Consider the following 72,089-nt stretch of genomic DNA (forward strand, 5'->3'; position numbering starts at 1 on the left):
TTGATTGACAGGTCGTCTAATGAGCGATTGTCTGTTGCTGGGGGTAGGCGATCAATATGCCTTATCTCTTGGATTACGTAATCCCATATACGTCCATATCTCTGGTCCAGCGCTGCTAGGGCCGCGGTGTATGGGGTCGTAGAGGTGGCATAGGCTAGCGCTATATTGTGCGCTCGCGGTACTTTCAGGTGCTTCAGTAATATTGCATACTTGTGGCGTTCATCAGCGACATCCACCATCATTGTCTCTAAGCACATCCGGAGCTCCGTGTACTGTGCTCGATTCTCATAGGTGAAGTCTGGAAACGACGGCGTGGCAATGTATGACGCCGTGGATGGCTGATACATCGGCGAGCGTTGGGGGAGAGACCTCCTAGGCGAGTCCCCTCTTGCGCCTCTCTGTGGGCTGGTACCGACAGGGTACCATGGCCCGCTGGTCCAGGTGCTATTCCTCGGGGCTGGTCGTGCGTCGTGCTCACCCGTGAATAGAGTCGGGGGTCTGTAGCGCAGCGCCGCGGGGGTATAGCCTGGGCTGTACTGGACCTCCTGGTCCGGTGGAGTACCGTGCTGTCGTCGGGCTTGGTTCTCCTCCTCTCCCTCTTCTTCCTCTATCAGGTCTTCCAGATCCTGTAGTCGTTTATTTAGCTTTTCCGCAGTGTATGCCGCTCCTTCCTTGTAGCTGGGTCTCGCTTGGACCGGTCTGGGAAGGGGGTCTGCGGGGGGTATAGGCTTGGTCTGTTGGTCAAGTTCAGGGTCGCTTGCTCGGTTAGGAGACGCTGCCCTTGACTGTTGTCTCGACGAGTTCCTTGAACCCCTGGCGGAGGGAGAGGGTGTTGCCTTGAGGATCAGCTGCTCCATTAGCTGCGCTTGTAACTTGTCACGCTCGACTTTGCGCTTGGTGAGATCTGCTTCTCTTTGGGCACCGGCAGCGGCGCGCTGGGCGTCGGCCCGGTCTCTTGCCATATTCTCTTCCGTCTGAAGGCGTCTCATCTCCAGGCGTATGCGCTCTTCTTCGCTCCGTTGCTGTGCTTGGAGTCGATCGCGTTCGCCCTGAAGTCGATCGCGTTCACCCTGAAGTCGATCGCGTTCGGTAGAGGCTGTCAGGCTGACGAGGAACGCCTGTTGTAGCATCCTCTCCGCTTCGCTGGGGGAAGGCGGTTGTGGAGGTGAGCCGCTCCTGGGTGAGCCGCTCCTGGGTGTACTCGTTGGGGAGTCCTGGAGCTCTATTTCCTCTGCGCTCTCCTCCTCTTCTTCCGTGCAGAGTTCTCTCTCTGTAGGGTTGTCTTCCTCCCGGGGCTGGTCGGGGACTACTTCTTCGGTATTGGCGGGGGGTAAAGGCATGTCAGCTCCCTCCTGGTCCCCACCGTGAGCTTGGTCAGTTACATTAGAACCTACTAGGGCCTCTGTGGTCGGGGAAACCTGGTCGTTAAGGTCAGACATAATTTTACTTTTTACTTTTACCGCGTTTACCGTTTGTCGAAGGCTAGGTAGTTGACTGACAGCGTAATCCTCTAAGTACTGAGGTGGCTGTCGTCTGCGCTGCGGGCGTTCTACGTTAGGAGGACCGTTTCGTGGAGTGTTCATCATAGGCCATTTTAATATTAATAACACTATATTAATATTACACTAGTTACCCTCCGGCTCGAAGGACCAATTGTAACTGAGGGGTACAATTCCCTGACTGTATTGATAAGTATGGTATTATTAAACCACTACCTCTTGTACTTTAACTTCTGGCCATCCAGTACATGATATAGATATGATGAACACTTTCCCACCTGATGAAACGAAGTCCACACAAATGTACAAATCGAATATTTTATATAGCAAAGGGTATATACAACGTTCACTTGATGACATTTATGATTTGAAATGCACTTGTATGGCAAATGAGTATTCGTAGGTAAATCAACATTGAATGTCCAATCTCTGGTTACGCAGGGAGTAAGTATACAACCCGGTTCTTTAGGGAACTATAGCGATGGTACTTAAATGATTATAGCTGGATACACTAAGGGGGGGGGGGTCCCGCTGGTTGTAAGACAGTAGGAGGGGGGGTTAGAAGAGCCGCTGGCGGTATCCCATCTGGCCGACGATTTCTTGGGAGAATTCAGAGTCCTGAACACGATGCCCACAGAACCTCGGTCCGCAGATGAATACAGCTGGACCCTCTGGTGGACGGTAGCTGCCGGTCCACAACGGAGAGACGTGAGGCGACCTCACTGGTGTAGAGCGCCGTCTCACCTGGACTCCTCTCCGGGGGGTAGTTCCAACACTCAGCAGTGTTGGCCGTTATCCATGGAATAATCAAAGCACCCAAAGCATGTAGATAATCCAAGCCGTGGAAGGCTCGCCGTCGTCCGGGTAAAGTAATCCAATGTACAGGTCCACTCGTCCTGGCCCGGAGCTCCTCGGATGCAAGCACCACAAGTGGTCTGCCCAGCCTGGTTAAGACTCCAGATAACGTCAGGAACGATGGGGGTGCTGCTCACTTTATAACTCTAACCGAACGATGCACCATACATAATAGACTATTATTAGCTTAATAGAAATACGTCCAACTCGACGGTATAGTGCCAAACTATGACAATTCAACTATTAATCCACACGATATCTCAATGCCTATTCTGAGGCCAAGTAGGCCTTACTGCACCACACGTGCGTCGTGGGTGAGGCTTCGCGTCTGTTACTAGGTTGGAGGGTAAAGAACTAATGGACTAAAAGAAAGTTCTACTTTACTTGCGCCATATATATATGCGCTGTGAACAAATAGTACCATTCGTATTTTGCCAGACGTATTCCTACGCGGAACCGGGCTTGCCACGACATGTTGGTCGGCACGATTGAACTTGAACCTAGGGGTATGGCTGCTGGCGCCAGGTTCTCGTCCAATGGTAGAATGAAACTATTATGGGCTGTTTAGTAGACTAAAGGGATATTCAGTGCATATTGTACAAGGAATATACAGGGGATATCAAACGATATACAAATACTATTAAATATATATCCATAAATAAATATATATATTCGGTTTAATCTGATCCTTCACAACAGTACCAAAGCACCTCAAAGGCACTAAAAAACAAATTACAAACATCACAAAACAAACTGGTCAGACTACTACTTGACCTGAACCCCAGAACCCACCTCACCCCTGCCCACTTTGACAACCTAGGATGGCTTAGAGTAGACGACAGAGTACAGCAACTTGCAATGGGCCTGGTCTACAAGATACACTATACGACCGGGGTGCCCATGTACATGTCAAAATACTTCCCAAAGGTCAGTGAATACCACAACCACTACACCAGAGGAAGCTCAACAAATCATGTTAAACCCAGATTCGGCTCAAACAAGGGACTAAACACGTTTCGCAATTATGCCACAACAATGTGGAACGCCCTACCCAAAGCTGTAAAGGAATGTGAATCCCTGCCCACATTCAAAACCGCTCTTAAAGAGCACCTACGGGAGGCTGCAATTCGAAACTGGCCACCGTAAATGCCCAAAACCCCCACCACCTCCTAATAGACAGTCTCCTCCCCACCGCATGTATATATTCCCTCCCAGCCGTATGTATATTTCCCTCCCACCCACCCACCCCCCCCTAATGTACAGTCCCCTCCCCATCATATGTATATACTCTGTCAGGATCTAGGGGTAACAGTACTGTATATTTGAATACCGCTTATGTCACAAATGTATCAGTACTAAATACCTATATGTCCCTATGCCATAAATGTCATGTATGTTGAAAATGGGGGACCCTGATGGAAACAAGACAAACGTCTTTCTCAGGTCTGCATCCCCTTAACAATTGTATGTATTGAGCCGTACTGTATTGTACCCATTCTGCAATCTGTTAAATAAAGTTTTCATTCATTCATTCATTCATTCATTCATTCATTCATTCATGCATTCATTCATTCATTCATTCATTCATTCATTCATTCATTCATTCATTCATTCATTCATTCATTCATGTTATGATGAATTGAAAATGGGGGACTCTGATGTAAACAAGACGAAAGTCTTTCTCTGGTCTGCATCCCCTTAACAATTGTATGTATTGAGCTGTACTGTACTGTACCCATTCTGCAATCTGTTAATAAACTTTTCAATCAATCAATCAATTCAAACCTAGTCCAAACCACGAAGCCCCGCCCAGACGTTGGGCTTGCGGCTCTGCAGATATCACCTATTGATGACAACACGTTTTCCAGAGGATGAGGAGGATTAGTTTGCAGCACTTGCAGTAAACTAAACTGTAACTGGGGCTGCCAAAGCAAACCAGCTGATGTTGATGCATTCTTCATACTGTATGGCGAATTAAGTGAGTAACGTTACAATATTTACAAGTTAAATCAGTCCAGACTCCAGGTATAAATGTAGCTCGCGTAGGTATTTGTCTGATGTCTGAGCTCTAACGTTAGATATCGTTAGCAAGCTGTAGCCTGCTCGACTTGACCGCAGTGCATTGTGCACCTCGGTTACTGTTATGTTATTGTGTGTATTGAGCCGTACTGTCTGTATTGTACCCATTATGCAATCTAATAGTTTTCAATCAATGGTCACGTGATGTGAATGTGTTCGCGAGTTGTTCAGCTAACATTAATAATAGCAAGCAATAGCAATCACTCACTAATCCGATGCTAGCCTAGTCACTGTCACATACTCTGCTCTGTCACCTTTCAGACCCAGGGTGGAGTTCCCCTCATTGCTCTGATGAAGGTCCTGATTCAGTAAACCTACAGCTTGGGACTAACTACAGTAGGACGTCTCTGGTTTCCGTTGGAGGGACAGTCCGTCTCCATAGCTACCGTCAATATGGACTGGTGTGCATTTCCTGGTGACAACCTGTTTTGTGTGTGTGTGGGCATCTCCCTCACGCTGTGGTTCACCCTCTTGCTAGTCTTCATCATTCTACCAGCTGTTCTCGGGGTGTCTTTTGGCATCCGCAGACTATACATGAAGACCCTACTCAAGATCTTTGAGGTGAGCTTACTGCTTGTCATGCTTGGTACAAGCTTAACTCATTCCCCGCCAACAATGAGTATACTCGTTATTTGATCGTTATTTTTTAATTCGCTATTTCCATTCATAATCCATCCAGGAAGGCTGTGTAACCATAGGCAATGTGTCTGAGATCGCAAAGGTCCAATACCGCTGCCCAGTGGCGTAACTCTGTTGATGGTGGTGCGGGGGACAGATTTGGGGGCGTGGTCAGTGACATCGATTTTTTTTTATAGTACCAGGTGTGCAATACCGCATTTCCCAGGCGGTGGCGCCATTTCTCCATGTAAACGACACACTGGGCTCATACAGAAACAAGACTTTCATCAAAAAGTATTCTGTATTTTGTTGTGACAAATAATAATAAACTAGGAGGCGCCGGCGACAGCGTAGCAAAACTTAGTTTGCTTTGAAGAAGTAGCTTTCTCCCGACTCCTCTTGGGCGACGGTGCCATCCTTGCGTTGTTGCATGCAGGTAGGACACATACTGTCTTATCTTATCTCTCTTTATACCGTGTATGTGATGACGCATTTGAACCAGGGTTTCCGTTAGAATTTTTTTTGCCGGTCTCAGGGTCCGGTAGATTTAAATCTACCGGTCAAATGAGAGAAATTCCGGTCAGAGTTTATTGAGCTTAAAAATAATTGACATCCTCAAGGCATGTAGATTTATAATATTTTAACTTAAAACTAGGCTACTTGTAACTGAGGGGTACAATTCCCTGACTGTATTGATAAGTATGGTATCATTAAACCACTACCGCTTTATGTACTTTAATTACTGGCCATACAGTACATGATATCTAAATATAATGAACACTTCCCACAATGAACCGGTTCGACACAAAGTTGTCTTTAAGTATTTATTGCAGCAAAAGGTACATAATACTTCTCTATTATACTTTGAATGCACTTGTAAGGCAAAGGAATGTGCGTAGGCAAATCAACAATGAATGTCCATTCTCTGGTTACGCAGGAGGTAATTATACAACCTGAATCTTAGGGAATTATATCTATGGTACACTAGTAATATATAGCGGGAGATACTGGAAGGGTCCCCCTGGTTGTAAGCCAGCAGGGGAGAGGATCTGTCGGTAGTAGAGAGTCTGGTCAACGATGACTAAGGAGACTCCAAGTACAGGAGACGGTGCAATAGCCTCTTGATCCACAGACGAATACAGCTGTTCTCCGTAGACTGTAGCTCCACAGTGAAGAAAGCTAGCCGGCCTCAGGCTCTCTGAGGCGCGGACTCGACTTGGCTCCTCACAGGGTAAATCCAACACGTACAGCGTCGGCGATTCTCCGCTCCATAAATCACAGGACCAAAGCAAATATATTCCAGCCGCAAAGGGCTATGTAGTCGTCGGGTAGATTAATCCAGTGTACATGTCCACACGGTTCTCGTCTAGGTCTCCTCGGGTGAAAGCGCCATGAAAGCAGCCCAGCCTGGATAAGAACTCTAGCTAATACGAGGAAGCGTTGGTGATGCTGGTCACTGTAGAACTTTAGCCGCACGATACACTATACACAAATAGACTATTACTGACTTAATAGAAATATGTCGCACTCGACGGTATAGCGCCAAACTCTGACAATTCAGTTATTAATTCGCACGCGGTCTCAATGCTCTATTCTGGGGCCAAACAGGCCATACTTCACCGCACGGAGTATCGTGGGTGAGGCTTCAACTTATTGGGTAACTCTTGACTTCTGACTAAGTAAGACTAAGTAAGACTAAGTGCTTCTGTATTCACCTGCGCCATATTTATATGCACGGTGAACAAACTAGTGCCAGCCTCATTTCTGTCTCGTAGCCCTGGGCAAGGCCGGGCATGTTCAGACATGTCTTGACGGTGACTTTGAACCTGACTCCGGAGGCACGGCTCTGGCGCCTGTGGACCGCTGTCCAATAGGAGAATGAAATATTATGGTCTGGGCTAAAGGGATATTCCGTGTATATGTACAAGGAATATACAAGGGATATCAAACGATATACAAATACTATGCAATATATATCAATCAATAAATATATATATTCGGTTTAATCTGATCCTTTGTAACACTACTTTTGCGTATACAATCATTATATTCCAAATAAAATAAGTCCAGAGACTCCGTGCTGCTGCCGACTTTAAATCAAATAGGTGTCTGTGGGCAGTCGCCCGACATTAATAAACAGCAGTCTGTTATAATCACATTTTTATGAGCTAACGAATTCCGTTATATTGGACATTTGTATTAATCAAGCGAAGAACTGAGAAATTTGGCAGAGAGAGACGGCAACATTATCGTGGGTTTGCGTGATGACTCTCTCCACCTCGCAACGACTTATTTGCAAAGAGTATGGCGCTGCAGACCAGCAGATTCAGCTGTTTTAAGGCTCTATCTGGGGACCGCTCAACAGCGCCCCCCACCCAACAGCTGAATTGCCAATGGCTGAATTGGAGTACTGCACTTTGCCGGTACAGATGGGTGGGTTATGGTGGTTTCTGCGGCTCTGCATCTGCATGCAGTCGCAAATCTAGCAGCAGCCAGCTCGCGCTGACAACAGCGGTGTCATTATTATACCTGCTTGGTGAAGCAACGATGAAACAAATGTAATGATTGTTTCGTTCATCGCATAGGCTATTTAATTTTAGCCTATTTTAATACAATTCAAATAATCAAATTGTGCTTAGAGGGAATTATTTTCACCGGACATTAAGACTGGAGAGATTAAATATGTCGGACTTCAACAGATTTTGCCGGCCAAATACCGGTAATTACTGGCTAACGGAAACGCTGATTTGAACACACACCTCGGCTGACGACCCAAGCTATTATTATGCAAAGACGATCGTGCAGGGCAAGAATGCGACTCCCATCTACTCATCTTTGCATAATAATAGCTCGGGTCGTCAGCCGAGGTGTGTGACAGGTAGTCAGAGACAATCAACAATTTTCCGTGTGTGGTCCTAGTGCTGGTCGCCGCGGTCGCGTGTCCGTTTATTATCCATGTATTATCTTTGGACGGTAAAAACGTGGGGGGGACAATAACTGCATTCTGAAACCATGCCGGGGGCATGTCCCCGGTCCCCCCCCCCCATAGTTACACCCCTGCCGCCGCCTGGTGGTATGCGGCCGATGTTGCACTTCCTTTGAGACTCTGTGTATCTCTCTGTGCATCAATGAAAGTAATCCGGGCGGAGTTTTTGAGTAATTCAAGAGCTTCACCCGATCGCATTGAATAGTTTTTAATTTTTATAATTCATTATGCTGTGGGGGGTTATGTCGTGGCCCAAATGGACATACGATCTAGCAGATGGCAATCAAATAATTGGAATATTCTTTTTGGAATCTCATCGGCCACAGGTAAGAGCAATTTAACGTTAATTTCAGCTTGGTTGTGCATTGTTTTCATAGCCATTGCCCTGATCAGCGTATGCTGTTGTACTAACGAACGTTATTGAAAATCAATTAATCAGAAATGAACCCCCCCCCCCCGCCTTTCATGCATGCATGATGGAACATAATATCTCTATCATATGCATTTGAATTTTTTATTGTAGCGTGTATAGGGACAAAATGCCAATGGATTAAGTATAATATGCGCCGCTCTAAAACCATACTTATATTCACCACGGTATAAAACGGGAATGTATGGATGGAAAAAAGATTCCTTTTTCACATATTGAACGATAGATACTCAATGTCAAATGGGCCATAGTATTGCATCCACTATTATATTTAAATAGTTATAGCCCTGCAAACAAGGTGAGCGACTCCCATCGTTTACAGCGGTGGCGGTAGCTACTACAGGATGAGGCTAATCCCCGGCGGTCAATGAGTTAATGCATAAGGCATTTATCAAGTCAAGTCAAATGTATTTATAAAGCACATTTAACAACAAACCACGTTGACCATACAAACCAAGTGCTGTACAGACCACAGCAGGTACTAAAATTACAAGAAATACACAACTAAAAACAGAAAGAGCTCACATAGGCATCAATACACACAATAGTGCATAGGCACAAATCAACATATTTAAAAACAGATCATAGGCACAAAGCACCATATCAGGTGGATCCAAAGGCTAGCAAATAAAAGTGTGTTTTGAGCCTGGACTCAACAGGAATCAACAGAGGGGGCCGATCTGACGACAAAAAGTGGGGTGTTGTTCCACTGTCTGGGGGCTACAACAGCAAAGGTGCGGTCACCCCTGAGCTTGAATTTCGAACGTGAGACGACCAAAAACAAACAGGAGAACCTTAAAATCTATTCTATACTGTACCGGTAGGCTAGAACAGGACTATGGTCCCTCTTCCGTGTACCTGCAGCGTTTTGTACTAATTGCAGTTGGGACAGGGATGACTGACTAATCCCAGTATACAGGGAGTTGCAGTAGTCGGAGATGAAGGCATGTATGACTGTCTTGAGATCTTTGGATGAGAGGAAAGGCTTGATTTTGGCAATGGTGCACAGCTGGAAAATATTTTACGTTGCTGAAAATGTTCTACAAAAGGGTCCTGTAGCTCAAAAAGAAACCTGGCCAGTCAGCATTATTGCCCAAATGTAATTATAAATGAGGGATTTAGTATGAGCTGGTGACTTACAGTATCATCATCAGATCAGAATGCCATATAGGAATGAATGTCCAGGAGAGAATGTCCAATCAATGGTGATTTATTTAACAGTAAAAACAGACACACATGGGCTGTTGACAGTTGTATATATTTGTGTATAATTATCTAGGGAAACAGACTAACAAAGAAACAAGAGGTTAAACACTTAACAATGCACATGAATACAATGAATCAAAGTCAAATCACTCTTGAGGTGTAACTGATATTTAAAAGTCCCATGCATTATAAATGGCCTTTTCCAATGTTTAGCATTGTATCCTAGCAATTGGGGATTATATCAATGTGGTCTGTGTCGTTAATTATCATATTGACTCATCAGTCTAGTCTCAAGTTCACAAGATCTTCCCTCACTCAACTAAGCTGTTCTGATTTGACAGTATTGCTGACGTGAATATAGCACTTATTTGCATAACTAACGGCCCCTCTATGGTTGACAGCGACAGCAGAGCGAGTTGAAATATCTTCACTTCCTCAAACAGAGCGAGGCAGAGAACAGCGAGCGAGAGAGAGAGAGAGAGACCGAGACAGACAGACAGACAGACAGACAGACAGACAGACAGACAGACAGACAGACAGACAGACAGACAGACAGACAGACAGACAGACAGACAGAAGCTTCTGTCGGGGAAACAAAACCGCGCGCAGGGAAGCGGTGGCACACATGCATTTACACACACAACCTGGACCGCGCTGGGAAGCAGTGGCACACACGCATTTACACACACAACCTGGACTGCGCGGGGAAGCAGTGGAGAGATAACTTTATGCTCCGTGTCTCTCTCTCTCTCTCGCTCGCTGTTCTCTGCCTCGCTCTGTTTGAGGAAGTGAAGATATTTCAACTCGCTCTGCTGTCGCTGTCAACCATAGACCATCTAATCACACGGAAATGTGAAGGATACTACATATGGTGGTATAGAGCAGGGGTTCCCAAACTTTTCAGGCCGCGACCCCCAAATAACGTGTCAAGAGAGCCGCGACCCCCACTATTATAGGAGGTAAAAAAAATATATATAAAATGGAAATGTATGGTTGAAACATGCAAACGTTCAAACGCACACACACTAATAAGCATTGGAGGCTTTTAACCAGGGCCGGACTGGAGAAATCATTCAGGCCAGGAAATATAGTGCAAAATATAGCCCCAGTCAGGCCACTTTTTAAGCAGGGGGTCTGGGGGTCCCCCACCAGGAAACCTTTTGTTACAAAGACTTCATTTCCTGCATTCTGGTGCAGGAAGCGGTGGCACACATGCATTTACACACACAACCTGGACCGCGCGGGGAAGCAGTGGAGAGATAACTTTATGCTCCGTGTCTCTCTCTCTCTCTCGCTCTCTCTATCTCTCTGTCTGCCAGTTGCAGACTGTGGGTGACTGTCACTGAAAGCGCTTATGGGCGGAGCCCATCCAAAAATAGCCTGAAATCCTGAGGCTGAAAAATTATGCTTTTGATAAGTTTGATCAAAAATATAAAACAATGACTCTTTTTGAAAAAAAACTTACAGATGTGTTCCATAGACTCTCGGGAATTAAAGTTGCCCAATTAGTGCAAGGAATAGCAATGCATGTTCCCTTTAAACGATAAGACAGGAACTAACGATCAAGAGTACACACACAGAGACAGGGACCAAATTGCTTTCTAATCACACGGAAATGTGAAGGATACTACATGGTGGTATAGAGCAGGGGTTCCCAAACTTTTCAGGCCGCGACCCCCAAATAACGTGTCAAGAGAGCCGCGACCCCCACTATTATAGGAGGTAAAAAAATATATATATAAAATGGAAATGTATGGTTGAAACATGCAAACGTTCAAACTTTTTTTATTTTTTATTGTAGCGTGTATAGGGACAAAATGCCAATGGATTAAGTATAATATGCGCCGCTCTAAAACCATACTTATATTCACCACGGTATAAAACGGGAATGTATGGATGGAAAAAAGATTCCTTTTTCACATATTGAACGATAGATACTCAATGTCAAATGGGCCATAGTATTGCATCCACTATTATATTTAAATAGTTATAGCCCTGCAAACAAGGTGAGCGACTCCCATCGTTTACAGCGGTGGCGGTAGCTACTACAGGATGAGGCTAATCCCCGGCGGTCAATGAGTTAATGCATAAGGCATTTATCAAGTCTAGTCAAATGTATTTATAAAGCACATTTAACAACAAACCACGTTGACCATACAAACCAAGTGCTGTACAGACCACAGCAGGTACTAAAATGACAAGAAATACACAACTAAAAACAGAAAGAGCTCACATAGGCATCAATACACACAATAGTGCATAGGCACAAATCAACATATTTAAAAACAGATCATAGGCACAAAGCACCATATCAGGTGGATCCAAAGGCTAGCAAATAAAAGTGTGTTTTGAGCCTGGACTCAACAGGAATCAACAGAGGGGGCCGATCTGACGACAAAAAGTGGGGTGTTGTTCCACTGTCTGGGGGCTGCAACAGCAAAGGTGCGGTCACCCCTGAGCTTGAATTTCGAACGTGAGACGACCAAAAACAAACAGGAGAACCTTAAAATCTATTCTATACTGTACCGGTAGGCTAGAACAGGACTATGGTCCCTCTTCCGTGTACCTGCAGCGTTTTGTACTAATTGCAGTCGGGACAGGGATAACTGACTAATCCCAGTATACAGGGAGTTGCAGTAGTCGGAGATGAAGGCATGTATGACTGTCTTGAGATCTTTGGATGAGAGGAAAGGCTTGATTTTGGCAATGGTGCACAGCTGGAAAATATTTTACGTTGCTGATCAATGTAAGTTTGATCAAAAATATAAAACAATTACTCTTTTTGAAAAAAAACGTACAGATGTGTTCCATAGACTCTCAGGAATTAAAGTTGCCCAATTAGTGCAAGGAATAGCAATGCATGTTCCCTTTAAACGATAAGACAGGAACTAACGATCAAGAGTACACACACAGAGACAGGGACCAAATTGCTTTCTAATCACACGGAAATGTGAAGGATACTACATATGGTGGTATAGAGCAGGGGTTCCCAAACTTTTCAGGCCGCGACCCCCAAATAACGTGTCAAGAGAGCCGCGACCCCCACTATTATAGGAGGTAAAAAAAAAATATATAAAATGGAAATGTATGGTTGAAACATGCAAACGTTCAAACGCACACACACTAATAAGCATTGGAGGCTTTTAACCAGGGCCGGACTGGAGAAATCATTCAGGCCAGGAAATATAGTGCAAAATATAGCCCCAGTCAGGCCACTTTTTAAGCAGGGGGTCTGGGGGTCCCCCACCAGGAAACCTTTTGTTACAAAGACTTCATTTCCTGCATTCTGGTGCAGGAATCTTTTTATTTGTACCCTTTAAATGCCAGTGTTTGTGATGGCATCACAAATTAGGCTAGCATATGTATGATTAGCAACAACACTGATTTTGATGGATTTTCTATTTTTTTGTAATGTCAAGATTGAAAAAAATACAATGCCCTGATCATAACACCACATATTCATTTTATAATTCTAACCCTTTAAATGCCAGTGTGTGTGATGGCATATATTTGCAATATATCAAATGCAAAGTAGATTTTTCTGGGGGGGATTATTACAGGCTAGCATGTGTCAATGATTAGCAACAACAGTTTTTTGTAAGGGTCCCGCCTCCACCAATCACATGCGGCTCCCTTTGTGTGTGTGTGAGAGCAAGAGAGAGAGAGAGATAGTTCTCCAACTTGTGTGAGTTGCAGTGATCTCCTGGTTGTTCCCCACCTAGGTTATCTAACTATTGCGCTGCTGCAACTAGAAACACTGGCCTGGCCTTGGATTTATATATTATATATATATTTTTTTTTTAAATCATCTGGCGACCCCCCCGCGGCGGCTCGCGACCCCCACTTTGGGAACCCCTGGTATAGAGAACATAGGGAGTGACGGGTTAGTACTTGGATGGGAGACTGCCTGGGAATACCAGGTGCTGTAAAGACTTAGGCATTTGGGAGGGAGGTTGCAATTGGAGGTTGAAGGATTAGGATTCAAGGATCAAAGAGCAACAGGTGAACAGGTAGATTGAACAGGGGAACAGGTGAACAGGTAGAGTAGGGCTGGGCGATATGGAAAAAAATCATATCGCGATAACGATATGATAATGTTATCATATTTCTCGATATCGATAATTATCGAAATTGTTATAAGTATAAAAAAAAAATTTAAACAACAGATGTATGTTTATTTTGCAGCAATTCTTTGTCATTGCCGCCATCTTTAGTGTTACATCCCCTCACACTCCAGTTCTCAGGCTGCAGCTGGTTTAAAAGCGAAAGTAAACCGGCTTCTCTGCTGGCTGTGGCTCCAGGGGAGTTGAACAGTTCTGGCTTTGCTAGTTTATTTTCGATCTTTTGGCGCTTTTTTGGTGGACAAACCACTGCACATGTGCACCGTGACTCGTGACTGGAGTCTAGTTCTGCTAGCACACATAGCCTACTGTGTACAGATGGTTTCAAACTGTATTTTAAATTAGAAAGCAAACAAAATAAATGGACAAGAGAAAAATAAATCTCAATTTGGTCAGTATTGTCATTTGGACAAGCAAAGCCATTACTTTAAGTTGCAGGCAAGAAAGACAAGTCTGTCCACTGTCTTGTCTCTTGTCTCTTTAAAACCAGAGACAAGTTAAAACTCTTGACTTGACTTGACTTGTCTCTGGTTTTAAAACTGCCCTGTTGCAGGTCAAAAAATAAAAATAAAAATAACGATTTTCTTTCCCGATATTCGATATCGATTATTAAAATATATCGCGATAGTTATCGTTATATCGCCCAGCCCTAAGGTAGAGTGAACAGGTAGAGGGAACAAGGGGACATGTGAACAGGTAGAGTGAACAAGGGAACAAGTGAACAAGGGAACAAGTAAACAGGTAGAGTGAACAGGTAGAGTCAACAAGGGAACAGGTAAACGGGTAGAGTCAACAAGGGAACAGGTAGAGTGAACCAGGGAACAGGTAGAGTGAACAGGGGAACAAGTGAACAGGGGAACATATTTCAGTATTGGGGTCTTATCCCTGGGATGTTATCATTGCTTTATATTTAGTGTTTCATCATCATTAATTTGCTTTGCAACTTTGATTTGCTGATAAAATGTCATCATAAAAACACAATGGAAAGAAAGCAAAAAACAATGCCCTCTTTAGTGTTCACATGCATTTCAGCATGCAACAACTGCAGAACCACATCTGCAATGCAATGATGCAGCAGCAACAGATTATCTCATTTACTATGACTCAACTTCTTTCGGGGAGCAAACTTAAAGGAACACGCCAACTTTTTGGGAAATTAGCTTATTTGCCATCTACCCTGAAGTTAGACAAGCAGATACATACCCTTTTCTTCTCTGTGCATGCATTAGGCTTAGGGAACAGCCGCACCATTAGCCTAGCTTAGCATCATTCACTGGAACTAGGTGTGCCAGTGTAGCCTAGTTCCCAACAGTCATGAAATACACTCCAAATACAACTCAAAAACGTTCCTGTAAACATGTTGTGACCTGTGTTTTTACCACGTGGAAAGAATACATTTTTTTGACATTTTTGTTTTTTAAGCAGATTATTTTTGCCGAACCACTGCTGCGCAGTGATTTCATCACCTCAAAATCCACGTTGTAACTTCCGTCAATAAAACCAATGTGACTAAGTTAGTAGCCAGCAACTAAAGATCCGGACCGGTTGAAGCTATGGCTACTTGCTCTGAACATAGATTCCAACACACCAATATAAATAATCAAGTACCATCGTGTTTGCTCAGAGCATTTTGCACAAGATGACTACTGTATTATGAAAAGATTTGGGCTGTCAAAGTTAATGCTTTAATTTTGGAGATTAATTGAAATTATTTAAAGCGTTACATTTTTTTAATCTAGATTAATCTATGGAGTGAACATTTTTCAACGTTCTGAACTTTCAGCAATATCTTTGCTTGTTATTTTTTTGCATTGACTCATGCACCTTTTTGAAAATCATCTGACATGAAGATGGAACACATTTGTTGTTAATATGATTTATATTACTGGTAGTTCATTCAAGACAATATCGTCCTCTAAGCCAATCTGCACTTTAACATAGGCCTGGGTTGTTTTTATTTCTGTTAGGATATAAGAAAGAGGTCTAGCTGAGTCAATGTTGATGGTTTTGTTGAACATTTGTATTTCACAAGAGATAAAGCTATTAAAATAGTCTTTGAATCTAAATATACTTTCTTTGTGTTGATTTTACATTAATTCCATGATTTTACTCAAGTAAATATCTGTTACAAGCTTCGGTCTTAACCCATTCAGTGCCAACCACGAGTATAGTCGGGTTAACTCGCCATCGCTTTCGTGCCAATCACAAGTATAGTCGGGTTTTAATCGTTATTTCTTTTATTAGCGATATCCATTCATTTTCATCCATCCAACCTGATGTTATCGTTGGGAATGGGTCTGAGCTCGCAAAAGGGCAAATACCGCCGCCTATCGTCTCCCGGATGGTATTGCACATCATTGGATTGGATTGGCTGGGTATGTGCATCAGAAAAAAAAACTCCGGTCCGGGTTTCCCTTATCGGGCATGCAGTTGGATACTATTGCAGCTTGGTCGAGTCAGGGGGGCAGCTTGGATTATGTGTTTTGGACTATAACGTTGGATCAATGGACGCGATCGATATTTGGACTGGCGATCAGGAATTGGATTAATCTTTTTGCATGACATCAGATGTGTGGTAAGGCCTTTATGTTACGAATCTTGGGGTAATCAGATGTTCCTTTCTCCGCCATCGGAGCGTGTGTGTGTCTGTGTGAGGTTCGCGCCGACCAAAGTACGGAGAAGAGATTTTTCAGACCCCGCTTCTCTTCGTGCATGAGGACACATACTATCGATAATCTAGCGTTTATTTGAAAACGATTAATAAATCAAGCGACAAATGGCACGCTTTCTAAGGAAATACATTTAAGCTCGATTTGCTGGAGTTTATTGAGATGAGACAGAACGCCCTAGAAATATATTGATATTCATCACGGTATAAAATGGAATGTATGTATGAAAAAATTATCTGTTTCGTGCATGTTGACTGGAAGCAATTCATTGACGATCACTGTGTTATTTAGATCTATTGCTATTATATTTGATATGTTTTATGCACTCGCAAATAAGTCCTATTCTTAATTGGATATAGCGTTGGCACGGAAGGGCCATCAGCAGAGGGCGCTGTTGGCCCGGAATGAGTTAAGTAGAAAATGCGATTTTCTTTAATCTAGATTAATTACAGAAAATTGTGAGATTAATTCGTCAAAGAAATTTAATCTATTGACAGCACTAGAAAAAATGCTACTTAGTAACCAAACCATGAGACGTTTTCTGAAGGATACGGCCATCCTATTCATCGGCATTGCACAGAGAGGAGAAAGTGAAACACTGGCAACCATGACTGTGGTCCGTTTTCAGTTATGTTTTTAGATGGAAGGCTGTATTCCATCTGTCTAATGTTAGCGAATATTGTGAGATTGATGAATAGGACGTAATTTTGCTGGACTATGTATAATCCTCAGCGGCCCCTGCATCCCATTTGATTGCTACTGTACGTTCGCTTGCTGACTGGCGTTACATAATGTACCACCAAAAACGAGACATAATGTACCACCAAAAACGAGACTAACATTAGGCTACTCGTAAATTGGGTAACCTATTTTGTTTACTCAGGAGTTCAGGTTATATGAACAAGTCTATGACCAAAGAAAAGAGCATAAAAGTGTCTTCATTGTTTAGCCACAGTTTCTATAGTTGCAACTGGGCTTTTGAGGCACCGTGATGCGTGAAATCACTGCGCCCAGGTAGCAGTGGTTCGGCAAAAAATAATAATTTGAGTATCTGCTTAGAAAACGAAAATGTCTAATTATTTATTTATCCATGTGGTAAATGCACAGGTCACGACATGTTTACAGGAACGTTTTGGAGTTGTATTTGGAGTGTATTTTGTGACTGTTGGGAACTAGGCTACACTGGCACACCTACTTCCAGTGAATAACTCTAAGCTAGGCTAACGGTGCGGCTGTTCCCAAAGCCTAATGCATGCACAGAGAAGAAAAGGGTATCTGCTTGTCTAACTCCAGGGTAGATGGCAAATAAGCGAATTTCCCAAAACGTTGGCGTGTTCCTAAGTGTGAATCAATGGTCAGACTATGTATTTCCTTCAAAACTAGATAATTGTATTCAACTTAATAAATAAACAGTTGCTAACCCAGATAATGTGGTTGACATGGCAGGATATAAACACTTTTCATCGACAAAATTGTACTTTTGTTTTTAGTGGGCAACATTGAGAATGGAGAGGGGAGCCAAAGAAAAGAATCAGCACCTCTATAAACCTTATAGTAATGGTAAGTACTCTGTTATTAAACCGTAAGTACTGTTATTATACTAGGGCTGGGTATTGCCACTGATTTCTTGAACCAATTCGATTCCAATTCGATCAGACTCAATTCAATATCGATTCGGTTAGGGATTTTTCAGTTATAATACCAATTTTGCTTGAATATGAAAGAGATCAGACAACTAATGCTGCAAATTGTATATCCTTGCATAAAAGTTGCGACAGACTGTTATTTTTGGGCATGCGCATTTTGCACATCTTCCATATGGCTTTGCTTTTGTCCAGCTCTTGTCTTCATAGTTTTTAAAGCCTTGGCAGTGCCTTCAATGGAGCAGCTCCCGCCGTGTTTCTTGATTCAACTGAGGTTCACTAGTCTCTCGTATGGGAGAAGGCACATATTAAAAGTTCCATCTCTGGATTTTATGAATCGATATCGGATCATTCAAATGAAGATGGATTTGAATTGGAAAATATATATTTTTTCAAACCCTATATTAAACCTTACACTAACGTTAGTATTCTGTTATTAATATTAGAAACTGGTGCGATGAGTTCAAAGTCTTTTTAGTAAAAGACTGGTTATTGTTCCTCCTCCCAGGTATCATCGCCAGAGAGCCTCCGTCGACGCTGGAGCAGGAGATCCAGGAGCTTCGGGGTCCGTTGGCTGGCGGCTCAAACTCAGAACCAGAGTTTGAGATGGCAGACATCTTCTACTTCTGTCGCCGCGGCGTGGAGAGCATCGTGGACGACGAGGTGACCAAGCGCTTCTCTGCCCAGGAGCTGGAGAGCTGGAACCTGCTGACGAGAAGCAACTACAACTTCCGCCACATCAGCCTGAGACTCAGCGTGATGTGGGGCCTCGGGGTTATCATCCGTTATGGCTTCCTGCTGCCTCTCAGGTACCTCTACTAACATCACCCTCTCTCTACTAACATCACCCTCTCTCTACTAACATCACCCTCTCTCTACTAACATCACCCTCTCTCTACTAACATCACCCTCTCAGGTACCTCTACTAACAACACCCTCTCAGGTGCCTCTACTAACATCACCCTCTCAGGTACCTCTACTAACATCACCCTCTTGGGTGCTTCTACTAACATCACCCTCTCAGGTACCTCTACTAACAGCACCCTCTCAGGTACCTCTACTAACATCACCCTCTCTCTACTAACATCACCCTCTCAGGTACCTCTACTAACATCACCCTCTCAGGTGCCTCTACTAACATCACCCTCTCAGGTACCTCTACTAACATCACCCTCTTGGGTGCTTCTACTAACATCACCCTCTCAGGTACCTCTACTAACATCACCCTCTCTCTACTAACATCACCCTCTCTCTACTAACATCACCCTCTCAGGTACCTCTACTAACATCACCCTCTCTCTACTAACATCACCCTCTCTCTACTAACATCACCCTCTCAGGTGCCTCTACTAACATCACCCTCTCTCTACTAACATCACCCTCTCAGGTACCTCTACTAACATCACCCTCTCTCTACTAACATCACCCTCTCAGGTGCCTCTACTAACATCACCCTCTCTCTACTAACATCACCCTCTCAGGTACCTCTACTAACATCACCCTCTCAGGTGCCTCTACTAACATCACCCTCTCAGGTGCCTCTACTAACATCACCCTCTCAGGTACCTCTACTAACATCACCCTCTCTCTACTAACATCACCCTCTCTCTACTAACATCACCCGCTCAGGTGCCTCTACTAACATCACCCTCTCTCTACTAACACCACCCTCTCCGGTGCCTCTACTAACATCACCCTCTCTCTACTAACATCACCCTCTCAGGTGCCTCTACTAACATCACCCTCTCTCTACTAACATCACCCTCTCAGGTGCCTCTACTAACATCACCCTCTCTCTACTAACATCACCCTCTCAGGTGCCTCTACTAACATCACCCTCTCAGGTACCTCTACTAACATCACCCTCTCAGGTGCCTCTACTAACATCACCCTCTCGGGTGCCTCTACTAACATCACCCTCTCTCTACTAACATCACCCTCTCAGGTACCTCTACTAACATCACCCTCTCAGGTGCCTCTACTAACATCACCCTCTCTCTACTAACATCACCCTCTCAGGTGCCTCTACTAACATCACCCTCTCTCTACTAACATCACCCTCTCTCTACTAACATCACCCTCTCTCTACTAACATCACCCTCTCAGGTGCCTCTACTAACATCACCCTCTCTCTACTAACATCACTCTCTCAGGTGCCTCTACTAACATCACCCTCTCTCTACTAACATCACCCTCTCAGGTACCTCTACTAACATCACCCTCTCAGGTGCCTCTACTAACATCACCCTCTCAGGTACCTCTACTAACATCACCCTCTTGGGTGCTTCTACTAACATCACCCTCTCAGGTACCTCTACTAACATCACCCTCTCTCTACTAACATCACCCTCTCTCTACTAACATCACCCTCTCAGGTACCTCTACTAACATCACCCTCTCTCTACTAACATCACCCTCTCTCTACTAACATCACCCTCTCTCTACTAACATCACCCTCTCTCTACTAACATCACCCTCTCAGGTGCCTCTACTAACATCACCCTCTCTCTACTAACATAAATCAAATCAAATCAAATCAAATTTATTTATAGGGCCCGACAACACACGTTAATGTCCCCATGGGCCGTACAGGTCTTCTTTAAACAGGTCAAGAAGACAACATAACAATAAGTCAAGAACAGAACAAGAACACCATAGGGTCCAAACATTTTTTAGATGAATGCAAATAAATGAAAGAATGCAAGCACTCCCAGACATACCCCAGGCGAAGGTAAGGAAAAACTCACTAAAACCTAACAATAGGGAAAAAAGCTCCACAGGCAGTGTGGAGGAGAGAAACCTTAGAAGGGCCGTTCAAGGGGGGATCTCCCTTCTTAGATGTTGGTGATAGTAGTGTTGCAGACGGACAGTTGGTAAGCATGCACTCATGTGTGTGGTGAAACACAGATGAGTGCATGCAATAGCAACTGTACATTTTGAAAAATTAAAGATAGCTAATAGCGATAGCAACTGAACATTTTGAAAGATTAAAGATAGAGTTGATAGCGGATCTATTTGAGGCACAGGGGCGGCGCAGAGAGGGTCACGTCCTCCCCGTCTTAGTCACGGGACATTCAACACTCCGGTCGTTGCTCAGGGACAGCCGGAGACAGGGAGATAGGGGGTGGCGCAGAGAGGGTCGCGAACTCCCCGACATCATCGCGGGACATCCGGCACTCCGGTCACCACTACGAGACCTCCGGAGACAGGGGGGCACGCAGAGGGGGTCGCAATCTCCCGGCCTTCGTCGCGGGACGTCCAACACTCCGGACAACACTCCAGGACAGCAAGTCATAGGAAGACAGGGAGACGGGACAGGCGTTAGACAGCTCATGAGATTGTAGTAGGCGGACATAGCAATAGATACAAGTGGTAGGCATATATGTGAATGGAGTAGATATATGAAGTAAGCGTATTATGTGAATAGAATAGAAGTACTTAACCCAGCAATGAAACCGCGTTGACTGTTAATCTGTTAACAGTCTGTTAATCAGTTGACAGGACCACGGACAGACGGCGGAGAATAACTGATCCAAGGCCTCGGAGGTGCATGTAGAGCAGTCACTACAAGCTTGGCCAAGACCCCGAGGCATCCATCACCTTGGTCAGCGCCAGGAGACGGGTACTCAGAGAGAAGGGGGAGGGAGGGGGGGGGCGGGGGGGGGGAGGGGGGGAGAGGGGGGGGGGGGAAGAGTTAGAGAGTTCCCATGTTTGTGGTGCTGCAAAGGAGCAGACATGTAGTACCCTGTAGTGCCATGTAGTACCCCGTAGTGCCATGTAGTACATCACCCTCTCAGGTGCCTCTACTAACATCACCCTCTCTCTACTAACATCACCCTCTCTCTACTAACATCACCCTCTCAGGTGCCTCTACTAACATCACCCTCTCTCTACTAACATCACCCTCTCAGGTACCTCTACTAACATCACCCTCTCTCTACTAACATCACCCTCTCAGGTGCCTCTACTAACATCACCCTCTCTCTACTAACATCACCCTCTCAGGTACCTCTACTAACATCACCCTCTCAGGTGCCTCTACTAACATCACCCTCTCAGGTGCCTCTACTAACATCACCCTCTCAGGTACCTCTACTAACATCACCCTCTCTCTACTAACATCACCCTCTCTCTACTAACATCACCCTCTCAGGTGCCTCTACTAACATCACCCTCTCTCTACTAACACCACCCTCTCCGGTGCCTCTACTAACATCACCCTCTCTCTACTAACATCACCCTCTCAGGTGCCTCTACTAACATCACCCTCTCTCTACTAACATCACCCTCTCAGGTGCCTCTACTAACATCACCCTCTCTCTACTAACATCACCCTCTCAGGTACCTCTACTAACATCACCCTCTCAGGTGCCTCTACTAACATCACCCTCTCAGGTACCTCTACTAACATCACCCTCTCAGGTGCCTCTACTAACATCACCCTCTCGGGTGCCTCTACTAACATCACCCTCTCTCTACTAACATCACCCTCTCAGGTACCTCTACTAACATCACCCTCTCAGGTGCCTCTACTAACATCACCCTCTCTCTACTAACATCACCCTCTCAGGTGCCTCTACTAACATCACCCTCTCTCTACTAACATCACCCTCTCTCTACTAACATCACCCTCTCTCTACTAACATCACCCTCTCTCTACTAACATCACTCTCTCAGGTGCCTCTACTAACATCACCCTCTCTCTACTAACATCACCCTCTCAGGTACCTCTACTAACATCACCCTCTCTCTACTAACATCACCCTCTCTCTACTAACATCACCCTCTCAGGTGCCTCTACTAACATCACTCTCTCAGGTGCCTCTACTAACATCACCCTCTCAGGTACCTCTACTAACATCACCCTCTCTCTACTAACATCACCCTCTCTCTACTAAAATCACCCTCTCTCTACTAACATCACCGTCTCAGGTGCCTCTACTAACATCACCCTCTCAAAACTAACATCACCCTCTCTCTACTAACATTACCCTCTCAGGTGCCTCTACTAACATCACCCTCTCTCTACTAACATCACCCTCTCAGGTACCTCTACTAACATCACCCTCTCTCTACTAACATCACCCTCTCAGGTACCTCTACTAACATCACCCTCTCTCTACTAACATCACCCTCTCTCTACTAACATCACCCTCTCTCTACTAACATCACCCTCTCTCTACTAACATCACCCTCTCTCTACTAACATCACCCTCTCTCTACTAACATCAACCTCTCAGGTACCTCTACGTTATTTATACTGACAACAACTTCTCAGGTTCCTCTATTAACATCAATTTCTCAGGAACCTCTACGTTATTTATACTGACATCAACCTCTCAGGCATCTCTACATTATTGGGACTGACAGGAAACCCAGTAGAATGACCCGTACCATCCCCTTTGGTCCAACAGCATCTCTGGTACCAGTCTCCTTTCATTCGGGACTGCTTGTGCATAAAAAAAAATATATCATTGCATGACTTCACCTGAAGACATTTTCCTTTTGTCTTGTCCAGGGTGACGCTAGCTGTCACAGGGATTGGTCTGCTGGTGGTCCTCACCACCCTGCTGGGTCTCCTGCCACGTGGACAGTAAGTTGCCCCCAGTACTGACCGCCTGGTCACCCAGTAGGTCCAACAGGGATGAATAGTCAGTAGGGGTAGACCAATATACTGTATCATAAATCATGCAGATATTGGTAATTTCTTTATAAAAAATCGGTATCATCCGAATTCTGGTCGATATTGGCCCGGCAACAATATCATCTTTTTCAGGCTCTAGCAGTAGAGTGCTATAGCATAAATATCAGTATCATAGGAAATCCATAGATACCAACCATGCCATGATGCTAGCTAACCGAGAAATGGTTAAATATTACTTGTAAATATTGACTTTATACTTGTAAATGTAGCAGTATTTTGGCAGGCTAAATCTTAAGGCTAGAGCATGGATATAGGCATCATACAGACCTAGAGAACACATGGAATCTGTAGATACCAACCAGGCCATGCTTGGTTACCAGGAATGATATATTTGTTTAGAAGAGTGAGCTTAGTGTTATTATGTTTATCTCCAGATTAAGGTGTGACACTGTCTGTCTATCTGCGGGTTAAGGTGTTTTTAACAAGTGTTATCATGTTTCTCTAGCTCCAGGTTAGGCTGATTTTAACGGTTATCATGTTGTTTCTCTATCTCCAGGTTAGGCTGATTTGAAGTTATGTTGTTTCTCTATCTCCAGCCTAAGGTGCTTTTAACAGTTATCATGTTGTCTATCTCCAGGTTAAGGACGTGTTTGAGTGAGAAGGTTCACCTGGTGTATTATCGTATCTGTGTGCGGGCACTCACAGCCATCATCACCTACCACAACACGTACGTTCCAGAACATACTTAACCCTTTGGTTGCCGTTCACGTAGATCTACGTTTCTGTTTCGTTATTTCTTTTATTCGCTATTGCCATTCATAATCCATCGAGGCACCTTGTGCATGCTGTACTGAATGTGTCTGAGATCGCAGACAGTCAATACCACCGCCTAACGCCTTGCGGCCGCTATTGTACTCAATTTGAAACGATGTGGTTTCTTTTCTCTACCGAGCTGCGGCGTGGGGGTGGGTTTTAAATAGGGATGTCCGATATTATCGGCCTACCGATTATCGGACACATTTTTATTTATTTATTTTTTACATTTCTATAACCTTTATTTACCCAGGCAAGCAAGTAAGAACAAATTCTGATTTTATTTATTGTCAAAAGTATGCATAATGTTGTGTTAATTCCACAACAAGAGATATGTAATGTTAATTACCTGAAATTATTCCGTTTTTTGGGGGGGGAAATCCTGCATATATCGGTTGATATCGGTATCCGAAATTAAGAGTTGGACAATATCGGTATTTCGGTATCTGTAAAAAAGCCAATATCGAGCATCCCTAGTTTTAAACACTCCGGCAAAACAAGCGCTTGTAGTGATGGCTTGGACAACTGACCCCGCCCGCCCGTTCATGTGCAATGCCGGATAACGTCGGAGACAGGATTGCTGTGGATATCTGGAATGGCGATCACATAATTGGATTATTCTTTTTGCAGTACATCAGAGACCAGGTAAGGACTCTTATTATTACCAATCTTGCGTTGATCTGATATTTTTTTCCCCGCGATCGCTCTGTGTAGTGTGTGTGTGTGTTGTGTCCCGTTGGTCACAACACGGCATGGTTGGGCGCCCCGCTCAAAGCCCCCTTTCATGCGTGCATGATGAAAGATAATACCGATAATCTAGCGTTGATTTCAGATTGATTGTTGATCCAAGCGAGGAATGGCAACGTGTTTAGTGAATTCCAATAAAACACCGGTTTCACGTCTTTTCCTGGGATTACTCAAACTATACTCATATTCACCACGGTATAAAACGAAAATGTACGGATGAAAAAATTATCTGTTTTTTGCATGTTGATTGGAAGAAACTCACTAACAATCGAAAACGTTATTAGATCCATAGCTATAATATTTAATATAGTTTTTAACACTGCAAACACTGCATTCTCCCCATTGAATAGTACACTGGCACTGACGGCCCACAGTGCCCCCTGCTGACTGGCAATCAATGTGTTAAAGGGGAACTACGTCCAATTTAACAATTCATACATGTTATTGCTATTGTCTAAGACGGTCCAAAAACTATTAGTGACCACAAACTGTGCTAAAACATACATTTGTGATGCCATTAGATATAAAGTCTGATTCTGCTCCAATTCATTGGGAGAGATGTTATAAATCATACTGAGACACGCAGGAGAATGTTCTGATTATACAGGTACATTTTCTATTTTTAGAATTGAGAACACTACTATACAATAAAGCTCATTTAGATATAATAAAAAAAAATTTAAACAAAACAAAATCTGTTCTTCCACATAATTAGTCTCCCACTGCTTTGTTAGTGGAGCAGCTCCAGATTGTATACCTGATGACATCACAAGTTCAAGTCTTCTCTGGTTTCTGGCTTATGAGAGAGTAGCTCAGGCTTGAAATGTCCAAGGCCATGGAAATAACATTGGAATTCATAATGAGGGTGTTTGTTCCCCTTTAACACTTTGAGTGCCACGAGGTGGCACCAGAGGTAGCGCTTCAATGCCACCATCGGCGCCAATGTTACACTTAATATCGCCTAATCTATGTTTTAAATTATGGCTATGTGTCTAATCTGCCCGTCGCTTATCAAAGAATCCTTTTCCAGTCAGTGCTGTCAAGGCAGATTGGTTTTTTATCGCTTCATTTCCGTTTGAGAGCATTTTGAAAAGCACCCGTTTTGAGGTAAAAAAAAACAGTTAATTCTAGACCATTCTATGATAATCGTCTTTTACTGGAATATTCCAGAACGTTGATATTTGTCGGCCTATTTATGAATAGTTTTCAAATAAACGCTAGATGATCAATATTATACGTGCATGCAAGCACATTCGAGCCGCGCACGGATAATCGCTGTGTTCATTTCCTCTTGGACTTTTACAGTGAAACCGAAAGAGCCCATTTCACAAAACAGCCTATATCTTCATCAAAATTAGTCTGATTATCCTAACACTGATAACATAGATTCCTTACCTGACAACAGATGGTATCCAACTGGTATATTCCAATTCCTGATCACCATTCGAAAAAATCGATAAGTGTATGGATCCAACGTGTGTACAGTGCAGTACATGATTCCGCGGGTCTCAGAGGCTCCAGAATGAACTGTGATAACCCCGGCTGCATCAGTGGACTGGAAAATGTGGAGTACAGGATTTTTTTCCCCATCCATTTTCATTGAGTCCATTCCAAAATCCCTTATGTCATCTGGGAGACGATAGGGGGCGCTTTTTTCCACATCTGATCGCCGGCGGCGCTCGGGTATACTAGGGTAGGCTCGCGTGATGCAATATGATTTCAGATCGCTAAAAAAAAAAAAATCTGAGAAATCTCGTGAGTGGCTTTCAACATAACTATCGGAAACCCGAGATATCTCGTGAGTGGCAGTGAAAGTGTTAATAACTCAATTTATATACATCTTCCAATCACATCAGAACCCATCATAACACCTCAAGAATACCAAAAAAGTATAGTATATACAATAGTAGTATACAATATATTTCCCCATATTCTTATATTCAGAGTTAATTATATTGTTTACGCTGTTTATTTTTTCTCATTTTTTAAATGTATTGCCTATGTAGGGGGTTCTCAAACTTTTTTATACCACAACCCCATTTTATTTTTGGCGACCCCACACAACACTTTCAGAGCCCAAGCTTAATTCCCTTTTACCCCCTTGAATGCCCAGCACCACTTCAATGTTAACGTTAATATCGCCTAATCTATGTTTTAAATTATGGCTATGTGTCTAATCTGCCCGTCGCTTATCAAAGACTAATTTCCCAGTCAACATTGTCGTAGCAGATTGTTTTTTTATCGGTTCATTTCCGTTTTCTAGCATTTTGAAAAGCACTCGTTTTCACGGAAAAAAGAAGACATTCCATGATAATCGCCCTTTACTGGAATATTCTAGAACGTTGTCATTTTTCGGCCTATTCATGAATTGTTTTCAAATAAACGCTAGATTATCGATAGTATATGTGTACGCATGCACGCTCGTGCCGCGAGCTGAAAATCGATTATCCTAGTTCCTGACCGCTCGCACAGTCAAACAGCCATATCACATAATCACATAAAAGCTTATATCTCTGTGAAAACGGGTCTGATTATCCTAAGACTGGTAACATAGATTCCTTACCTGAGATCAGATGGTATCCAAATGGATTATTCCAATTCCTGATCACCATTCGAAAAAATCAATCCTTTTATTGATCCACCGCGTATACTGTAAAAACACATAATCCCCGCTGCTCTGAGGCTCCAGAGTGAAGCTGATCGACGCCGGTTGCATGAGTGAGAAGTAAAATGTGGAGTCCGGGTTTTTATTTTCTCATTCATTTTCATTGAGTTCAATCCAAAAGGGTGAATTACCATCTGGGAGACGATAGGGGGCGCTTTTTTCACATCTGAGCGCCTGGGGTGGCTGAATTTCCAACGGTAGACTCGGTTGATGAAATATGAATTCAGATCGCTAATAAAAAAAAACGAAAAAAAAAAAAAAACTAATATTCTCGTGATGGGCATTCAACCTGCGGGGGGGTAAACCCGAGAAAACTCGGGTTGGGCAATCAAAGTGGTGTAATGTATCGCGTAATTTCAATGTGGAAATAAGGAATATCAAAATAAAAGCACACGTTGAACTTGATCATGCATATTTATTAGAAAATGAAATTACAGCACTATGTTATCAATGAAATTAATGAATATTATCAACAAAAGCAACAGAATTGTTTCTATATACACATTTATAAAACAAGGCATATTTAGCCAAAATATGTTGCCAGACATAAAAAAAAGAAAATAATAATAAATGCGCTTTTCAAGAATATAAAAAAACAAGACTTAATGGGAAGGGTGTGCTTGTACATTTTAACAGTTCCATGATACGTGGCAAGCTTTCTCAGCGCAGCATTACACAACACTGGGTACTCGTTCCGGACTAATATCCTGAACTTTGCGAGGGCCTGTCCAGTGAGCTTGACTTTCAGTAGCTCGTCACACGAAAGATCAATGAGCGCCTTCTGCAGTGTCTATGTCTGACAGCCTGTTACGTCATGCGTAATGAACGGATCTTGGATCAAGTTGTCCAAATTGTTACGGAAAATAGTTCCGAAATTGTTCAATGAGCCCTTCTATGTGGCTACAGATGATGGGCTTCAAATAATTTTTATTTCTGTCAAATATGTCGGCTAGATAATAATAATAATAAACGAAGCATGTAGTCCTTTTTCCTTGACAGTTTTCAGCACAGTTTTCTCTGCTCCAAAATAGTTTTTTTCTTTCTCCGTGATTACATGCGCAGGATGTAGTGAGATGTGTATTGGAATACTGTGTGTCGGCCTCCGTTGATGTAGGGGCGATACATGGCAAATACAGACCGCTGCCAGGTGGAAAACTCAATCTGAGTTGGGTCGGTTTTTCTCTTGAAATAATTTTTTTTTGCCAATGAATGCACTATGTCACCTACCCGCGACCCCACTTTGGGTTGCAACCCGTAGTTTGAGAACCGCTGGCCATATTTACTGTATTCTTCTATTGCCATGCCCATACCTGTACATCCCCTCCCCCATGCTACTATGATGCCCACATTTCCCCAAGGGGATCAATAAAGGAATATCTTATCTTATCTCATCTTATTGGGACAACGTTCATTTTCCCTACAGGACAGCTGGGCGATTAATCAAGTAAACATTTTAATTAGGGCTTCCCGCGATCCTGAAAACAAGATAATCAAGATAAAATAAGTATTGTGCCATGTTGCTCTCATTTTGTCTTGTGTTGTAAATGCAGCACACCCTTCCTTCACAGTGGTGCGCTCAGCCCCTCCTCACAAGTCCAAACAGTTTCTCCAGTTATTTTGAAACATCTTTGGTAACTTGTAGAAGATGACTGAAAGGCAGCCTTTGGTCGAGAAGAAAGGTAAAACAAATGCAGTCGTCGTCATTAAGGTCTCACATCAATGAGTAATCGTGTTTAATAATTGTGATATCGATTTCAATCAAAATAATTGTTTATTATGATTTTTGCCATAATCGAGTAGCTCTAAGTGTTGGTAGCATTGGTTTGTGAAAAACTATACATCTTGATGCATTGTGACAAGGCAAACTAATCAAATAAATCTGGTATAGAGGTTTGGCTTTCCAGTAAAGTTCTATTTCTTCCAACATGGCTGCCTATAAACATTAGTGACCACTTTTGACAGAAAATGCCTAACTTACATATCCAATAATAAAACACAAACGTATTACATTTGTGTTGATATCTCTCATATATAATTTAGTTTTACACATCCAACCTCCAAGAAAAGGGGGCATTCTACATTCTCTATGAATCAATACTGAGAGATTTCTGTACTCATTGGTTTATTCAACTTATTCAGTCCGTCTGTCTGGGTCTTATTCAGTCAGTCTGTCTGTCTGTCTGTCTGGGTCTTATTCAGTCTGTCTGTCTGTCTGTCTGTCTGTCTGTCTGTCTGTCTGTCTGTCTGGGTCTTATTCAGTCTTTCTGTCTGTTACCAGAGAGAACAAACCAAAGAATGGAGGCATCTGTGTGGCCAACCACACGACTCCTATCGATGTCATCATCCTGGCCAATGACGGATGCTACTCCATGGTATGGACGCTATGCAGTGTTCTGTCTGTCTGTCTGTCTGTCTGTCTGTCTGTCTGTCTGTCTGTCTGTCTGTCTGTCTGTCTATCTAGTGTAAAGGTTTTGATAGATGCCTGATCTAAACTGAGTAAGGATGTGTCAATACCAGTACTGGTGTCAGATGTTGGGCTGGTACCAGGCTGAACTAGTATCTTCTGAAACCTAACGCATGTTTAAAGTTAAGCGACTTCAGCTTTTAGGATGTTAGAAAAATTAACAATAACTTACAACAACAGCCTATATTGTTCATTAACTATATTATCATAAAACAGAAACCTGTATATCTTATCGTGTGTTGTCATGTTTGTTTATATGTTTGTTTAAAAAATAATAAAAAAATAAAATACAAAATAAAACAGAAACCTATATTGTTCAGTAATGGTATTATGATAGAACATTACTTACTGTTGGTGTAAGCCAGGCGTTCGCAACATGAGGACCGGGGACCCGCTGAGGCCCTTGAGGAGGTTCCAGGGGTTCATTTCACTATTCACTCACTAGATATTCCCCTGATACGAAAATATAATGAGTGACTACAGTATGTGAATCATAGGTTTCACTTCATACACTGGTGTCTCCTCAACTACTAAATCATATCTTGCAACATAAATCTTCTCAACTGGGGGCCTGTAGCCTAATGGGAATCTGAATTGGTGTCCTTAACAGGAACAGATAGAGAACCACGGGTGTGTAGGCAGTGAGAGAATGTTCTTCATGTGTCCCTTGAACCTTGTGATTAGAACTGATTAGAAGTTCCCCGTGCGGTTCCTGTGTCAGGTGGGCCAGGTGCATGGAGGCCTGATGGGCATGTTCCAGAGAGCCATGGTCAAGTCCTCTCCTCACATCTGGTTTGAGAGATCTGAAGTCAAAGACAGACACCTGGTGGCCAAAAGGTAACACTGCAGTCTGTAGTTTAGTTTCTTTTTTTGTGTTAATGGAAGCGGTTACTCGTTTGAGGTCCAGGTATGCTAACAATTCACCCAGTGTACCAGTTTTCATCCTGCTACAGGAGGAAAGGTGTTTTAATGACTGCTGTACGCAAGTCAACAGTTTATGAGGACTGGTGTGAAATATTTATAGAATCTTTATCCATATTTCATAAGTAATGTATCCTGATCATTTCCTTCCTGTAGAGACAACTAGAGTAATTTGTCTCTCTTGCACTAGTGCCAGTTTGAAACATTCCTAAGCACATAGTAAATCAATCAAACATCTACTGTCTGCTAACATGGTGGATACTCTACATTGTACTGTTGTGACAGTGAATCATTAACATGGTGGATAGTATACTGTACATTGTAATGTTGTGACAGTGAATCATTAACATGGTGGATACTGTACATTGTAATGTTGTGACAGTGAATCATTAACATGGTGGATACTGTACATTGTAATGTTGTGACAGTGAATCATTACTGTCAAGGAGGAATGATTTCAGTGATCCTTTATTATTAGGTACAAAGTACTGAAGCTGCTCCATAGACAGTGGATTGGGAAGGGGTTGGGAGGATGACACAGACGTCATCCAGAGGAGTGTATGGGTACATTTTCTGTTTCAGAACTTGGAACACTGTGTAGAATAAAGCCCCTTTGGATATAATAACTCAAACATTCAGCAGGTCCACAAAATCTAAAAAAAAAAGTCTCTAATTCATTGTCAATGGAGCAACTCCACTTTATATCTGATGCCATCACTGGTTTGATTCTTAATTCTGCCCATAAAAAAGCTGGGTCCAGCTGTACTAGGCAAGCCTAAACACAAGGTCATAATTAAATGTCTGTAAAAGTAAAAATAAATGAGAAATAAATAACCTTTTAGGGCTTGTGTCCATAGCGGAAATTTTTTTCAAGGCGGACCGCTTTGAAAAGCACTGAGCGTTTTCCTGAGTCTCGCAACTGCCACGGCTCCGCCACTTCCTCGATGTTGATTGGTCGGTCGGAAAAAGTTACCTTGATGAGCCGCGCTCCTCTCCAAAAGTTGAACTAGTTTCAACTTTATGTGCTGGGAGCTCTCCGCCCAAAAAACGCTGCCGCCGAGAGCGCTAAAACGCGAGGAGCGAGGAGCGCGCGCCTGTCATGTCTGTAGCATAGAAATGAATGACAGAAAGGAGCTGACAACTCATAAAACGTCCGCTGTGGACACAAGCCCTTAGAGAACTTTTACATTAGTTTCCCAAATGTTTTTTTATTCTTTGTGATTTCTCAGTCAAGGTATGTTTGTCGAGGTGTTGAGCATTGACGAAGTGCTCTACTGATTACATTACTGATACCCTTTATGGGGTTGAAGGAGCTTAAAAGGTTAAAGTGCAGGAGCACAACTATTTTAATTCGTTTTCTCTCTGCTCTTCTCATTGCAGACTCAGTGATCACGTAGCTGACAAAACCAAACAGCCTATCCTTATGTTTCCAGAGGGTTAGTATTAGGGTTGGGTACCTTTCACATTTGAACCGATACCGGTACCCAACGGTACCTTTTTTCTGTACTTTAGTCTCTAAAGATGTTATCTACCTACCTAACTCAGTTGGAAAAAAAATATCCAAACTTCAAATAATTTATTTATTATTATGATTCGGGCTGTACCCTTAACTCATTCAGTGTCGGGGATTAGCCTCATCCTGTAGTAGCTACCACCACCGCTGTAAACAATGGGAGTCGCTCACCTTGTTTGCAGGGCTATAACTATTTAAATATTATAGCTATGGATGCAATACTATGGCCCATTTGACATCGAGTATCTATCGTTCAAGATGTGAAAAAGGAATATTTTTTCCATCCATACATTCCGTTTTATACCGTGGTGAATATAAGTATGGTTTTAGAGCGGTTTAGGCCCAGGGTAATTCCTGGGAGGCTAGTATTAGGCAGAGACGCATATTATACTTAATCCATTGGCATTTCGTCCATATACACGCTACAATAAAACATTTAAATGCATATGATCGTATATTATGTTCCATCATGCATGCATGAAAGGGGGGGGGGTCATTTCTGATTAATTGATTGTCAATAACTAGGGATACACCGATATGAAAATTTGCCACCGATACCGATACCGATTGTTCAACTAACACAATCGGCCGATACCGATATTTGTGGCAAAAAATGTTTGTTTAATTTTTTTTTTTTTTTTTTTTTTACTATTTAAAAAAAATTGTAATATATATATATATTTTTTATGAAACTACTGTATATTTGTGTTACAAATTGTGCTCACCGATATGAACATAGGCCTCTTTACTTACTTAAAAAAAGTAAACATCAAGAAATAGCACTATCTCTCTCCCAGTATGGTCTGCCGGGCTGCAGCTAGGTACTAGTTCTCCCAGTATGGTCTACCGGGCTGCAGCTGGATACTATTGTCTCAACCAGAGCTCTCAACCAATGAAATTTTGATTGACAGTCGATTCTGCCAATTACGTCACACACCTCTTGCACCCGCCTCTGCTGTTACCACCAATCGGCAAGCGCGTATACATTTTTTACTTCCGCTTTTGTCCGCCATTGATTTTGACGAGAGCTGAGCTCGTCTACAACAACAACAACGTTAGATCCCTGCAGCGGCGCGGCCGACGTTTAGCTTTTAGCTCCGCAGGATGACTAAACGAGGCATAATGATTTTACTGCAACGAATGTTATAATAAAACAAAGCCTTTCTATACATGTGTCTGATTGAAAACTTTATTAACAGATTGCAGAATGGGTAAAACTCAGGGCTCTATGAGCAACGGAGAACTGAGCTAGTATGAACGAGTAATGCTTGCTACGTTCGGGTAAATAATATGCTGATGTTATTGAACGTGTAACACTAACTATATAACGTTAATGCCACAAAACGAATGCATTTGTTAATCATAAGTAGTAACTTTGAAGCAGTAGCTTGTGTGTGTGTGGGCCGGGGGCCCGTTGTGCAGGTCGCGACGCGACTGAACTTTTTTTTGCCTTTTGACGCGACACAAATTGATTGATATTTATCGGCTACTGCCATCGGCACATTCGAGCTTATCGGCCGATAGGCCGATTGCAGTCAACAAGGCACTTATCGGCCGATACCGATACCCGACCGATACATCAGTGCACCCCTATCAATAACGGAATTCGTTAGTACAACAACATATGCTGATCAGGGCGATGGCTATGAAAACAATGCTCAACCAAGCTGAAATTGACGTTAAATTGCTCTTACCTGTGGCCGATGAGATTCCAAAAAGAATATTCCAATTATTTGATTGCCATCTGCTAGATCGTATGTCCATTTGGGCCACGACATAACCCCCCACAGCATAATGAATCGGGCGTCCCGAAAGCGATTCAATGCGATCGGGGGGAGACCCCTCGGTCCAGGCTACTCGAAAACTGCGCCCGGATGAATTTCAATGATACACAGCCACATACACAGAGTCACAAAGGGAGTGCAACATCGGCCGCATACCACCAGGTGGCGGTATTGTACTTTTGCAATCTCAGAGTCATTCCATATGGTCACACAGCCTTCCTGGATGATTTATGAATGGAAATAGCAAATAAAAGAAAAAACAATCCAATAACGTATACGTGGTTGGCGTTATTCGATTGGCGGACAAACATGTATATATGTGTGGACGCCGCTGAATGAGTTAATTCGGTTCGGTACCCATCCCTAGTTAGTATGTATGTCCAGCAGCTGCATGTTGTCACATCTTACAATCCTAGTTTAAGGCTACAACAGTTGAATTGAATAGTTGACACAGCTACTGTTTTTCTTTAGGAACCTGCATCAATAACACATCAGTCATGATGTTTAAGAAGGGAAGCTTTGAGATCGGCTGTACTGTCTACCCAGTGGCTATAAAGGTAGGAGCTACATACACATCACAGGTACTGTCTCTACCCAGTGGCTATAAAGGTAGGAACTACATACACACCACATACTCTACTGATTCTCTGTGTGGAGAATCCAACTAGTTCAGCTAGCAAGCCAGTGTGTGGAGAATCCGACTAGTTCAGCTAGCAAGCCAGTGTGTGGAGAATCCGACTAGTTCAGCTAGCAAGCCAGTGTGTGGAGAATCCGACTAGTTCAGCTAGCAAGCCAGTGTGTGGAGAATCCAACTAGTTCAGCTAGCAAGCCAGTGTGTGGAGAATCCGACTAGTTCAGCTAGCAAGCCATTGCACACTGTGGTGGCTGAAGCCCAGGTGGCGCTTCATTTTCATTATATCTTTTTGTGAGAGGACACCAGTGATGGCAAGTTAACTCCTTCCATGAACTGTCTCTTCAAACCCCCAACTATCCCGGACTTGACCACCTTGTTTTAAATTACTCAAGATCTCCAGTGTCCCTGTTCTCCCAGCTTCCCCTACAAATCTCCAAGCTCTCCTCAGCCACCACTTCAGCCTACCCCAGCCTGCCACCCCCCACACACGCACTCACTGAGCACACAGAATCTGGACTGTTGTTTTACTTATTGCCATTTTGACTTGTTCTATGTATCTGGTTGGCACTTGTTTTTGTGTGTTATTGAATACAGCATATATCATTTCACAAAATACTGTTTGCCTGCCTCTTATTCAAACCCTTATCACAAGCTCATCTTCTGTAGTGGAGGTTACTGGAGTTAACCGGTCTTGGATAGTAAGCTTTATTTTGCTTACCGTATTTCATTTGTTGACAGGTTTAGCCTGTCTGGCGCCCAAAGCACAATTTTCATTTTTTAAATATTTGATTATATTGGGCTGACCACCACTACAACTTAAAGGGATAGTTCCTTTATTATTTTATGATGATGGTAATGTTGATCAGTAGAGTCCTTTCTCAGCACAACCCATGCTGTTTCTCATACTAGCTCCGGATAGGTAGCCACAAACCAATGTAAAGTCGAGCTGACTGAGGCTCACTGAAATTTACTGTGTGCACTGTAGAGTACATTTCAGTGAGCCTCTGTCACCTTGTACAGACAGGAGCTCATTGACATTGCGTTGGTTTGAAGCTAACTAACTTTGTCATTTTTATATGTTTTTCTATCTTGTCTGTTAAGATTAGGGCTGCAACTAATGGTTATTTTCTTATTGATTAATCTGTCAGTTATGTTGTCTGTGTTGCAGTACGACCTTCGGTTTGGAGATGCCTTCTGGAACAGCAGTAAGTTTGGGATGGTCAACTACCTGCTCAGAATGATGAGCTCCTGGGCCATCGTCTGCTCTGTGTGGTACCTCCCACCCATGAACAGACAGGTCAGAACCCTTCTAACATAGCAATATCTATCTGGTATGCATAGAAATATCTGTCTGGTATCTCCCACCCATGAACTAGGGATGGGACCGAAAATTCGAATAGTCATTCTGTTATTAAGATCGATTTAATTTTTTTACAATCGAATATTTGTAAAAAAAAAAAAAAAAAGTTTGCAGCGTTTGTTTTTGTTTTCCTCAGTTTTGTCGTTGATGAAATTTCTTTTTGCGGTTCTGATCATGGTGTTTACGTAATTTCTTAGTCTGTTTCTTTGAATTTTTTGTTCAACCACGTGGGCTTGGAGTTCACTGTTTGAGCTTTTGGAAAGCTTTGTCTGACTTTTATGAAGTTCAGAGCATTTTTTGTCTCTGGTTTTCATAGCGACCAGTATTTCAGTGTGCATACATGGCTCAGCGCGATTTTTAACCCTGGTGGTTCTTATGGGTGCCATGTTGTTGAGTATTGCTGTGAATTTGGTTTTGAATCCAAGCCATGTTTCTTCAACCTGTGTACCACTGAGTTCATCTGACCAGTCCAAGCTCCCCAGTTCTAGGTTAAAGGCCTCTCTAGAGTAAGTTTTGAGGTCTCTAGATGTGACTGTTTTGTGACAGCCGGCCTTCTGTTTTAGCTTTTTGCGGGTACAGAAAATCATATAATGATCACTTAACCCGCATGGTATCACCCCTTTATTGGAGATCATTGACTTGTCAGAGGTCAAAATGAGGTCAATGGTGGTTTGTGTCGAATCACATACCCTTGTGGGTTGGGTGATTAGCTGGCTGAAACCATGCAGATCAGAAAATCTACTGAAGGCCTTGAAGACGGGTGCTGCTTTACGCAGCATATCCGTGTTCCAGTCCCCAATAAGAATTTTTTCTACCCCCTCCACCCCAGCTAAACACCCATCAAGTGTGTCATAAAAGCCACTCTGTTCTGGTGGTCTATAGATTAGGTCTATAGACTAGTACTGGTTTCGCCCTGTCTAATAAGATTTCAATCCAAACAGTTTCAATTTCATCATGGGTTAAGGTCAGTACGGTTGATGTATTTGGTATCCTTGTGTATATACACACAGACGCCACCTCCATACTGATTTCTATCTCTCCTGACTATTGAGTAGTTTTCAATTTCAATCTCTGGATCCTGTACAGATGAGTCTAATTTTGTTTCTGTGAAACACAATATGTTAGCCTTACCGTTTAAAAACAACTGTTTGATTTCAGCCAGTTTAGGTCTCAGGCTATTTGTATTAAGATGGAATATGTGAAGTCCATTTTTGCTGGTAATCAGATTGATGTCGTCACACTTGAGGTAACTCTGTTCATTTGTGTCCTGTCCTGTGGTGGGGGGAGGGGGGGGGTTGTTGCTGTTTGTGCCGTGAGTGGGGAGGGGGGGAGGGGGTGATCCTTTGTCCTTTGCTGGAGTCTGTATTCCTCTGTGTGAAAGCCCGCGATGTGGGGGGGGGGGGCTGGTTGTTTACAGATGTGTCTGTTAGTACTCCGTTGTGGGGGAGGGGGGGTGCCTTTTGTCCTGGCCCCGGCCCGGGTAGACTAGCTGAGTAGCTGGCATGGCGGGGCCAGCCGAGCTAACCGTCGGGTCCTTGGTGAACTTGATGTTGATGTACCGCGCCGCTCTCCAAGTCTGCTGGGGCTTCGGTGAGGGTATGTCGCCGCTTGCTGGTCGGCTGGTGCAACTGCTGGCTGAAGCGTCAATTGCGTGGATGCTGTTGATCTCCGGCGCCGGTGTGAGGAGCGATGCCTCGCTGTTTTGTCCCCGCGACGTGCTGGGCGCCTCGGTTGTGAACCCTGGTTCCTTCCCTCTCGCTGTGGCCTATCGTGGGTTCTTTTGCAGAGGTGGTAGAGGAGGAATGTTGCCGTTGATCATGTCGTTAGCCGCCGTCTGTGTGGGTAGCAGTTGATCTGTTGTGCTGGCGACGCTGGCTGCCGCTTCTTGGGTCAGCAGATCTAACTGTAGTCTCTGGTTCCATGTCATTACGGGACCAGGGTTCTGATGTATGTCACCCGACATGAGCAGATATAATAAAAACATTGATCTCTTATTACACTTGCCTGTCGGGGGTAATTTCTTTCGTTCCGGATTCGCAGTAAGTACTGTGTGGATAGTCGTGGCTCCGAAGGCTGGATGTTTCCTCTCCATGCCCGTTAACAAGTAGAAGTCGCAATGGGACTGCTGATTTGCGTTTTCGCTACCCTCCTCTTCTGTCTGGAGTTGTTGCTTGAGTTGTGAATTCAGGTACAAGTCCATAATCCACAGGAGGGAAAGTAGAAAATGCGCAAAATACTTTTTTGTTGTTGATCTGTTGCGTTGGTTACGGGAGCTGGGTAAAATGCGACCGTCCATGTTGATGCCGGATAGAAGACATGGTCCTAGACGTTATGACTTATCATCTGCGGGTGAACGGAGGGGGGGGGGGTCGTTTATAATTCCGTGGCCGACGTTAAATCATTTATGTAGTATGGGTGATATATAGATCAGAGCAGTTTGTATGGATAATAATAAACAAAAACGCTGAAAGTAACGTCAGCCTCCTCTTACCGTTGGGCGATCACACTGGCGCAAACAGATCCCAGTTATGTGATGTTGATCGAGGTGATCCAGTTCCGGTTTGTATAATACTAATATACGTTCAAATCATGTTGTTTATTGAGTTATGGCAACGGATCGATATCCATGGTGTCTGGATTGAGTCCCGGGAGCGATAACGAGTGGCCGGACGAAAATAGGGGACGGGCACTTCCGGTTTGGGCACTTCCGGTTTTGGCAACTCGCCGATCGGCCACCAGGTGGCAGTATTGAAGCGTTGCAGAGTTGTGATGGCCCAGACAGCATCACCCAAGACTCCATGGGTGAAATGTGAATACCATGACGAAAATATGAAATATTGATCTCAAAGACGCCTTACGGCGTCATTGGCAGATTACGCATGGCGGAGAATGACGTGTTAACACGTCATCGGCGGAGAATGGGTTAAAGCCGGTTGATAGGCCAATGCAATGCTGTTATTATAGGCTACGATGGTGAATGGTGTCATTTTGATTTATTGTCGATCAGCTGATTAGCGAATATTCGATATTATAATGGTCAGGACAGGTCAGAACCCTTCTAACATAGCAATATATATCTGGTATCTATCTATATAGAAACATCTGTCTGGTATCTCTCACCCATGAACAGACAGGCCAGAACCCTTCTAACATAGCAATATCTATCTGGAATCTATATATAAATATCTGTCTGGTATCTCCTACCCATGGACAGACAGGCCAGAACCCTTCTAACATAGAAATATATATCTAGTATCTATATAGAAATATCTGTCTGGTACCTCCTACCCATGAAAGTCCCATCTAGAAAGTCCCATCCCTACCATGAACAGACAGGTCAGAACTCTTCTAACATAGAAATATATATCTGGTATCATGTATATAGGGTTCCCACGGTACCTGGAAAACATGGAATAAATGTTTTCATTTTCCAGGTATGGAAAAGTCATGGAAACTGAGCAAAAGTGAACACTTACATGGAAATAGAAACAGTTGTTCTGGACATTTTTATTGGATGATGTGTAAAATAGTAATAAAATGAAACTATTGAGCACAGAATTAAGATGAGTTTATAAAAACACTTTACATGTGAACATCTTTTACTGTAGATAGAAATGGATGATCCCATGTTGTAGAGCATGCTCTTGGCATCCTATATGGTATGTTGGAATTTGACGCAGGCAACTTGGTGATATGGACTTTAAAAGTATAGTTTCGGATTGGTGGACTTCAGGAATAATAACGTTACTCGCGATCTCAATAGAAGGGTCAAATACATGCATTTCCCAGCCAACACGGGAGCCTTGACATCTAGTGAAACTTCTTATGCAAGTTTATCCTCAAATGTAAGTAGCTGTGTTTTAACTGTGGTAAACCTGGGTTTATCAACGTTAGTTAGTAAGCAGTGCAATCTTGCTAACTAGCTAGCAACTTGAGTTTGAGTTTGTTTTGAATTTGGATTTGTTAATGATGGTTAGGAAGCACATGCAGTGCAATCTTGCTAGCCAACATTCAGATTGCTAACTAACTAGCTAGTGTTGGCTAGCTTGCATTGCTAGCTAACTACCAATACATTTTCACATTAGGCTGTGACATTACTTCTATAATAGTTGACATGAATAGTCTAGTCTTGATCAATTTTGTAACATTCATTCTTATATCTACTTTTAGCTATTTTGTGATTTTTCATTTTTTTTCTTAAAAAGAAATGCTACTACTAAATAGGAACATTTGGGGTGAGACATTTTTGAAAAATCATTGATCATGCCTAGACTGATTCTATACTGTTAAGCTAAGCTTACTAGTTGGGTTGCTGTACTGAGGAACCACAGGGGAACCAGCCTTATGTTTTCCCTTTTAGGTTCATTAGTTTGATTTACAAAAGTAAAGTGCTTCGCACACGGCGGGCGATTTTTCTGAGGCGACCGATTTCTTAAGCGAGGCGACCGACAGAATTATATCGCCTCCATTGTTATGAATGAGACAACCCACACGGCAGGAGATTTTGAAGTGACGGTCGCCTGGCTAAATATCGCCTCGATCCTATTTTTTGAGGCAACGGCAGGCGACACAGCAAGAACAATGAGGAAATAACATGACTTCTACAGTAGAAGTAGTACAGAAGTTCTACTGGTGTATCATTTGTACACCATTAATGTATCAATACATTCATTGATCAATAACCTACGTATTATTGCCATGCTACTTATGTTTCAATTATCAATTATTATTATTGACAGGAACAATTTAAATAAATAATGTTAGTTGGAGAAGCTATAGTGGCCGCTTGTCATTAACTAATAAATGAACAATGCGCCACGATGCACCTACTAGATGTTTTTATACTTGGGTAACAAAAGAAGTTGTGGGTGTTGACAGATTTTAATGTCCAGGCTGGTTTATTTTTTGTCCAAAGAAATTATGGTTGAGAACAGACAGTTTGCGTCTTCCGTGAAAAAACATTCTCTCTCAGCAGGTGCATAACATTACTTGTCCAATCAATCGGTGGTAGTGAACGTATTGTAGCGATCAGTCATGCAGTAATGTCAGGAAGAATGAGGAGAGGTTGTATTCGTATATGGTGGTTTAATTCCAGCTCAATATGGGTTTTACAGGTTAATATTCCCTCGTAATGCACAACACAGCTACCTGCTAATATGCTCGCTTCACGACAACCTAACGTCCGGTCCATCCTCTGATATCTCCCTCCGGGGGGAAACAAGTAACCACACCCCCAGCTAGACAGATCGACACATGTAGCTTATTATAGCTGAACGGTCGCCTCTGGTGTGGGGGGCCAAGCGATTGTTGTTGAGCGACAGACGATCGCATCGCCAGGCAACGTCGGTCGCTCGCCGTGTGCGGACCACTTAAGAGTAGGCATACTACCCCTTCTACGTAAGACTCTTGCAAATATCAAGACACCTCTCCAGCTCACTAAACTGGACCCCCAAGAGAAGCAAATCCATGTCCAACTCAAACACCTGGACATAGGATTTTCAACCAAGCAGGCTTTGCAGAAGGCATCTGAGAAGCTCCAGGAAAATCCAGTGAAAATTGTGGAGTTCAAAAAAGAATGTGTCTCCTTACTCGCAATGACCTGCAAGAACATTATGGAGAGAAGTCCTCTCATGTATCCAGCTGTGCGGCATATCTGATTGTGACAGAAACCGAAAGTACAACAGCAATGTTTAAGAAACTCCTTCAGGTTCTCCTCAATGCTGGATGGTGCCCTGCCACAGAGTGTGACAAAGTCCTTTCTCAGTAATAATTTTTTTTTATAATGCAGGACCTCTTTAGGGGGGTCTTTATTCAGTATGCAACAAACTGGACATGCAATTGGAGCGGCACACACACACCGGGATACACACACACACATGCATTGTCTTTCCTCAGTCGCCGATGCGATTGAGTCTCTGTGCCTAACCCATCCCGTCGTCCTTCCCCCCATGGGCAGCCGGGAGCAGATAGGGCATCAACGTGAGCCGCGCCCCGGGGACCAATCCAAGTGCTCCTGTCCGTCTTCGTCAAGGACACCACAGCGTTAGCGATCTGTTGTTGTGCATGTTTTTCCATTCGGTTTATCTTATCGGGGGGAAACCCTTGCGAGCACGGGGAGAACATGCAAACTCCACACAGAAAGGCCTGGGAGATACCCCACCTGGGTACCTGGCATCATGGAAACCAGTATAAAGCATTCTCACTCTGTCAACACAAACCACAAAGCAGAGTTCCAAGAATTTGTTTACAGCTGCAGACTTGATGAATTCTTCGGAAGATATCTCAGTGGCAAAGAAGAGTATGCAGAACTGTGGAACATCATGCAATGTCTCTTCACACTGTATCATGGACAAGCTGCAGTAGAAAGGGGGGTACTCTGTTAACAAGGATAATGCTTGTTGAAAACCTACAGGAGAAGACGCTAATAGCAATGCGCTTGGTCCACGATGCAATGGCTGGGCACACAGATGAAGCTCTTCCAAAAGACCTCAAGCAACACTGCAGAGGAGCAAGGACAAGATATGAGATGTATTTGGAAGACCAGAAGAAGTTGAGAGAGCAAACCACCAAAGAGAAGAAAAGAAAGGAGCTCTGCCAGGAAATCCAGAAAGTGAAAACAAAGCGGCAAAAAGTAATGACTAGCGCAGTCCTGGCAGAGAAGAAGCACGATTTTACACTGCTGTCAAAATCAAATGCCTATCGGAAAGGGGTTGCTGAGAAAAAGGAAGAGGTGGCAGCTCTAGACAAAGCCCTGAAAGAGCTGCAAGAGTCTGTCAATAAGTTAAAGCAATGATGTATGCGCAATAGCCTTTATGGATGTATGAAAGATTGTAATATTTATTGGTCACCCTCCTAAAGACAAATATAACACCATTTTAGCTTATGGAGATGTTCAAAATAACATTCTGTTTCAGATCTTCAGACTGTAGAGAGGAGGAGGAAGAGGGAAGGGGCAGGAGCCAGGAGGGTACAGAAGGAAAGAGGCAGGAGGAAGAGAAGAGGGCGAAGATGAAAGAGGAGAAGAAGAGGAGGATAAGAGAGTAGAGGATGACAGAGGAAAAGGGAGAAGAGTGGAGAGGAGTTGAGAAGAGTAGGAAGAGAAGATGGGAGCAGACACAAGAGGGGAGGTGTGGAGAGAAGAGGACAGGATGAGATAGGAGAGGAGTGGAAGAGAGAACATATATCAATCCCAGTGCTCATGTGTTTCAAAGTTCCAGTTCAATAAATTGTTTTTCATCTACAGCTTGTTGCATTATTTCATGCATTGATATTATCAATAAGACATCATCTCTTAAGCATTTACAATGTAAACTTGACTGGCACATCTTTTAAATCAAGTAGTCAGGTGTCCTAGGGGGTTGTGTGAGGGGAGGGGGCGCGGATTGGGGCGGAAAGCTTCAGGGGCCTATAGATCATCACTTAATATGGTACCTGGAAAATCAGGAGGTAGCATGGAAAAAAAGGTCAAGGCAAGCGTGTGAACCCTGATATAGAACCACTGTAGTTGTGTGTTATTCTTACACATGAAGCTGTCTGTTCCAGCCTGGGGAGGATGCGGTGCAGTTTGCTAACAGAGTGAAAGCAGCCATCGCCACCCAGGGAGGACTAGTGGATCTACTCTGGTGAGTTTCTATCAGACACACTAGCCACACCGTCTCACAGTAACTTGGTGTGTGTTTACTGTTTATTGCTTTCTGTCTTCACTCTGTTTATGATGTAGAGCTTGACTGGGGATGTAGGATGAAAAATTAAAGCCCAAACTAAGCCTACCCAACCTAAATCCTTCCCGCTCTGTCTTCAGTTTCTAGGAAATTTAAGTTTGCTGCCGGTACCTACAGAGGCTAGAGTAGGAATGTGTATGCTGAATCATTCCCGCTCCGGCTTTAGTTTCTAGGACACAAAAACTGGCTTCAATTGACTCAATGTGCATGAGACGTTCCCTCTTTTAGGCTAGATTCTGTGAGGAGCTTACTGTAGGAAGCTCCCTGGTATTATGTCTAAATGTTTCTATTTCTAACCAACTGAACTGGCCGGTTATCTTCCATATGTATTCAGTTACCGGTATCTTTCCAGTGTGTTCGGTTACCTTCCCTACAGTATGTATTCTATGAGCACAAGACCAAAATAGTTTTTTCTTTTCTTGAACCCCTTGTTCTGTTAGGGACGGAGGACTGAAGAGAGCCAAGGTCAAACACACCTTCAGAGAGGAGCAACAGAAACTCTACAGTAGGGTTCTAGTGGGAGACCAGGAGCTGGATCAGGACCAAGACCCAGAGCTGAATCAGGACCAGGAGCTGGATCAGGACCAAGACCAGGAGCTGGATCAGGACCAAGACCCAGAGCTGAATCAGGACCAGGAGCTGGATCAGGAGCTGGACCAGGAGCTGGACCAAGACCAGGAGCTGGACCTGGATCAGGACCAAGACCAGGAACTGGATCAGGACCAAGACCAGGAGCTGGATCAGGACCAAGACCAGGAGCTGAATCAGGACCAAGACCAGGAGCTGCATCAGGAACAAGACCAGGAGCTGCATCAGGATCAAGACCAGGAGCTGAATCAGGATCGTGATCAAGACCAGGAGCTGCATCAGGATCAAGACCAGGAGCTGAATCAGGATCGTGATCAAGACCAGGAGCTGCATCAGGATCAAGACCAGGAGCTGCATCAGGACCAAATCCAGGAGCTAGACCAGGACAGACACAAGCATCAGGAAGTAGAGAAGAAACCAGACCAGGCTCAGCTAATTAAAGTGGAACTAGACCACCAAGAACCGGACCAAGTCCTCCAGTGAAGACAAAAGACCAGAACCAAATGAGACAGTCCTGGATTCATCTTAGGACCAGTGAGGACCCAGTACCAGAGCCCCACTGTCTTATTCTCTTAGAGGAAACCACTAGAAACAGATTATTTATCTGTAATTTCATTAAGGGATGATTCCTTGTGATTTTCATGTGTTTTCTTTGGCCTGAGAGTAAAACTGGGATGCCTGATACTTCCTACCTAAACATCAACGATTCAGCCACTGCTAATGCTAAGTGATTGTGAGTACTGTCCAGGTTAACCTGGGTCCTACCACAGAACCCAACCATATTGTCCAATTTAACCTGGGTCCTACCACAGAACCCAACCATATTGTCCAGGTTAACCTGGGTCCTACCACAGAACCCAACCATATTGTCCAATTTTACCTGGGTCATATCACAGAACCCAACCATATTGTCCAGGTTAACTTGGGTCCTACCACAGAACCCAACCATATTATCCAGTTTAACCTGGGTCTTGCCACAGAACCCAACCATATTATCCAGTTTAACCTGGGTCTTACCACAGAACCCAACCATATTATCCAGTTTAACCTGGGTCTTGCCACAGAACCCAACCATATTATCCAGTTTAACCTGGGTCTTACCACAGAACCCAACCATACTGTCCAGTTTAAACTAGGTCTTACCACAGAACCCTCTCAGGACAAAGACCTGTCTGAACATCACATAGAAAACCAGAAACAACAGAACATGTCCTCCAATGACTGTCTTAAAAGGTGTCTCTTATATAATATGAAAGAAGGGTTGCGTTTTTGTACAGGCTCTAGTCTGAGCCAAAGAAGACTGATGCTGGTTTTATGAATGTTTTATCTGTTTTGATACTTTAGTGTTATGTTAACACTTTGAGTGCCGAAAGACGTGTTAAGACGTCATTCCTAGCCATGCCCAAGTTGCCGAAGACGCCGTAACTCGTCTTTCATATCAATATTTCAAAAATCTGTGATCGGAATCATATTTTCCACCCGCAGCCCTGAGACCCACCGAAATGCCCCACTGAACTCTCTAGCGGTTCAAGAGCGCCATCTGGTGGCCGATCGGCGCAATCGCCAAACAGGAAGTGATATGGGTGAAGTGCTGATCGCCCATATTACTTCCGGGCACTCTCTATAGCTCCCGGCACTCGCGCTCGATACAATACATAGCGATCCGTTGCCAATAACTCGATAAACAACATGATTTGGACGTATATACTATTATACAACCTGGAAATGGACCGGATATTTCTACATCCCATAATAGGAAAATGTCTGTTCCACGCTCATCGCCCAACGGCGCGAGGAAGATACGGTAATATTCAGCGTTATTTTTCAATGTGTACGATACTAACTGCTATGATGAACATTTGACCCACATTAGATGAATGGTATAACGCTGCCCACGGAATTATAAACGCCCCCTCGGCCATCCGGTCAACATCAGATGACGTGTAGTAACTTCCAGAAGTACGTGCCGTTGAAATTTATTATCTGGCACAGATCGCTATCAAACTGTATTTCATCATCAATATAATGCATTTGGAACTATAAATCACGTTCTGGAGAAAGCTGCAGAAAGAGATGAAAACATACTTATACATTAGACCATATTTTAGTATGAATATGTGAATGAAAAAGTTTAACGTTGCTTCACCCTGAACAATACATATAGGACTTTGAATGGGCCCTAATAATGGCAATCTAGCAATAGGATTTAAAAAGTTATAGCCCTGCAAAGAAGGGGAACTTCTCCATAGACAAATAGAGCTGGCAACCCATGGTATATAATGAATTTAACCTCCGGCACCCAAAGTGTTAATTACCGTTTATTTCAGTGTGTTTACATTGTTCTGTCTGTGCATGTTGTGAGAGTAGGAGGAGTTTAGAAGTCTCTAAAAAAGGATGTTTTATTTTCAACATAGCTGACCGACTAGTTACAAGCAAGTACAGTTGGTAGGTATACATATTTCAAACTAAGCTATTATCATTATTATAATACCACATGAATAGTAATTTATTTTAAATCCAATAAATAGAGTTACATAGTGTTGCACTCATATAACCAACCCCACAGTATGCACTATAAAAAAAAACGAAAACAAATGCAATTAACTATTGGTATACCATGAAAATTAAGAAAATGATTGCAATATTTTGGCCATATTGCTCAACCTGAGGAGTAAGGCCCATTTTCAATTTATGATACAGCACAGCTTGAATACATGCACACCCTGATAAATTGTTTTATTTGGTTTGCTTCTTCCCCTCAGCCGCCAGGTTGATCAATGCCTCAGGTCCCCCCCCCCCCCCCCTCTGCCCCCAAGTGACACTGGCACAATGACACTGACTGCACTGCACTAGTCCTTACTGGAACTCTGCACTCTACACTTTATATATATATATATGTATTTAATTGATTAATCCTCCACTGCACTGTTTTTTGTCCTGTGTCTGTGTTGGTGTTTGTCGTTTACTGTGAAAAAAGAAAGGAAAAAATGCATACACTGTAATGCTGCAACAATTACCATGTGTTTTTACACAAATGGCTTAATAAAGGAATCTGAATTTGAACTGGATTTTATCTCTTGTTTTTCATCTCCTGTTTTACATTTCTTTTTATTCTATGATACATGTTTTTTCTCTATTCTATGATACATTTTCTTTGTGATATATGCTTTCTTATGTTCTATCGGTGTATGTTATCTTGTGTATATGTATGTTGTTGGACCCCAGGAAGACTAGCTGCCGCTAAGGCATCAGCTAATGGGGATCCGTTTAAATAAATAAACAATGGGTTCGAGCCCAGCTCTCGGCGTTGCTACCAGCTTGGCTGGTCGTTCATACTAACACAATTGGCAGTGTTAGGGGTGGGAAAGCTGGTGGGTGGGGATTAGACGTTGTGGACAGCGACTCCTACAGGTCGGTTGGTGCGCCTGTGCAGCAGAATCTGGAAGCATCGGGGGCAGCGTGAGCCTCCCACGCGTTACTCCTCGCCACTGAGAGATCGCGCTGTTCAGGTGAAAAGATGCGACAGCTGCCTCCTCGTGTACCGGAGGGGACACGTGATGCAAGGCTTGGTCCTCACTGCAGCCGACCAGTGGGAGGCATAGTCTAGCAACGTTCGAGACGGGAGGGGAGAATTGAAGGGAGAATTGGCGAGGCGAAATTGGGATGGGAGAAAAATAAGGAGAAAAAGCGGCAAAAGATCTCGCCAAGCTGCAGCGGGTGATTCGCTCCGCGGAGCGGGTGATCGGCTGTCCCCTGCCCTCCCTCAGGTCCCTGCATGACTCCAGGGCGCTGAAGAGGGCGAGGAAGATCATGGCCGACCCCTCCCACCCCGGTCACAGCCTCTTCACCCTGCTCCCCTCTGGGAGAAGGCTGAGGATCCCAAAGGCTGTGAAAGCTCGTCACAGACTGAGCTTCTTCCCCTCAGCCGCCAGGCTGATCAATGCCTCAGGTCCCCCCCCCCCCCCTCTGCCCCCAAGTGACACTGGCACAATGACACTGACTGCACTGCACTAGTCCTTACTGGAACTCTGCACTCTTCACTTTATATATATGTGTATTTAATTGATTAATCCTCCACTGCACTGTTTTTTGTCCTGTGTCTGTGTTGGTGTTTGTCGTTTACTGTGAAAAAAGAAAGGAAAAAAATGCATACACTGTATTGCTGCAACAATTACCAATGTGTTTTTACACAAATGGCTTAAAAAAGGAATCTGAATCTGAATTAAATAAACAAATAAGGCAACATGTTACTGTTCAACACAGTTCTGTGCTAAGAGCAACATGTTACTGTTCAACACAGTTCTGTGCTAATAGCAACATGTTACTGTTAACACAGTTCTGTGCTACAGTAAGAGCAACATGTTACTGTTCAACACAGTTCTGTGCTAAGAGCAACGTGTTATTTTTTTCCCTCCGTACAAATCTGACGGCCAACAAACAGACACTCCTCATTGAAGGATTATCACAGACACTCCTCATTGAAAGATGATCACAGACACTCCTCATTGTTGGATAATCACAAACCGACACCCCTCATTGAAAGATTATCACAAACAGACGCTCATTGAAAGATAACTACAAACGGACACTCCTCATTGAAGGATAATCACAAACGGACACTCCTCATTGAAGGATAATCACAAACAGACACTCCTCATTGAAGGATAATCACAAACAGACACTCCTCATTGAAGGATAATCACAAACAGACACTCCTCATTGAAGGATAATCACAAACAGACACTCCTCATTGAAGGATAATCACAGACACTCATTGAAGGATAATCACAAACAGACACTCATTGAAGGATGATCACAGACACTCATTGAAAGATAACCACAAACAGACACCGATTGAGTGATAATCACAAACACTCATTGAAAGATAACCACAAACAGACACTCATTGAAGGATAATCACAAACAGACACTCATTGAAAGATGATCACAAACAGACACTCATTGAAGGATGATCACACACACCCATTGAAAGATAACCACAAACAGACACCGATTGAGTGATAATCACAAACACTCATTGAAAGATAACCACAAACAGACACTCATTGAAAGATAACCACAAACAGACACTCATTGAAGGATAATCACAAACAGACATAGATGTACATACACATCAAAGTCAGTCAAAGCTTACCAAAAGCTCAAACAGTGAACTCCAAGCCCACGTGATTGAACTCAAACTGCAAAGAAACAGACTAAGAAACGATGTAAACTCCATGATAAAATCTGCAACAACAAAAAAAATCATCAATGACAAAACTGAGGAAAACTAAAATAAACCCTGTGAACTTTGGAAATTACTCAATAATCAACGGCTACAGTAAAAAACGTAAAACCAGATTTTTAAACATAAAGACAGAAAACATGCTCATCTGGATGTGGCCAATTACTTAAAAATTTTCTTCACAAACATAGCCAAAACACTGGTAAATAAACTACCCTCCCACTCAGGGCATTTTGGAGTAGAACACATCCTAGCCTACTACTATAACCTAGGGGTCCGCAAAGACTATTTCAAACTCGAAATGGTAACAGCTGAGGTACACTGAGTGCCCTCCAACCTAACAAGGCCACTGGCCATGACAATATCCCCTCTAAATTCCTGCACAAAAAGGGCAGCAAATTGGACCCAGGCAACTATCGCCCTGTTTCTATTCTTACCTCCATCTCGAAAGTCATGGAAAAAATAGTATACGAACAGGTCGAAAAGTACCTTGCGGGAAAAAATCTAATTTACGAATTCCAATCTGGCTTCAGAACATCCCACTCCACTGACACATGCCTTCTATATTTGAACGACCACATCAAACAAGAGGTGGACGCAGGTAAATACTGTGGCATGGTCATGCTGGACCTCCAAAAGGCCTTCGACACTGTCAATCACTCCATTCTGATTGACAAGCTAAAAGCAATTGGCTTTGATAACACATCAGTGAGCTGGATGCAATCCTACCTGGAGGGGAGAGAACAGATGGTGGAGGTAAACGGTACACTACCGCCCCCCCCCCCCCCCCCCCCCCCCCTCCCAGTGAGCTGCGGTGTTCCACAAGGAAGCATTTTAGGACCGTTACTGTTCCTAATTTATGCAAATGACATGTCATCAGCCTGTGACTGCAACCTGTTCCTGTTCGCGGACGACTCAGCACTGCTGGTCTCGGACAGGGACAAGTTGCAGGTTGAAAAAACCCTTAGCTCTGAACTCGGCAGAATCTGCACCTGGCTCGCGGATAACAAACTATCATTACACCTGGTCAAAACAGAGTCCATTCTCTTCGGATCAAATAACAAACTCGGCAAGACCAACGGCTTCTCTGTTACAGTGGAAAGATGAAATTACATACCTGGGTTCCATCCTAGAGGCAAATCTTTCCTGTGACAAAATGGCAACCAATGTAATCAAAAAAGTCAACCAACGAACAAGATTCTTGTACCGGATCTCCTCTCTGGTAAACAAGAATACCCTGAAGACTCTAACAGGAGCACTCATTCAAGGGTACTACGACTATGCCGGCACTTCATGGTACCAAAGCACCTCAAAGGCAATAAAAACAAGATTACAAACATCACAAAACAAACTGGTCAGACTACTGCTTAACCTCACTCCTAAAAGCCCACTTTGACAACCTAGGATGGCTAGAGTAGAAGACAGAGTACAGCAACTTGCAATGGGCCTGGTCTACATTACAAGATACACTACACCACTAAGGTACACATGTACATGTCAAAATACTTCCCAAAGGTCAGTGAATACCACGACCACAACACCAGAGGGAGCTCCACAAATCATGTTAAACCCATATTTGGCTCAAACAAGGGACTAAACATGTTTCGCAGTTATGCCACATCAATGTGGAACGCCCTACCCAAAGCTGTAAAGGAATGTGAATCACTACCCACATTCAAAACCGCTCCTACGGGAGGCTGCTATTAGAAACTGGCCCCTGTAAATGTCCAAACCCAACCCCCTCCAATGTACAGTTTCCTACCCAACCCCCCACCCCACCTACCCAACCCCCTCCAATGTACAGTTTCCCCACCCCACCTACTCAACCCCCCACCCCACGTACCCAACTGCCTCCAATATACAGTTTCTTCCCCCTCAAATGTATATACTCTCAAATGTATATAATGTATATACTCTCTTCTTAAAAACTCTGTCTATTAACACATTGGGCGCCAGAGGTCGCTGTGGGCGTATGGCCGTGTGTGCCAGAGCTGTAATGAACGGGGGTACATGCCGGTGTTTGCAGTGCTAAAACTATATTAAATATTATAGCTATGGATCTAATAATATAGTCGATTATTAGAGTTTCTTCCGGTCGACATGCCAAAAACATAATCTTTTCATCAATACATTCCCGTTTTATACCGTGGTGAATATGAGTATAGTTTTAGAGTAATTCTGTGTAATCCCAGGAAACGCCGCAAAACAGCGTTTTATTGCATTTCATTAGGAAGCGTGCCATTCCTCGCTTGGATCAACAATCAATCTGAAATAAACGCTAGATTATCGGTATTATGTTTCATCATGCATGCATGAAAGGGTGGGGGGGGGGTTTAATGCTTCGATCGTCACCAACGGCATACGTTGTGGAGTAACATTACAGAACACACACGGATCACAGTAAAGGAATGCTCGGATCAACGCAAATTCCAAGTATTGATCTCGATCGTGTTGCCAAGATAATCCACGACAATACATGAATCCACGATGCTTGATTCTCCCCAATCCATGTGTTATAAAGGTTGCTACTACCCGAGTAGGAAAACCCGGACTGGATTTGTTAGATCAACATACAGGCTGAGCCAGAGATAATCCAATGATGTGCAATAGCGCCCGCAAGGCGTTAGGCGGCGGTATTGGACGTTTGCGATCTCAGACCCATTCAGGACAGTCTGCACAGGCTGCCCCGATGAATTATCAATGGACATAGCGAATAAAAGAAATAACAATCCAGAAACGTGTTAATCAGTTAATGGCACTCAACCGTCGGGTGCCAGAAACGTGTTTATCCGTGAACGGCACTGAAAGTGTTAACCAGAGTTTCCAACGCCAGGGTCTGACAGGCATTGTACTCTTAAATAGTACTGTATATTTGTAGATCTGGTATGTCATAAATGTCTGGATGTAACAGTACTGTATCTGTATGTCATGTATGTAATATGTTATGATGAATTGAAAATGGGGGACCCTGATTACTGACGAAAGTATTTCTCTGGTCTGCATCCCCTTAACAATTGTGTGTATTGAGCCGTACTGTATTGTACCCATTCTGCAATCTGTTAATAAAATGTTCAATCAATCAATCAAACACAACGGATCAATGTCACATATCATATCAATGTCTATGTTGTGTTTTTGTTCATTGACCTCAAGCTAGTTCAATATTTATGTTAAGTATTCTGTTTACCCTGTATCATGTTACTGTTATAGTAGACATCTACCTGCTTTATCATGTACTGCTGTATGAGTGATTAAAACATTCTTAATGTTGGTTGTAAAGTCTAAGTGTTTTAGTCTATAAAGTGTCTTTGTTTGTTTGCTAGTAGTTTGTCTTAGTCCATCAGGGAAATTTAGTTTATTCTTTTGTGACTTTTGTTTTTAATTAATTGCAACGCACGGATTTCCACAAACTGTTGTTTGTTGTTGTTTTCAGAGAGAGCATATTAACACTTTAATCGCCATGGGTTAAATTCATAATTTACCATCCCTCGCCAGCTCTATTTGTCTATGGAAAAGTTCCCCTTCTTTGCAGGGCTATAACTTTTTTAATTCTATTGCTAAATTGCCATTATTATGGCCCATTCAATGTCCTATATGTATTGTTCAGGGTGTAGCAACGTTAAACTTTTTCATTCACATAGTCATACTAAAATACGGTCTAAAGTATAAGTATGTTTTTATCGTTTTCTGCAGCTTTCTTCAGAACGTGATTTATAGCCCTAAATGCATTATATTGATGATCAAATACAGTTTGGTAGGAATCTGTGCGAGATAAAAAGTTTCAACTGGACGTGGTTCTAGAAGTTTCTACGCATCATCTGATGATGACCGGATGGGCGGGGGATCGTTTATAATTCCGTGGGCAGCGTTAGATGATTCATCCAGAGTGGGTCATATGTTCATCAGATCAGTTAGTATAGAAGACGTTAGAAAATAACGCTGAATCTTACCGTGGCTTCCTCGCGCCGCTGGCAGATGAGCGTGGAACAGATTTTTTTCTATTATGGGATGTAGAAATGCCCGATCCATTTCCAGGTTGTATAATAGTATATACGTCCAAATAACGTTGTTTATTGAGTTAGGGCGAGCGATCTATTATCCAGTGTTTCAAGATGGAGTCGCGGGAGCTATAGCGAGTGGTCGGACCACATATGGAGTGAGCACTTCCGGTTCAAAGGGTGATTTCCGGTTTGCGATCTGCCGATATGGCCACCAGATGGCGCTCTTGAACCGCTAGAGAGTTGAGAGGAGATCAGCAGTGTGTCTCAGGGCTCCGGAAAGGAAATATGATTTCGATGACAGATTTTTGAAATATTGACATCAAAGACGAGTTACGGCGTCTTCGGCAGAATGAGCATGGCTCGGAATGACGTGAAAACTCGTCCGCGGCGATCATAGTGTTAAAGGTTATACATTAAACAACAAAGACCAATGCCAACTTTGACCATTCTGTTTTGTTAATAAAATGATAACCTGCACCTAATTTGCCCCCTAGAAGTAATCTCATGAAGCCTTGATGACTGACCTGAAAACACCACTTGATGCGCTGGCTGTGCTGTTTGGGGGGAAATTATGAAAGTTGTAACAATGTTACGGTATAAACTGGTCATGTGATTTCATCCTGAACTGCCTGACTGAGCTGAGTTAGTGTAGTGTTTCTACTTTCTAGGTTCTATATCGTACTAGCTTCCGCTCAGCGTCATCTGCACATATCTCACTTCGTGCATATGCACTGAATAAAAACTCACAATGTACCTTTACATACCAACATTCGTCTGGCCACACCCCTATCCGCTACCTTCATAAGCAGGTGTGTGGCCCCACACTCGCCTCCTTCTTCACTTTCACCACAAGAGAGTGCCTGTATACCAATCACTTGACAAGGGTATTAAGCTGAAGAAAGTTGAGTTACGTGTTTACATTGTTTCTTGCTTTTTTCTTTCTCTCATATTTTTACAAAGAAAAAAGCGAAGTCATAATGTTTACCTCGGGGGGTCGCGCTAGCAACGTTACCCTTCACCAGCGGTTCTTCATTTCCTCCTCTGCCGTGCGTCTTGGAGCGGGGTTGACGCCACTGTCATGGACGGCATCCGCGCCCGGTAGGCGTCCGGTGGATAGTTTGCCTCTCCAAGGAGCTGGTGCATCAGCGCCGTCTCCTGTGAGATGGTCTGGTTCCTGCTCTGGTTCCTTTGACTTTTCAATTCATGGCTCACGTGGGAAGTCTCTCTGAGGATTCCCGTCTCCTCCCTGTGGTGAGGTTGGCGGGATGTAAAAATGAAAAGATTTTTTCCCTCAGCCGCGTCACATGGGATTCATGTCAGTCTGTGTTTTTCTTTCTTTTTTAATAAAACATGAAGCACGACGGCTCCTTGTCGTTCTCCCAGGCGACTTGGAGGAACAATGTCTGGTGTCTTGTTAGTCTATCCATTGATGTGTTTGGGTCTCGACGCGTACATAGTGCTGGCTCTGGGTGTTTCTGATAAGAATCACGCATGAGGCTGGTACACCTTGGTTGCTCGTTATTAAAACAGCGTTTTTATAGGGCAACTGGGATGGAATTTTCTCTTCCGAGCCCCTGTTTACTAGGTCTCGACGAATTCTCGTTCATATCTGGGGGATGTTAACGGAATAGATCAAAACATAGGTAGAGGGGTCTCACTGAGCGCGGTACAAATGGGGCCGTCTGGGTGGCGCCCTCTTTAATGTTTTAGATCGACACACGTACCTACCCCCTCTCCTGGAGTGGGGATGTCGGCGTGATTAGGGCACAGGACTGGTTCTGGTCACGCTGGTCCAGGTCAGTTAACCCGTTGTCCGCCGGGGACGCATATCTTCTGTTCTGGTACCCTGAGGGACTTGTGCTTTTTTCAGGGGGAAAAATGCCGGGTCGGCCCGGGTGTCACAGGGTTGGGCGTTATGGAGACCCTTTGTTGGGTACATGTTGTACCCTGTGCTGTCATGAAGGGGCTGGTTCTCCATTCCTTTCGCCCCTCTCTTACGCATGGCGGAGAGGGGGCTGTTGGGGTGGTCTTATAGACCTCCTCTGACATCCCTGTGTGCTTCCCGGTCCGCCAGGCCCGGTCCGAAGTTGTATTTCGTCGACCCGTAGGCCTGGGATAACCCCTTTTTGAAAACTGAAACACTTGTACTGCGGTATAGCCAGTGTATACCCGCAGGTGTGTTTTGGAGTTTTTTCTTGAGGGGTTATAGGAACAACCACCGCATGTGGTACCAAGAGGGTGGTTGATTCCCTGGTGTGTTGGAGCAGAGTCAACTCCCGGGTTACCCGGTTGAGTGTGCCCCTGCACGTTCATGACGTCTGCCAATCGTGTCAGCCTTCTCTGCCTCGGCCCCTCTGGAGAGTCTGGGTTTTTTGGTGGAGGCTTTGTCAGCATACGCCCCTTCCGCCGGGGTGCTGTTTTCAGTTGACCCCTTTGGCGCCTGTCTCGTCCGCAGTGCTCCAGGCTCGGGTCAAGTGCCTGCTGCCTGGATTGAGGGATCGACCTCTTCTGGAGGTCGTCTCCCCGGTGCGCTGCCTGCTCCCGCTGTAGTGTAGCCTCTTGAGTGCTTCGAGTTACAGCCGTGCTGACTGCCTGAGTATGCCAGGCGGCATGCTAGTAGGGGGAAGGGCCCGCTCTTGGATGGGCCCTGTCCGAATACGCTGGCGATGTGGGGGGCGGTGTCACTAGTCTGGTGAGGTCTTGATGCTGTGGCGTCATTGACCTCTCCGGGCCCCCTTTTTCCGGGGGGATCCAGTCCCTTCTGGGTCTGGGTCTTCCTTCGCGCTCCGCTGCTACGGCCTTGCCACGGGGTTGAGTTTGCTCTTGACCCCGTGATTTTGGGGGCGGTAACGAGGTTTGTTCCTTCCGTTCATTCCCTGGTGGCATGCGGGTTGTGCGTGTGCGTAGTCGTGGGGTCAAGCCACGGTCTGCTCACCCTGTGCGTTGAGTTGCTCGAGTTCCTCTTCGCACGGTCGGATCCGTCTCCCTCCCGTCCTCCAATAGGGAGGGTATCCTCCATTAGGGAGGGTCGGGGGGCTCGGTCCTCCCCGGTTCTGATGGTTGTGGGGGGCCTCAGTGGGGTACATTTGTCGAGCTTCAGCTCCCGCTCAGCTCCCGTTGTGCAGATGACGCTGAGCGGAAGCTAATACGATATAGAACGATAGGTTATGAATATAACGTAGTTCTATGAGTAATAGTGACGCTCAGCGTCTAGACGCCACTGCAGCCTTTAATCTTGCCTTGTGGTGAAAGATTGGGAAGGAGGCGAGTGTGGGGCCACACACCTGCTTATGAAGGTAGCGGATAGGGGTGTGGCCAGACGAATGTTGGTATGTAAAGGTACATTGTGAGTTTTTATTCAGTGCATATGCACGAAGTGAGATATGTGCAGATGACGCTGAGCGTCACTAGTACTCATAGAACTACGGTTATATTCATAACCTATCGTTCTTTGAGATGGTTTAGACAGACTGGTACCAGTGGTGTTTCTAGGTTCTCTGAGATGGTGTCAAACTCAAGGCCTGCGGGCCAAATGTGGCCAGCCACGTCATTTGATGTGGCCCACAAGAGCTCTGGTAAATATATATTTCTTTTTAAACATTCATCTTGCGTTAAAAAGTAGTGGCGTTAAAATAATTGTGGGTTAATGCGTTAATAAAGCTTTAACTTTGACAGCCTTAGTTATTACACATTCTTACACATGTTGAACATCTGAGGTATTGATGAAGTAACAAAGGAAAAAAGCCAAAAGCACTTACTCCTCAGACATTCTTTGACAATTTTACAGCCCAAAATACAAAAAAGATCCAGGCGGAATAGATATTGTCTGAACTGTCAGATGCAAACTGGCTGTGTGACATAACCGAGCATCTTGCTCAATTGAATAAGAAGCTGTAGGGACGCAAAAACAAGTCCCACCCAAAACTTGACCAATATAGTTGTGAACTGAGACAACCCTTATTTTGTTATTTTTGAGTACAGTTACAGTTGTGTGTTCATGCAGACACATAATAGCAATTTCCTTTACGAATTGAAAATGGGGGACCCTGATGTAAACAAGACGAAAGTCTTTCTCTGGTCTGCATCCCCTTAACAATTGTGTGTATTGAGCTGTACTGTACTGTACCCATTCTGCAATCTGTTAATTAAAGTTAATTAAACTATCTTCCATTGGTTGGATGTATGGCCTCTGCAAGGTTGTGTGCAGCCATTTGTTTTTGTAACATCTACTACATCTGTCCCATGTGTTCTTTTACAGCTCACAGTTGTAGTTCTGCCCCTCTTGACTGTGACAAAAAGGTTTTGAACAAACTTAATGTCATAGCTTGTATTTGATGATATTCTTCTTTGTTATATTTACTTGAATGGGTTAATTGGGGTTCTGATAAACAAAAATTATTTGTTAAAATAACATAAGCTAACTGTTGAAAGCTACAGGTCGCCTCTATATATCTCAATCACCTACTCGAGATATAAACCTGCGGCCGCTCGATATCCCCCGGCGAGGTGCTAAACTCGCCAAGTTCTCGAGTCAATTTACTATTTCTGTCTAGATTACTTCAAGTCACTGGTCTTGTGATATCCAGTTGATATGAAATGTAATCATGAAGAGTTGTTAATCTCTTCTTGTTTGAAATAAACCGAATGTATGTCTAGGAGAACCATTATCGCCTGTAATAAAAATAATATTATTATTATCATCATCATCATTATCATCATTTTACGAAAGGGCTTGTAATACTGCTCATTTGAAAGCTTGGTTGTATTACTACTTTTTTAATAAGTATTACCACTGTACTAACACGTAATCATTGTTTGCACTCCCCGGCCCCTCCTGTCCTCCTCCTCCTCCTCCTCCGTCAACGGAACCGACCGTCTGACCCTGCAGTGATTCAGACGGTCGAGATCCCACATAAGACAGAGTCAGTCTGGACACAGAGACACCGGAACCCGCAAACAACATCCATCTCCATGTATAGTATTTCTTATCAGTACATATCATATACACATATATATTTATATCTCTTAGCTGAAAAGCATTAACCAGTCAAGTGATTCAATCTGTAGTATGTTGTCAGTACAAATAGTCACCTTCAGAGGAAATCAGGGCGCGGCTGGTATTTTCTGGCATTGCTGGCAGGGATCAGTCCAAGAACTCAATGGATTATAAAAAGTCATTTTTATTTCAATGAAGTTACAGAAAAAGACTATATAAAAAATATCCATTACAGTTTAAAAGATTATATAAAAAGATACATGTCATCTCTTAATCTCGGCTTGTGCCTGCATCTTGTCTTCCAAGTCACACACTGGTAAAAACTTCAAAATCTGACTGTGAGCTGGCCAGTTGGCCTTTATAAAGGGCCCCAGATCTCTTTGTCATTGGTTCAGATACAGTGATGCAATTTTGCTAGCCAGTCAACGTACCATACGCAGTATATACTCATCCAATCGTTCCACTTTACGTGCACAGCAAGTGTCCCTCCCTTTCTAGTCATTACATCTACTGGGAAAAACCCCATTACCTCATTTGAACATGAATGCATGTCTGTTCTGCTTCCTTACTGTAAGGGTTAACTTCCTTACTTTCCTCCTTCTTCCATGGGCCTCTTTCGTTCTGAGACGAGGACGAGGCAGACTGCCGTAATATATCTTACATAGCCCAACACATACATATACAGATATATACAGGTACAATAGGTTACAGGTACAATACAGTACTCGGTGTACTATATTACATTAGTTTACATTACATTATAGTCATTATAGTCTGCTCTCCTCTCCTTCCTCTTCTGCGGCCTCTCCTGCTGCCTCTCAGGGTCACATTCTTCATGGTTAACTCCCTACTGCAGGCTTGCTCTTACAGACACCTCTATGCAGACCAGGCAATTCATTCTTAAGCAGAAACATATGATTTGCCGATAAAGCATATAATCAATATAGCATTATACATATCTATACCTTTATACCTACAGTATATATGTTTCCATCATTATTACATGTGAAAAATAGGTTAGATTCACACAATCACTGTCTTCCAACCAGAGTTTAGTTTTAAAGTGTATAAAGAATATATAGGTCATATACATGGCTCCAATCATATATAATGAACATAAGAATATTATACAAAGTGTCACTCGTTGACTTGTGGCACTTTAACATGTGTTTACACATAACGTGTTTCTATTCCATTGTCCAGGAAGAATCTACAGACGTTCCCCATAATTATATATAGGATCAGGATGTCACCCTCAGTGTCACTTAGTTGGCTGTGACACTTTACACCCCCTCTGTCATCCTGGTCGGTCATTTTCCATTGTCTTAATAGCGTCTGTACTGGGGGACGAGATGGCGATTGTGGGGTCACGTGGCTGTGACTCTCCACACTAACATATATTGTTACATCTATGCAAATGCATATGCAATATGTGTAACTTGAATAAGTAATAAATACAGAAACAATATGTAAATGAGTAGCTACATTTATTTTACATTACATTAACATTTATACGGTCTTTGGCCCTTTGAGGGCAACCATAATGCTGATGTGGCCCTCTGTGAAAATTTGTTTTTGACACCCCTGGTTTAGACAGACAAGTACCAGTGGTGTTTCTAGGTTCTCTGAGATGGTTTAGACAGAGACCACAGTGGTGTTTCTACAGTAGGTTCTCTGAGATGGTTTAGACATAGACGTGTGATGGATCACGGTTTATGTGGGTTTTATTTTAGTTTATTCTAAGGTGCTTTGGCTTTATTTTGTCTTTCTGTGAGGGTCAGCTGTCTATTTCGTCTTTCTGTTAGGGTCAGCTGTCTATTTTGTCTTTCTGTGAGGGACAGCTGTCAATCACTGGCCTCTGCAGTTAATTGCCTGTGTTCGGATGCTTGTCCGTTTCATGTTTTCCCTCAATAGTAGAGGAGTGTCCCAAGCTCATGCTTCTAGAGTTTTCTCTGTCTCTAGTGCTATTGTTTTTCTTGTTGTTTTCAACTGCTAGCCAGTGGTGGTTATTTGGGGATTTTTACCCAGTTATTTTATACTAGTGTTTTGTGTTTCCTACAGGGCTTGTTTTTCTTACATGCTGAAAGGGTGAAGCTTTTGGACATAGAAGGTTGTCGCATGGCAGCAGCAATATCTACATTAACCCAAGATGTAAATTGTCCAAAAATAATTTTAAGCCTGCCAATTTCAAGAGGACATAATCAGAGCAGCATAACTGGACCACATATCACTTTAACATAACCTTCAGAGGTCAATGGTTCAAGGTTTGAACGTTCCCAAGCACTGGAATACACAAACATCACATAGAATGCATACTTTTACTTTAGATACTTACATAAGTACATTCAATATAATAATAATAACTTTATTTAAATATTGAATACTTCTCAACTTTTACTTAAGTAGGATTTTGAATGGAGGACTTTTACTTTTACCAGAGTACTATTTTATGTGGGTATTTCTACTTCTTCCACCACTGCCAACCCTCCACCTACACTGAAGGTTCTGCTGTCTAACTCCTCTCCTGCCAGGAAACCAGGCAGAGGCCTCTTCAGAAACAGCTACAGGTGACTAGGGTTGGCTACCCAGTACAGAGAGCAGAGAGAGAAACACAGCTCCTCTCCGGTCCTCCTTCACTGGGAGCAGAGAGAGGAACACAGCTCCTCTCCGGTCCTCCTTCACTGGGAGCAGAGAGAGGAACACAGCTCCTCTCCGGTCCTCCTTCACTGGGAGCAGAGAGAGGAACACAGCTCCTCTCCGGTCCTCCTTCACTGGGAGTGGGAGCAGAGAGAGGAACACAGCTCCTCTCCGGTCCTCCTTCACTGGGAGTGGGAGCAGAGAGAGGAACACAGCTCCTCTCCGGTCCTCCTTCACTGAGAGCAGAGAGAGGAACACAGTTCCTCTCCGGTCCTCCTTCACTGGGAGCAGAGAGAGAAACACAGCTCCTCTCCGGTCCTCCTTCAATGGGAGCAGAGAGAGGAACACAGCTCCTCTCCGGTCCTCCTTCACTGAGAGCAGAGAGAGGAACACAGCTCCTCTCCGGTGCTCCTTCACTGGGAGCAGAGAGAGGAACACAGCTCCTCTCCAGTCCTCCTTCACTGGGAGCAGAGAGAGGAACACAGCTCCTCTCCGGACCCGGTCCTCCTTCACTGGGAGAGAAACACAGCAGGGAGACTAAAGTAGGGGAGACACGAGAGAGAAGCTTCTCGTGGGATCTGATCTCCCAGACCAGCAGAGGCACATATGGTTCTAGAGACATGGCTCTTAATATATATATATATATATATATATATATATATATATATATATATATATATATATATATATATATATATATATATATATATATATATATATATATATATATATATATATATATGCTTATCTTTCAGAGTAAAAAAAATTACTCTGCAACCAAAGACAAAATTTTTATTTGGCTAATGGCTGGTGTTAATCATGTTCTATTTATTAACTATCATGCCATCATAAAGGGTGCCAATGTAGACACAAACTCAATGGCACTGATGGAAATGATGATTGTCAAAGTTAAAGAATTACCTATGCTTGTTGTGTTGCTAAATGCTGAAGGCTTCTTTGAGATCAGTATACTATAACTTCAGGTGTCTTGAGATGTCACTCGTTCTGACCAGTAGATGTCAGTGTTCACCCATGATCTGCTCGAGATTATGTCTTATACAGCAGGGGTGAATGAATGAATGAATGAATGAATGAATGAATGAATGAATGAATGAATGAATGAATGAATGAATGAATGAATGAATGAATGAATGAATGAATGAATGAAAACAGATTGCAGAATGGGTACAATACAGTACGGCTCAATACACACAATTGTTAAGGGGATGCAGACCTGAAAAAGACGTTTGTCTTGTTTCCATCAGGGTCCCCCATTTTCAATTCATATAGACATTTATGACATACACAACATACATGACATTTATGGCATAGGGACATATAGGTATTTAGTACTGATACATTTGTGACATAAACGGTATTCAAATATACAGTACTGTTACCCCTAGATCCTGACAGAGTATATACATATGATGGGGAGGGGACTGTACATTAGGAGGGGGTGGGTGGGTGGGAGGGAAATATACATACGGCGGGGAGGGAATATATACATGCGGTGGGGAGGAGACTGTCTATTAGGAGGTGGTGGGGGTTTTGGGCATTTACGGTGGCCAGTTTCGAATTGCAGCCTCCCGTAGGTGCTCTTTAAGAGCAGTTTTGAATGTGGGTAGGGATTCACATTCCTTTACAGCTTTGGGTAGGGCGTTCCACATTGATGTGGCATAATGGACCAACTTGTCTTTAGAGTCCGTATTGACCCAATTTAATTTAGGCTTAGAAGATATTTGGCTACACAATATTAAATAAGCAAAGAAAAACAGAAAGAAAACTTTACCATTTGTAAAATAATAGTAATGATAATATACCAATATAATATATGATAATAAAAGTCACTTGTAGGAAACAGAATAACAAAATGTTTCATTCATTCCCTTTGGTACAATGCCATTAATCAAATGAATATAGTAACCTGTCTCCCCCTCTAGAGGGCATTGTAGACTAACGAGTCCCTTAAATAAGATTGCATTAGGAGAAATAGAGAGATACGGTACACCCTTAAAGTGGAAATGAAGCAGTGAGCATAAATACATATTCATAGCATCACATTAGTATTTAGATAAGCCACAGAAGAAGTCACGTTATAAAAATAAGCAGTTTCTAAGAAAAAACGATTTGTTGTGTACATTTCTGAAGCATTTAGCATTATGGGCGCGGCCATTTTGTTGCTGACGTCATACCGTGGCTTGGGTGTATACACTCTGGTTAGCTGCCTATATTGAATGGGTCGGTCAGCAAATAAAATGTTGCCTACAAAACAACGGGACCGCGGTGGTTCTGTTTGTATTGCTCCTGGCTGTTCAAACTAATTTTACCATGTGAGAGAGAGGAAAGTTGGTTAATTTCCACAAACTACCAGTGAAAAAAACAGTGTTGTTGACATGTTGGCTCGGGCTGCCTGCACCCAGACGGCGCGACCAGCCTGTTGTACAGGGAAGGAGGATCTGCAGCGAACACTTCATTGCCTCGGATTATGTTGTTGGGGTGGGATGTTTGTCCAGAAGACCACTAATCAGCTGAAGCCGGACGCGGTTCCCTCGGTCTTCGACAGACAGACCGGCGTTAGCTCTCGGGAGCTAGTTGGCACCAGCCGGGGCCAGGCGTTAGCTCTCGCTAGCTAGCGTTAGCAACCGGAGCGTCGCGGAGCATTCAGCCTGCTGGCTACCTAGACCCACTTCAACCAGCGTCGCGGAGCATTCAGCCTGCTGGCTACCTAGACCCACTTCAACCAGCGTCGCGGAGCATTCAGCCTGCTGGCTACACAAGCTGTGTAGCCAGCAGGCTGAATGCTCCGCGACGCTCCGGTTGCTAACGCTAGCTAGCGAGAGCTAACGCCGGGCCCCGAGAGCTAACGCCGGTCTGTCTGTCGAAGACCGAGGGAACCGCGTCCGGCTTCAGCTGATTAGTGGTCTTCTGGACAAACATCCCACCCCAACAACATAATCCGAGGCAATGAAGTGTTCGCTGCAGATCCTCCTTCCCTGTCCAACAGGCTGGTCGCGCCGTCTGGGTGCAGGCAGCCCGAGCCAACATGTCAACAACACTGTTTTTTTCACTGGTAGTTTGTGGAAATTAACCAACTTTCCTCTCTCTCACATGGTAAAATTAGTTTGAACAGCCAGGAGCAATACAAACAGAACCACCGCGGTCCCGTTGTTTTGTAGGCAACATTTTATTTGCTGACCGACCCATTCAATATAGGCAGCTAACCAGAGTGTATACACCCAAGCCACGGTATGACGTCAGCCATGACGTCAGCAACAAAATGGCGGCGCCCATGTTGAAAACAGGGATATTATATTATATTTTTCAGACAAATAAGATAGATTTCACATTTGATTATAGAACCCTGTCTTACACAAGGTACACAACAAACAAACTAGGATCACATTGCTCACTGCTTCATCTCCACTTTAAGAAAGGACATAGTGGTGCTAATCACTCAAATATACACTTGCAATGTCAGTAATGGTGTAAATCTCCGGGACAGATGAACTTTTCTTGCTTACTCCACCACGGAGGAGTAAGCAAGAAAAAACACCTGTTCCGAAACATGTCTGTACTATAGGCTGCCTGCCATTATTATTTTTTTTTTGTTGTTTTTTTTAATCTGAGTGTGCTGGTCCGGCCTTCGGCTTTTTTCTTCATAATGTTTGGGATTTCAGCACCCAGTGTCAGATACTGAGAGCGCGGTCTAACTTGACTTTGCTACACAATATTAAAAAGTGATCTTGAACATTTACTGTTTTCACATATTCATATTTCTTCAAAGGAGACAACTTTATGAAAAGGCAATCAATCGACCTCATTCCTTTATGTGAGAGTGGGTTTTAAGCAGAGCCCAATCGCTGAACACAGGAGAGGAGAATGGAGCGTTTCAAGGGGTTTTAATGGTATTCCCAAGCAGGCAAGAATTACATCCAGAAATGTACAACAGGTATGAATAGGGGGATAACGGGGGCAGGCGCACTCCAGTGCCACTGCAGACGGGAGACACGGTTTCGTGTTTGAGAGAGGGAGCTGGAACTCCTTGGTAAGCTCCAGGGGGGTCCAGACAGGAACACGCTGGCACGGAGGTCCTGGGCATAAGAGAGGGAAGTTAGTACAGGGATGATCACACAGGGATGCCTAGCAGGTCTTCAGACTGAGGCGTCGTACCTAGGTAATGATACTAACACCACGACGACTTCTGGTCAGCGTCGTCAGGTTGAAGTAGGGTCCTCATCATCAGGGGATGGGATACAGCTGTGAGGAGTGAGGTGTCTGACAGCGTGTGAATCAGGGGATGAAGTGCAGCTGGGTTGAGTGACGGGAGGTGAAGGGATGCTGACCATATAAGGGCGTGAGGCTTCCGTGGTGGATGGAAGGGAAGATGAAGAGGAGTGCGTATTTGTATTTGTATTTATTGGTTTAAAATACAGAGACAGTGCATATTAAGGAACATTTGACTGTAAATATGCCAGTTTAGCCAAGTTGGCTAATTTTCAACTGTGGTGGATGGAAGGGAGGATGAAGAGGAGTGCATGGTGAATGTGAGGGGAGAAGGAGGGGAGTGAAGTACGCTCTCGCCGTGATTGTGGGAGACAACCCCAGCGTCGATGAGGTTCTCGTCGGCACCTGAGTCGACCAGGGCGGACAGCGGGAGTGATTGACCGTTGAGACACAGCGTGGCGCTGAATTGCATGTTCGGACCGGAGCTGGGAGCGATATCAAGGCTCGAACAGACGCCCAGCGTCACTGTCGAGCTCTGTCGTTTGGGCGAAGCGAACATGAGGCAACGGAGTGACCAAGTTGGCCGCAGTATAAGCATGCCCCCGTAGCGAGCCTGTGACGGCGTTCGTTGGGGGGAAGGCGTGAGCGGTCTAGGTAACTTCAAAAGCCCCTCGCCTCGCAGTGGCGTGTCACCCCAGTCGGAGCCGGCTGCCAGGATATGAAAATCGATAGCGTATTCGCTCACACTGCGACTTCCTTGGCGGAACGTAAATAAGCCGGCGGCTCTATCCGAACCACCCGGAGGGTGGTCGAAGACTTTGCGCATGTCGCCAATATATGCGGAGTATGACTCGCAGAGGGGAGAATTATTGCGTTGTGGAGAGCGGTTGCAGGTAAGCTACTTTAGACCTCTCGCTTTGGAAAGTGTGTGATTGTTGCCCGAAAACTAGCGAACACTGAAAGATAAAAGCTCGGCATTTGGAGACGCTTCCGTCATAACGCTCCGGCGCGGGGACGTGGGGCTCCCTGTGCGGGGGAATCGCAGCAATGGGTGGGGACGGGAGTCTGGTGGGGCTTGCTGAGCCGTGACGTATGCCTCGAAACGGCCGTATTGTCTGTCTCGTTCCGCAGAGCCGAGTGTGAGAGCGGTAAGCTGAGCACTGCAGTGACGGCGTCTATTGAGAGGGCGAGTTGGTCTACCCGAGCGGACTGGCCGTTGATAATACTCACGGACTGTTTCTGAAATCTCCTCCATTCCTCGATCTCGTGTGTAGCTGGTTCTGTCATCTTGGTCGTGGTGTTCTGTGAGAGTGGGTTTTAAGCAGAGCCCAATCGCTGAACACAGGAGAGGAGAATGGAGCGTTTCAAGGGGTTTTAATGGTATTCCCAAGCAGGCAAGAATTACATCCAGAAATGTACAACAGGTATGAATAGGGGGATAACGGGGGCAGGCGCACTCCAGTGCCACTGCAGACAGGAGACACGGTTTCGTGTTTGAGAGAGGGAGCTGGAACTCCTCTGTAAGCTCCAGGGGGATCCAGACAGGAACACGCTGGCACGGAGGTCCTGGGCACAAGAGAGGGAAGTTAGTACAGGGATGATCACATGGGATGCCTAGCAGGTCTTCAGACTGAGGCGTCGTACCTAGGTAATGGTACTAACACCACGACGACTTCTGGTCAGCGTTGTCCGGTTGAAGTAGGGTCCTCATCATCAGGGGATGGGATACAGCTGTGAGGAGTGAGGTGCCTGACAGCGTGTGAATCAGGGGATGAAGTGCAGCTGGGTTGAGTGACGGGAGGTGAAGGGATGCTGACCATATAAGGGCGTGAGGCTTCCGTGGTGGAAGGAAGGGAGGATGAAGAGGAGTGCGTGGTGGGAGGAAGGGAGGATGAAGAGGAGTGCGTGGTGGATGGAAGGGAGGATGAAGAGGAGGGCGTGGTGGATGGAAGGGAGGATGAAGAGGAGTGCGTGGTGAATGTGAGGGGAGAAGGAGGGGGAGTGAAGTACGCTCTCGCCGTTATTATGACACTTTATGTATTACTTTGTACATACTGTATCTTTGGAAGGCTACTATTATTAAAAGTGGTTATTAAAAGTGATCTGTTTAGTTCACCAATGTCAATGCACTTCATTGGCTCTTTGGTTGCAATCTTAATTACAATACAAACATGTAAGACATCAAAGATTGCTGGAATGATATATTTAACACAAGGCCTTGGTTTCCTTATGGGAATAGCAGCGCACAAGACCGAAGCAGACTACAGAGAGTGGCACGTTCAGCCGAACGCACAATTGGAGGGGGGCTTCCCACTCTCCAAGACATTTACAACAAGTGGTGCAGGGGTAAGGCTAAGAGAATTATTAAGGACTCCAGCCACCCAAACAACTGCCTCTTTGAACTGCGGTCAGGCAAGCGATACCGGAGTCTCATGGCAAGCACAGAAAGACTCAGAAGAAGCTTCTATCCCCAGGCCATCAGGTTGCTCAACGAACAATAACACTATGCAACAACCATCAAATGCACTCACAACACAACGCACACAACACACACATCCATACGCACACACTCACTTTAAACAAACAACACACTGCAGCACCCACTCTCCACACTTTAGAACACCTAGACACACTTTATATTTATTGGTAAAGGATTTGCACTACAACCCATACCTCAGTACAACTTACTGTAAATTGTACCTCATCCCATTTCTGCTTTGCACTATATAGTATTGTATATTAGTATATTGCAGCATAGTATATTGTATATTGTACGGTAACTCAGTTACTCTATTCTGCATCGAACATTGTACATATGTATATACTGAACACTGTGTCTACGTACGTAACTTCTATTTTTACTTCTATTTTTACATGCTATACTATTTTATTTTATTTTATACTTATCTTTTGTCTAGCACAGTGGTTCCCAAAGTCGGGGTCGCGACCCAAATGTGGGCCGCGAGCAGCCACGGGTGGGCCGCGAGATGATTTAAAAAAATAAAAAAAAAATAAAAAAAATATAAAAAAAACATTTTTTTTTTTTTTTTTTTGTCAGGCCACTGAACTTAGAAGCAGGCCAGGACAGTGTTTCTAGTTGTATTCTAAAATGTGACTATATGGTTTTATATTAACTTAATAAATAAACAAAAACGAAAAATCTACTTATTTCAACGAACATTTCAAACTAAATAACAGATTATGCACATAAAACGCTAAAAACAACCGAAGCAACAATAGTATTTTAATGAGGCTATTATTATTATCATTATTATTTTGCAACAAGTTAGCCCTCTCATAAATAGCACATATAAATGAATAACTAACTTGAACTAACTTAATAGGATTGAAGTGATATTTGGCTTAAAAAATCGGTCGCCTGACAAAAAAAAAAAAAAAAAGCCAGACGATGTGCATTGGGCCGCGGCTCTCTGACGCCTTATTTTCTGGGCCCTGGCCTGAAAAGTTTGGGAACCCCTGGTCTAGCACAGTCTCTGGAGCGTAACAGAAAGAAGCATTTTGTATAAAAGTATTCTGTACTTCTGTATTATGACAACTATTAAAGAAACTTGAAACTTGAACTTGAAACTTGAAACTTGAGTGAAAATGCTGATCCTGTATGATGACGTTTTTTTTTTTCTTCAGTTGAGGATTAGAATAAATTAAAAGGAAGGGAGAGAGCAGAGACCATCCTCCAAGAGTAAGACAGGCAAGATTTCCTACTCGACACACTATGAGTTACCTCAGTCACGGGTGACCTCGTGAATATTCATAATTATGGTGGGGGCGGATCTACAGGGTCGGACTCGGTGCTCCTGTCAGTGAGTTACAGTAAAGTGGAATTTCACCAAAAGAACACACAACAAAACAAAAAAACAAAGCTGATTTATTATGCTTCTCATCTCACACATGCTATGTCCTTAAACTGAACACAATGTAATACAATGTCATTTAGTTTAGGAGTTATTCACAGTTAATATGTTTGAATTTGTCCTCCATAGACATTTTCGAAGAGGGAAGTGAATCCTTGTACTGGGTTTAGAACAATGCAATGATGTTGATGGCAAATTAGCATGACAGTGGTATTGTTGGTCTGTACCTTATAAGCCTGAGTGAAGAGCTTTTTGGAATATTGTACTTTCCTTTAGTGTCGTGTTGGTGTTTAGGAGGTCGGGGGCCAGGGACAGGGACTATACAGCCCCCTCAGCATCGACGGGGCACCGGTCGAGAGAGTGAACAGTTTTAAGTACCTCGGAGTCCACATATCCGAGGACTTGACAAGACATGGACCACACATTGACAGTGAAGAAGGCACGGCAGCGCCTCTACTTCCTTTAAGGAAGTTCAAAGTGAGTGAGAAGATCCTTAAGAACGTCTACTCATGCACAATAGAGAACATCCTGACTGGTAACATCTCCTCCTGGTTTGGGAACAGCATCGCACACGACCGCAGCAGACTAAGAATAAACGTGGCCCGTTCAGCCGAACGCACACTCCACTACCGGAGTCTCATGGCCAGTACAGAGAGACTCAGAAGGAGCTTCTATCCCCAGGCCATCAGGGTGCTCAATGACTCCATGTAACAACCCATCATCTACACTCATTGCACACACATCCACATGCACACACTCACTTTTAATTAAACAAACACTCACCTTAATTAACACTCACTTTAGACACTTTAACACTACATTATATTTATCTATTATTAAAGATATTTGCACTACATTCATACCTCATTTGCAATTGCACCTTACCTCAAAGTGTTGTACCTCATTTTCTGCATTGTACCTCACTGTTTACTCATTTTTACTCACTGTACTTAGACTGTAGGTTGTACTTTAGATTGTATATTGTACTGTATATTGTATATTCCTCTTTACTTACTTTTTACTTACTTACTTACTTACTTTTTTTTTTACTGTATGAAGCACACTTGGCTCATACAGAACCAAGCATTTCACCGTAAAGTATGTGTATTTTATTGTGATAATTAATAAACAAACTTGAAACTTGATTTGTGCCTGCTGTGTCTTCATTGTGTCTGGAAGCCAGGGGGGAGATCATGTACTCGGTTGCGTGTGTGTGTGTGTGTCTGTCTGTGTGTCTTTTCGCAGCTAATCTCGCGAACTACAGGGCTGATTTGAATGAAATGTTGCGCATAGGCTGACAGCAGGTCATTTTACCACCAGAACAGCTTGTATAGAACGCTGTCTGAAACACATTACACTCTGATGATAGCACTGCAGCCTGGATAGTCAGGAGGAGTAATAGCCTGAACGGTGTGATTCTTATTTATTTAGAATTCATTGTGTAGCCCTGGCCTACAGCCAGACACACCCAGAGTCTGGGCCGCCAGCAGACATACCTGTCAAAGGAGGAGAGCTCTATCTGCTCAGAGGAACATCACACTAGTGTCACGCTTGTAGTATTGAACCGAAGATGCAGACAGAGACAGAACTGGTGAAACCCAATATGGGTATATTTAATAGAGAAGTCGAGGTCCAGGCAGAGGTCGTTACACAGGGCAGGTACTCAGAATGTTCAGGGTGTGCGCAGGGAACAAGGGCGACAAACAGACGGGGGACAGAGCGGGTACGAGGTCAACCAGGCAAGTGTTCAGAGCAGTTCCTTTGTGAGACAGCCAGTGTCTCCAGGTCCTCGCCACGCCGGCTGGGGAGAGAGGAACGAGAGCGTAGAATTAGACACGGTCAAAGAACAGGGATCCAGGCACAGAACCAGAGGACATCAGAGCACGAGAGTATCAAGATATAGAACACAAGCTTAGTAGTACGACTAACGTGTAAATACGAAGTTACGATCTGGCAGCCATTTGACATCTGGGGCGGTTATACCCGACGTAATTGGCTCACAGACATCAGATTAGCTGCCATTCCAAACACCACACCTGCCCATAACGAGAGAGAGAGAGAGAGAGAGAGAGAGAGAGAGAGAGAGAGAGAGAGAGAGAGAGAGAGAGAGAGCACATCCAGGCAGGAACCATGACAACTAGACACTTTCAT

General features: G+C 43.7%; 1 protein-coding gene across 1 annotated transcript; it reads left to right on the forward strand.

Moving 5' to 3' along the window:
- Positions 1 to 4,826: 4,826 nt before the first annotated feature.
- Positions 4,827 to 45,443, forward strand: LOC311237118 (glycerol-3-phosphate acyltransferase 4-like; the record flags this gene model as incomplete). The annotated part of the gene is made up of 12 exons (XM_084324924.1): positions 4,827 to 4,994; positions 17,954 to 18,023; positions 18,615 to 18,915; positions 23,625 to 23,699; positions 24,388 to 24,477; positions 30,254 to 30,347; positions 31,161 to 31,276; positions 32,741 to 32,796; positions 35,129 to 35,214; positions 36,460 to 36,588; positions 44,194 to 44,273; positions 44,813 to 45,443. The coding sequence occupies 12 exons, from the start codon at positions 4,827 to 4,829 to the stop codon at positions 45,441 to 45,443; spliced, it is 1,896 nt and encodes a 631-aa protein (XP_084181050.1).
- Positions 45,444 to 72,089: the final 26,646 nt, after the last annotated feature.

This window comes from Notolepis coatsorum (assembly GCF_963971535.1).
Source record: "Notolepis coatsorum genome assembly, chromosome: 11".
Taxonomy (NCBI): Eukaryota; Metazoa; Chordata; class Actinopteri; order Aulopiformes; family Paralepididae; genus Notolepis; species Notolepis coatsorum.